General features: G+C 37.5%; 2 protein-coding genes and 2 long non-coding RNA genes across 12 annotated transcripts in view; 1 reads left to right on the forward strand and 3 right to left on the reverse strand.

Moving 5' to 3' along the window:
* Nucleotides 1–8,630: 8,630 nt before the first annotated feature.
* LOC136233979 (ubiquitin carboxyl-terminal hydrolase 20-like) lies at nt 8,631–12,962 on the reverse strand. The gene is made up of 8 exons (XM_066023719.1): nt 11,769–12,962; nt 11,561–11,681; nt 11,369–11,479; nt 10,724–10,893; nt 10,239–10,586; nt 9,804–9,926; nt 9,151–9,670; nt 8,631–9,057 (listed from the first exon to the last, which is right to left on the reverse strand). Exons 1-8 carry the CDS (start codon nt 12,525–12,527, stop codon nt 8,795–8,797), a joined length of 2,415 nt encoding a protein of 804 aa, XP_065879791.1. The 5' UTR covers nt 12,528–12,962; the 3' UTR covers nt 8,631–8,794.
* Nucleotides 12,963–33,774: 20,812 nt separating this feature from the next.
* LOC136233531 (uncharacterized) lies at nt 33,775–35,302 on the forward strand. Its single transcript, XR_010690870.1, has 2 exons — nt 33,775–34,087; nt 34,416–35,302. It is a non-coding gene; the product is annotated as an uncharacterized lncRNA (long non-coding RNA).
* A 7,898-nt stretch (nt 35,303–43,200) lies between these two features.
* On the reverse strand, nt 43,201–47,719 carry LOC136232748 (uncharacterized). Of its 2 annotated transcripts, none has more exons than XM_066022134.1 (2): nt 47,144–47,719; nt 43,201–45,221 (listed from the first exon to the last, which is right to left on the reverse strand). In XM_066022134.1, the coding sequence occupies exon 1, from the start codon at nt 47,500–47,502 to the stop codon at nt 47,218–47,220; it is 285 nt and encodes a 94-aa protein (XP_065878206.1). In that variant the 5' UTR covers nt 47,503–47,719; the 3' UTR covers nt 43,201–45,221; nt 47,144–47,217. The 2 variants fall into 2 exon arrangements, with proteins under 2 accessions (XP_065878206.1, XP_065878205.1); XM_066022133.1 differs by having other exon boundaries at nt 43,201–43,486; nt 47,144–47,714.
* Nucleotides 47,720–69,882: 22,163 nt separating this feature from the next.
* The window catches only part of LOC136234107 (uncharacterized), a 3,041-nt gene continuing 834 nt past the window's right edge, over nt 69,883–72,089 (reverse strand). The window contains exons 2-4 of one of the 8 annotated variants that reach the window (XR_010691056.1): nt 71,154–71,201; nt 70,103–71,017; nt 69,883–70,010 (exon numbers count right to left, since the gene is read on the reverse strand). This is a non-coding gene — a long non-coding RNA (uncharacterized lncRNA). Of the gene's footprint in view, nt 70,011–70,102 lie in introns of all 8 variants that reach the window. The other 7 variants (XR_010691055.1, XR_010691052.1, XR_010691053.1 and 4 more) reach the window with 7 other exon arrangements.

Here is a 72,089-nt window from a genome sequence, read left to right on the forward strand (position 1 = left end):
TATGTTTAAAAAAAATTAACTAACGATGTTAGTCTTTGATTACGTGACACGTCGACTTAAGGATATAACAATTTGATTTGTTGACTTTGTCGATATGGCACAAAAAAAATATGGACTTTTGATGATGTTACGTGTTGATTTGATGGTATGATATATTTACTTTTTTTCGAAAAGAATGCATTTAATAAGCCTCTACCGGCAATCAATGTTAAGTACATTTAGCAAAAAAGACGGAACAACGTCAAAAAACATGGGACAAGAATAAGAACGAGAGGACTTCGCTAAAGAGTGAGCCACCTCGTTCGCTTGACGCCTTGCAAAACAAACAGAATAATTTTTGTTAAGAAGAAGAGAACGACAACAGGACACTAATGAACCAAACTCCGATACATCGTCAGCTTTGGAATTAATAGCATCGATCACAGATTTCGCATCCGACTCAAAAACCACCTGGCTAAAACCCTCATCTGTCACCCATTTCAATGCCGAAAGAAGTGCTAACGCCTCACACTCTTGCACCGACGGTAATCCAACCACAGTTGCGGTTCTTGCTGCAACAAACCTTCCATCCTTATCCCTTAAAACAGCGCCCATTCCAACCTGCATGGTCCCCAAAACAGGCCGCATCCACATTACATTTTAGGCCCGAGGACGGCTTCCGCCACTGAACTTCAGATAGACCCCCTACTACCCCCAAAACACCACACCTTGCAGCAGCTCTCGCCTTTCTCCAATCCCTCAGAACCTCGGCAGCCACAGTAATAGCTTGGACTGAGCTTTCCACTACATTCTGCCACAACTTTTTATTTCTGCTTCTTCATAAACTCCACAATATCATTAGGAATTTCTCCCCATTAATCCTGGATAAAACAGTCATAGCAGCAAAAATAAAATCCAAAAAACTATCAGCCGCATCCGCCAAAGGTTGCAAAAGCAACAATAAACTCACATCCCGCCAAACACTAACAGCAAAAGGGCATAAAATGAATAAGTGTCAAGCATCTTCAAGATCATTACCACATACAACACACATATCCACCGGGATCAATAATCCTTTCCTGCACAAATTAAGGTATGATATATTTACTTGATGAATGGTATTAGTCAAATTTTTTTATATTTTCTTTTTTGCTAATTTTTTTAAACATATGTCATCTTTTATAAAACAAATATTACATTCTTTTATTTGTAAATTAATGAAATTGCGGAAAAAAAATTACTTTTAATCATTAAATTCTTCTTGGAAAATGACAAAAATAATTACTTTATATACCTTCTTATTCTACATTGACGACTTTCAAATCTACATAATAAATTTTGTTGTAATACATGATATTTTGGTTTAATTCATACACATTGATAAAGCTTCTAAGCTCTAAGACCATCTAAGACCTACTAAACAGGTTGGGTCACGAAAGCCCAAAAGACTCAAGGCGCTTGAAGGGCCCCTGTGTTGGTCCCTTGTAATATGAGAATAAGTTCCTAAGGGGGGTTAAAGGAACTATTTCAAATTTTATGTATTTAGGCTGACTTGTTATCGTTGTGAGTTAGTTCTTCACTTTGATTCTTAGCACAATGATATTGAGTATGGTCAGAGGCAGCTTTAGTTGATCAACAACTAAAGTTGTTTCTAACGTTGAGTCATAAAATAGCACTTGGAAGTCTATTCATAAACTCAGCAACAGATCACACAACTTAGTATACTCAAGTTACGCGTTTACCAGGCAGAAATAAAAGCAAGCAGATAAAGGAGTTAAGGGATAGAAAATGTTACTCAACAACTTTATCCTGGTTCGACCTCCTGCCTACATCGAGTCCCCGGAATCTTTCCGAGCTTTAATCCACTACTGAGCTCTTTTGGGTAGAGCATAAACCCCTTACAATAGTCAGTGAGTATTACAGAGTACCGTCCTCTATAATCCTATACTCAACACTACCTCTGAGTGCTAAATACCGAGCAACTCAGAGTCTCCTAACAATTTGATAATTGATAAGGTTTTTGTTCTATAACAAAGAACACTTTGAAAGATCTAATCTAATCGTTTACACAAAAATGAGAGTTGGTGTAAGATGTCTTTGCTTTGCTTTTGTAGGGAATTTCAAGAGAGAATTTGCTCAGCGTTTCGGCTTGTTAAAGAACCAGTTTGATTGAAGCAAATGACAGGCCTTTTATAGTGACACTTGAAGCCATCAGTTATTTTGAATTTCAAAATAACCGTTGGAGGGAAACGGCTCTGCTGTCCCTTTCAACCTCAGTGCTCAGTGTCGCGGCCGATGGGAACGTAGTTTTCTCTGTTGTTTGATCAGTGCCTCAGTTGCTTTAGTCAGTAAGCGTCAGACTGTCTCTCCATTTTCGGCAAAGATTCCTACAGAGTGGAGCGACAGCTTCTCTATTGCGTCTGAACCTTTCCTCATTTGGATAGCCTTTGTCCCCAAGTTTATCAAGTCAACATCCGCTTTGTCTGCGTGTCCGTTGAACTCAATAGCTTCGTTGTGAAGGAGTTAGCCATCCTTGTGGATCCTTCTTCATGCTGGGCTGAGTGGATCAAAAGCCTTTTCATCCAGTTGACTTTCTTCTTGGCTTTGTTTGGGCCTTTGACTAGGCTTATTGGACTTGAGCTTTGTCTTTAATATCTTTTTCACTTGTATTATTAATTACTCCAAAAATACTCAACAAACACATTAGTGATAATAAATCAAAGCATTTAAATTTAATGTGTTGGAAATCTATTTTAGGGATTTAATTCTAATTTAAATAGATTTGTCAAATCAAAATCAGTGTGGAAATATGTTTCAACACCCTGCAATCACTCAGAAAACCATTCGAGGACTTGCTTAGTCCAATATGAAGAAAAAGGCATAACGGTCTTGAAGGCCAAGACCAATGCTTATAAATATGAGCAATCATCCACCAAGTAAGAGATATCTTTCTCTCTATATACACTGGAACATATTCTCTCTATTATCTCTTTACTAACTTGATCGTCGGAGTGTATTCTAAGGACTGCTCCAAGCGCATGTGGACTGCTACCAAAAAGTAATCTCTCCACTAACAAATGCTTCCAAGAAGTAATCAATATGCCTTTTTCTGCATATTGGACTAAGCAGGTCTTCCTATTCCTCAGAAAACCATTCAAGGGGCTGCTTAGTCTAATATGAAGAAAAAGGCATAAAGGCCATGAAGGCCAAGATCAATGCCTATAAATATGAGCAATATGTTGCCAAATAAGATTTTTTTTTCTCTCTATATACACTGGAACATATTATCTCTTTACTATAATTTGATCGTCGGAGTGTATCTTAGGTAGGGACCGCTCCAAGTGCATGTGAACTGCTTCGAAGAAGTAATCAATATTCAGTTCTAATACCTCATCACACATTAATTGATTTTTACTAAATGTACCATTTTTAATTAATCTATTTTATGCTCAAGATTTTGTCAGTTGATACAATTAATACAAGGGTAACAAAATCTTTTAACTGAAGTATATAAAACTAATTTAGTGTATAATTCCGGTTCCTTTTCCTTAAGAATTCTGAAATTCTATTTCAATTCTTGATTTTTAATATAGTTGGAATTTATGTTTTGATTTCCAATTAAATTCAATATTTAGTAGTGATCAATATACTCAAGTTTGATGTTTCAAGTATTTTGTCTTCCATTTTCATCTCCTTCGTTATTCTTAACTAGTAACTATGATAATGAATTCTTCATCCACATCATTATTATGCATGCTTGTTGTAGTTAGATGAACTAACTCTCCATATGTTTGCACCAAAAATCAAATTTTTTTATTGCATACCCTGATTTACACTTTTCATGAGATAAACTTTTCCTTTTAGGAAACTTTTTCTTAAAAGAACATTTTAGGAAACTTTTTTCTTAAAAGGCCTACTTAGAAAACTTTTCATATTTTTCTAGTACATCGTTCACTTAGAATTTCCTAAAGTGAACCTGAGTTTCCCTCAAGGGAAAAAATTCTCAAATAGTGTACCTTAGGGGAAACTATGTAGTGTACCTTAGGGGAAATAAAATTCATATAGTGTACCTTGGGGGAAACTATAGTTCACCTTAGGGGAACCATAGTGTACCTTAGGGGGACTTAAAATAAACTTAGAGGAACCAAAGAGCCAGTTAATATTTTAACGTGTTCTTTGTGAGCCAATTAAAAAGCAGGAAAGTCGGAAAGTGTACATATCAATCCATCGTGGAAGTCAAAGTGGAGGTTACTCAATATGGTAGAGAACGTGATTTAGTGGAAAGAAGCAGGAAAGTCAGAAAGTGTACATATCAATCCATCGTGGAGGTTACTCAATATGGTGGAGAACGTGATTTAGTGGAAAGAAGCAGGAAGTTACCTCCAACGTTTATAAAAGGAAAAAATCACGATGAGAACTAACCAACAGCCCAACTCAACAACTCAACAGATTCAAGCAATACTATAGCAAATTACCCTTAGACTTCAGCATTTTTACGATTCTTAGTTAATCCTTTAGTTTCAATTTTCAGATCCAAAGTTCATTCATTTCCCAATACATTTTTATTTCATTTGTTGTTCAATCATTTCTGTAAGGTCGGTATCGTTTTGATAATCGAATCTTTGGAATTTTACGATCTTTTTATTCCATTCAATCGTTTGATAATTAGAAGTTAGTTAGGCGCAATTTTATTTCATAGTTCGAGAATACTATAATTTTCTGATACGCCCGCAATTTCCCACGAAAGAGCCAAACAAAAATTGGCACGCTCGGTGGGACTCACGAAAGAGCCAAACAGGTCCTAAGTCATCTTAGTTAATAATTATGAATTTATGAAATTAACTATTTGTGCTTTATTTATTAAACATGAGGATTACATAACACATGTTTGATGCCCCATGCCATGGACGCGAATAACTAAAGTAGGTGTCATAGTTGGTTTAAAAACTGAATAGGTAATTTACCAATGGAATTTGCGTAACTAGATTCAAATCCTAACCCGATTAGTGCGGCGTATTGGTTTTCAAAGTTTTTCACAAAACTTCATGTTTTGCAACTTAGTTATCTTTATAAATTCATAAAAGTAATCAACATCTATCACTATTAATTGATTGCTTAAGTAATAAAGAATTTAATTAGAATTAGTACTAAAAAAAGTATAGTATCGGCAAAATAGAATCTACTTAAACTTTATTACATATATCCGCGAAATCAGACTCGTACAAGGAAGTTGAAACAGAAAAGCTTCAAAACAAAAAGTGTTATTAGGAAATACAAAGGAAAGAGTAAAATGAAAGTGACGTCAATGAGAATCGGAAATGTCGTTGTTCTTCCATTGTTGAGGAATGATAAGCTGTGGAGTTGGAAGCAAAGAGGCAGGTGATTCTGATTCAGATTCAATATTGAAGTCTACGCTATGAATCATAGGTTGTCCCGATCTTATCATGTCTGCTTCTCCACTTTCATTCATCATTACCATATTACAACAAGGTATTCTTTTCCCGAAGAATTCTCTGTTCTTTCTCTGATGTCTGTCAAACACAACCCAAGTCGCTTCAAGGCTCGTAATTTTTTCAACCACCACCAATTTCAACGGGAACCCCATTACTACTTCTTTATTTACCTCAACCTGCGTTACATTTTACTCAAATTTTTACTTTAATTTGGGAATTACAAGAATAAATGTTGAAGTTATGCAGAAATTTTCATATGCATTCTTAATGAGCAAGTGAATTTGAATTTGTTCATTCACCATTAGATATAGGCTTATTAAATCTAAGCTTCATGATGCTTTGAATATCCACGTTAGATTCTAACAAGTACAGATCTAATGGTGAATGAGCAAATTCTACATGCTCATTAAGGGGCATGTGATCAAGACTGGAAGTTACGTACCCCAAATCTCGTGCAAAGGTCTACAATTGCTTGAAGCTTGAAATATTTAGGATCCATGTTTACTCCACCTGCTAATTCTTCAAACTCCACCGCCCAAACTTCAGGAGTCTTTGAGGATACTATACATACAACATATATTTAATAATTAAACATGAATTAATTAATGAGCCAGATCTATATATAATAAGATACTCACAGGGAATATTAAGCCAGGGCATGATTCCAAGCAGAGTAACAACAGAACCAGAAGTCATAATATTCTCAAGAGCCCACAAAAGTGGGAGAAGAGAGTAATCTCTCAATGCATCCATAACTATTACTACATGTTGTGGACTCATATTTGGAGAGTCTTGTTCAGGTTTAAATGCATCTTTTAGTGATTTCTGACTAGTTGAACCTCCACCTCCTTCCATACTTGTTTCTCTTCTTCTAAATGATTTTACCTGCACCAAGGAAGGAAGGATTACATGTACTTATTCTTATCCTTTTATACACAATCAAATGGCTTTCTTTAGCCGTTTACTAGGGGTCAAAACAAACAAGAAAAAGGACCTTCTTCTTGGGATAGATGGAACCTAAGTTTCATCTTAACTAATGATTGACATCAACTAAGCCATTCAAATAAATTAAAAATAAAAATAAAAGTTAAAAATTGTGTTATGCGGAGAAAGGTTGGCCTAAGTTTTTTTTTTTTTTTAAGTATTTATAATAGGATATAATTCCCTCGTTGTACTCTCTTACCAGAAAAAGTATAATAGAGTATAACAAACAGCACAAGAGTATAATGGAGTATAACAAACAGCCCGGTTAAGGAACACCAATTTATTGGTATCACCAAAAAAAATGTCAAAACACCATTAAGAATAAGTGTCCTTTTGATAGGGGAAATCTTGTCCCCCAATACATTTTTATGGTGGGATCCCTTTTCGGATCCTCATTTAGCAAGACACATCGTGCACTGGACCATCCTTTTAATAAAAGATTAGTTTCTTTTTAAAATTCAACTCACCAATAAGAACTAACCTTACTAATTTAATTTGCTTTTTACATAATCAAATGATTGTAGTGTTTTAAAAATTGAAGGGAATAGTTTAATAGAATGACGTTTATACCAGAAAGAACCAACATTTAGCTTTTTACATAATCAAATGATTGTAGTATTTTAAAAATTGAAGAGAATAGTTTAATAGAACGAAGTTTATTGAATGGATTCTACCTTAACTACTAAGAAGTATGTATTAATAAATTGTTAGTTTAATACATCGAAGATGCTCAAGCCCAATTAAGGCATAGTATTGGGAAAGTAAGTTTCTTCTTGTCCTATGCTAGTTATTGACATGAACTAAGCCTTTCGTTATATATCCGGTCATTACAAAAACAAAGTTTTCTTAATAGAAATTAGGGTTAATTTCAAATATAACCCCTATGGTTTTAAATTTTGGTAAATAAATATCTGTGGTTTGATTTCGAATAAATAAATACATGTGGTATGCTCCGTTTTTCAAAAACGCGGAAACGGTAAAAACACTGTCTATATGCTGACGTGGACAATGGTAATTTAGTCAATAAGAGTTAATTTCAAATAAATTGTTGTGGTTTGCGTGTTTTTTGCAAATAGGTACCTGTGGTTTGCATATTTTTACAAATAGATACTCGTGGTTTGGATGTTTTTGCAAATAGGTATTCGTGGTATAACAAACCATAAACAAATGTTTAATTTAGGCAAATATTGTGGTTTGTTATACCACGGATACCTATTTGCCTAAATTAAGCGTTTGTTTATGGTTTGTTATACCATGGGTATTTGCCTAAATTAAGCTTTTGTTTATGGTTTGTTATACCACAAGTACCTATCTGCAAAAAAAAAAATCAAAATCACGTGTACCTATTTGCAAAAATATGCAAACCACAGGTACCTATTTGCAAAAAAACACGCAAACCACAACAATTTATTTGAAATTAACTCTTATTGACTAAATTACCATCGGCCACGTCAACATATAGACGGCGTCATCATCCGTTTCCGCATTTTTGAAAAACGGAGCATACCACAAGTATTTATTTGCTCGAAATCAAACCACAAGTATTTATTTATTAAAACTTAAAACCACATGATTATATTTGAAATTAACCCTAGAAATTAATGAGAGATTCATGAATGTTTGCTTTATTGATTATATCTTTAATTAGGCCAGGAGAAACACTAACAAGATAGGACCTTGATATGGATGAAACCTAAGTTGCATCTTATCTTTTTTTTTTCACTAAAGAGAAAATCATTCAACTGAAACAAAGAGAATTACTTTCATGATAAAATCAAGAGAATTATAAAAAGAAGATACAATCCTATTAGAAGTTCCAAACTCAGACATTAATTAATCTTCAACCGCATAGTTATATCATTAATAGAAAACAAATTTTAACATCAAATTTCCAAAAAAAAAAAAAAAAAAAAAAGTGCATGTTGCTATTGATGAGGTATTCACGTGGTCTTTCTTGTGCTCGTGTAATTACTACTGTCAATACCTGAGCCGACAATAAAATTTATCGAGACAATTTATATAACGCAACGCATTTCACATAACATAACTATAACAAGACAACCCAATTTTATGTCCTTAACTATTGCCTATGGATCTTAAATATAGCGGAGCATGCTTCACCTCTCGTTTTTTTTAACTATCTATCGAAAGACCAAAGTCACGAAAGTACATCCAAAAAGCACATTCTTTCTCCTAAGATGAAAACCAACGCAATGCTGTACAAAAAGAAATTAACTTATTTCTCCTCACTCCAAGACCAACCATGTACAACCAATCCTCTTTAGCTTTACATCCACAATAGAGCCTCCATTTCATAGAAGGGAGGGGGGACATTCTAACCTATTCATCTTGAAAAAATTCATTATCGCTGCAGATACTCAGCGCAAAACCTCCTGACGCCGTAGGAGCTTAGAGCGGGAACCAGGATGGCTGCCCTGTTTACATGGTGACGATTGTAATCTTCTTTTCTTGTCGTTTCGGGGAACCATAGCCGCCAATAGCTTCATGCCTCTTGAAGAATTCACATTCTTGCGTATATATCTTAAAGCTTCCGTCCTCTCGTCTCTGTTGCACTTCAGTTTTTTATCATTTATAGCATTCTCCAATTTCAGTTGATTTCGGCAGATTTTATGTCTTGATTCTGAAAAGGATCCATCCACTTTTCATTTCAAACAAATGAAACTTCAAACATGTTATATTAGGATTGAGTTTTGACAGAAATAAATAGCTTTACCTGGCTGTTCTTTGACATAGATTTCAGGAGGCGGGGAACTGGGTGGCATAAAGTGATCAATAGCATCATTTCTTTGAATTCTGTGCACAGCCGGCCCATTATTATTCCCTTCAAAAGGCAGAGCACCAAATTTATCACCATGGCAATTTGTAGCTTCAACAGCAATCGACATAGAAGCATCAATCATTGGGACATCATCCTTCGAATTGTTACAAGAAATCCGAGCAGTAATTTCATCAGTTTGATTCCTTCGATCATCTTCAACCACTGGTTCACAGGGCAAGGGGGTAAAAATCCTTTCAACATCACCACTATTTACACCGGCTTTGCAAAGATCAATATTTTCTAAGTTTGGATATGCAGTGCATTCAGATTCCACCCTATCTAGAACGGACTTGGGCGATGTATTTGGGTCTTTCTGTGTTTCCATCAAACTCGAAAACCAGGGCACATCCTCTCTCACATAAAACAATATGTAAGCAGCTTCAGATAGCACCATCTCTTCTTCAACCCTAATAACCTGCAAAATAATAACATGATATTAGAATCGCCATCTCTTCAATATTCAAATAATCAGTCCTGTCAGTAATCATCCTAGACGAAATACAATTACAATAAAACATTGAACATCGATGAAATCGAGAAATTATTACCATTGAGTCGTCCAGCTTATGCCATATGCTCGGAGAGGATCGTACATAACAAAAGTAATGCCCAGAAGTGGGTGAATATCCATTATGCACAACAACAGCATATAGTTGATACTTCAAATGCTCCTGTATGTTAACGAAAATGAAAGGTGTTAGAAAATACACAACAATTGAAAACCAGTGCAACTGTATGAACATGCATGTCCAGATCAAATTGGCCTTCTTTCCAAATATCCCATCTCCCTATATTAATATCACAAGCAGCCCACAACATGGATTGGTCAAAATGACAAGAAATCAAATTTGATTTACATAACAACCCAATTAAATCATACATAATCCTGCATCATTCACATTGATTACCATTAATCTATTTAAAATAAAAAAATATACTACCAACTTAATCGTTGCTTGTTTTTCAATTGATTTGATAATAACCTGAGTCTCGGAACTGCCTTGGCTGCCATTGCTGTAGGGTTCAAGGTCCAACTCTAATGGAAAATGGACATGTTTTCCCATTTTTTCAATGAAAGATCCATCTGTCTTGAATCTCTTTAAATGCAAAGTAGCAACTGAAGGAGCCTGGTCTAGTATAAGCTGCTTCTCCATAGAAACTTCAACCTTACAATTGTCACATCTGAACTTTGTTTCAGTATCTTCAATTTTCTCCACCTTGGTGAAAGATTCTAAAGCATTTTGAAGAGTTTCTGCTTCTTCAATCTCCAAACTCAAGTCAATCAAGGGTTCATATTTATCAGAGCAGTGACCACAATTACAACACCGCAGCTGACATTCAATAACAACACCAAAAAATAGCCATCAACTAAATGGATCATAAATTGCACTTAATATACAAGCTTTTACATCAGCAGCAAATATACAAAAGGAGTCAGCAGAAGCCAAGACACCGATTTCATACATACCTTGCTCACAAGGCGACCTCCAAACACCCTCTGAACTATGTTAACATCTTGGGAAGAGGAATTCTGGTCTTTCAAGGTTGAATCAAAACAACTTTCAAGTTTATCCAATAAGCACTGAAGGAATTCATGGGCATCTTCCTGCTGGTATCTATGAAAACAAGATGAAATTTCTGATAATTCATAGTCAAGAATCACAGTTATGTATAAACTTATTGGAAAATTTTCTTTTGACTACCAAATCAATGGGGTTAAACCTTCAAAAAGGGTAATTTATGAAATTTATTCCCAGCCTGGTAATGGTTGGGAAATAACTCATTTGAAGGGGCTATTTTTAACTTTGCAGTTGAAAATAGTTCCATTGCAGCGGTGGATCCGCCATGATGGTATCATTACGGCAAGCGGTAAAGACAAAAACAATCTGTTTGTATTTTGTAACACTAAGGCAGGCCAACAGCCGTAATGGAACTATAATTCCTTTAAATTACAGCTTTTGGAGGTTTAACCCAAATCAATGATGCAGAAACAAATCCATATATAAAATGAAAACCAACATAAAGAAAAGCACCAGCAGACAGTAGTTTGAGAATTTGTTTATTAGGCCATACAATATCACATTATACTTAGAAACAAAAATAGAAAGGATACGGCTCAAATTATCAACAACTTGTGAAGGTGATATGATCTTTCCAGAAGATGCTAAGGAACATTCAACGTGATCACGTAGAGCACAAACAACACAAAATCCTTCCAAACCACCTGGTTAATTTCAATTTAAAATCAGTAAATCCCACAATTTAATATGCAGGAAAAAATAATAACAAAGAAAAAAAGGCATACGCTGACAAGGCATCAAATGATCAGAAGAGCGAAGAGCCTTAACAAGTGGAACGGTATGGGTAAAGCATTGCAGGATTGCATTTAAGAAACATGTATTCCCAAGATTAGAAAGTCCAGCGCCCTGCTCAGAAATATATATATACATAAATCACATACAACAGGAATATTCTTATCAAAGGAGAATTAAAGCACAATCACTTATACATACTACTCCAGTTTCCGCAGGGAAAGAGTAACTCGGAGGCCTGTCGTCCCGGTCATACCAGGAATCCCACGAATTAGAGACCCGCTGATAAAACTCACATTCCGAACCACACGGATGGTCAGGCCGACGTAGCCTGCTATATCTATTGCAGTTGCAAGAACGATACACAGTAGTACGTGGGAGCTCCCACGAAACTGGCAGATAGGAAGGGTTTTCCTCGGGTTCAATTTCATTAGCTGACTTGAGATCATCAAAATCATCCACATTATCAATTGGGGTTTCTCTGGGGTGCGGATCGACAGGCAAAGTGACCAAGGGTTCATCATTTGGAGACTCAACTGGTGGACATGCTGAAGACTCGGATCCATCAGAGGAAACAACAGACTCGTAATCTCTAGTCTCAATAGGCGTATCATCCAAAGTTTGATCTAATAACTGGAAGACACCTTCCATCGTTGATTCTTCTTCTTTTGGCACGGGATCAAAAGCTTTTCCATCCGGGGAAGTTGAAACGACTGAAGAAGACCCATTTAAATTCGACAGCTCCGAAGGGAACCCAAATTCACCTGAGACTAGAGCATGTAAATGCCCATCTAGGGTTTTATCAGAACCCGATGTGACGGTTGGAATTGAAATGTCCATGGATGGTAAAGATGAATACCCAGAGGGGTTAGATGATGGAAGAACCAAAGATTGACCGTCTAGGGTTTCAGAGTTAGGAGAAGGAAAATACACAACAACAGCGTCATTTGAAATAGCCATTGTGGGTGACTGAAGAAGCTTTAAGTAGGTTATACTTTATTGGTGGAATTGAAGGGAAGGATATCAGTTTCTTTGAAGAACTCAACAATAAAGAAACGAGCTGGGTAATCCGCCTAAACGAAGAATCTGCAAGAACAAAAGCTTACTAAAACAAGAGAGGGAATGTGAAAATGGAAAATTGTTTTGGCTCCAAAATCAGATGGACAATAAAACTTTGAAAATGATAAACTTTAGGAAGATATTTAGGGTTTAGGCATAAAATTTTGAAAGCGGCCAAAAGAAGAAGAAGAGGGAAAAGGAAAAAAACGAAAAGGAAGGAATTGGAGGGATTTTGAAAAGGGAGGGAAAACTGAAAGCCGCAAATTTCATTATTTTTGGCAGTTTTCGATTGCAGACCGACATGGTCGAGGATAGAGAAAAATCGAAAACGTGGCAACCATTCTTTTGCTATCTTGCACACGGTTACCTAAACTCTTTAGGCCCTTTTTTGTTATGTTACTTAAGTGAATTTAAGGTTGCTGAACTTAATAATGATAATATTAGCCTTTCAAATAATTTTAATAATAATATTTTTTTTTTGATAAATTTTTTTGTTTGTAAATGTATCCACCGGTGTCAGCAGTGACTATTCACTTTCGCAAATGGTTTGCACTTCAATGGGTGGGATTGCTGGTCACGGAAATTTTAATAATAATATTAAACATTAATAAATTTATAATAATATTTTAATAATAATATTAGATATTAATAAATTTAAATAAATATTAAATTAAATTGAATACTAAATAAAAGTTTGGTTCAATAAAAACCTATAAAATTAAATAAAAATTAGTCTAATTTAAAGTAAAAATATAAATTATATACAAACACAAATTTACATATATAATTTAAAGTTTATGCATAGCGCACAGATTTGGCAATCACAGCTAGCGAATAATGAAGTGAGAGGGGAGAATGAAGATTTTTTTTTTCTAAATAGGGAGGGAGCCAGCGGAGAATGAAGATAAAGATGAAGATGAAGATGACGATGATGATGAAGTTAATAAGGATGATTAAAAACAATTAAAATGTAGTTGGGACAGTTAATTTTTTAGAGCATTGTAATGTAAACATATTGATATAATGTGATTCGGGATATGAATCAGGGCCTGAAGGCTCAGGAAGGCCCAAGGCCCAGGAGGGCCCAAAGCCCAAGCACCCTCTATAAATACACAGCTCATCTTGGGAATCCGGACGGGTAACTCTTTCTATCTCTTACACAATTGATTAATAAACACTCTTGAACTACTAATTGTCTTGCTCGTCGGAGTATCCGCAGGGACCTTTCCCGGCGCAGGGACGAGTAATCACTGAAGGCCAGGATCACTGTACTCACATTCCCAGATTATTTGGTGCGGTGATCGTGGACTACAAGTGACTCTAGAGCTTCAAACAAGATGCAAACCCCTAATGATTCGGCACCAACTGTAGTACCCGAAGCTGGAGCAACCAGCTTCATGACGCACGCCGGAGGCGTGATCCCAAACCTTCCGATCTCCCCCAGAAACCTTGGGCCTTTGATGGAGGAGGTAGGCCCTGAAGAGGAGGAGACCTTTAACACCACTCAACTCCTCAGCGCAATCCAAGGTTTTCAAACGACCCAGGCCATACACACGACGGCTCAGATGAAGATCATAGACCAGCAGAGAAGCCTGCAGGAGGAGAACGCCAAAATTTGGCAATACCTTAAAGAGGCGGCAGAGATACAGAAGGAGGGAGCCTTGCCAGAGCAGGCCCCAGAAGCGGTGGTCATCGCGGGAAGAGGAGCCGGGGCTGTTGCGACCAGAGAGGGCAAGGAGCGGCGAGAGGGGACTACAGTCGCGAATAGCGAAGAGTTGTTGGAGCTGAAGATTCAGCGTTTTCTTGACAAAAGGGCCCTCGAGGGCGTGATGGGAGGAAGCATCACCTCCAGCAAAACACCACTGGTGCAAAGGATCATCGAGAAGAGGTTCCCGCGCGACTGAAAAGCTCCTCGACTAACCCAATATTCAGGGACCGAGGATCCCAACGACCATGTGGCATCGTTCATGAGCACCATCAATTTATACTCAAAGGATGAGGACATCATGTGCAAGGTCTTCCCCACCACTCTCTCATCCAGTGCGCAGGAATGGTATCAGGGACTTGCCTCAAAATCCATTGATTCTTTTGATCTCCTAAAGGATCTTTTTCTCTCCCGCTTCGCCGCAGCGGCAAAGGTCAGGAAAATCAGTTCGGACCTCAACGGGCTCAAGCAGCGAAAAACCGAGCCTCTGCGCAATTTCCTCTCAAGGTTTCATCACATGGCCTCGCAAGTTAAAGGCCTCAACCTGGAGGTGGCCCACGATGCTTTAGCGAAAGGGACCACTTACGAGCCTCTAAAGCAGAAGTGTTTCCGAAAGATGCCGAGATCTTTCGAAGAGCTGATGACCATGGCACAGACGTTTGTCCGATACGATGATTATGACCGTCCCGCCGGCTACGAGGAGACAGAAAGGGATAAGGCCAAAGGCGACACGCACAAGCAGGATAGAGGCAGGATGGTCCCGGAATCGCGTGTGGAGGCCCGAGTCCGCAAGGAGGCTCCGATGCCCTTTCCGGCCCGAACCGAGCGCGCCAACCCGGAGCGAAGGGGAGATCGATCCCGGGGCAAGGAAGTGCATTACGCTATTCAGAGTCAACCTCGCCGATTCACACAGCAGGTTCCGGCCGGAGACAATGGCAAAACCCGGGCAGAAAAGGAATACTGCAAGTATCATAGATCCTTTGGACATTCCATGGAGAACTACTATCAACTACAAAAGGAGATCGAGCGGATCACGGAGCAGGGAGCGCCACCAAAGGCGAGCAGGCAAAGGGAGCAAAGCCCGAAGCAGAGGGAAGCGGGGCGAGCAGAGGAGCCAAAGAGGCCAAGGTACCATGGGGAAATACACGTCATAAGGGAAGGAGCACCAGCACTTTCCGCACCGCTCGAGTGCTCCCGTAAGAGAAAGGTGATCGGGCAGACACTAACGGTGCAACCTCCACTCCGTACCAGCCACTCGGAGGCCCTTGTTGTCACCATTAGCATCGCAGGTTTTAAAACACACCGAGTGCTTGTGGACACAGGAAGTTCGGTGAACTTGCTCACCTGGGCAGCACTCCGCGCAATGAAGAATACTCGCACCACCCTCCGGGCCGGGACTTTCCCTTTGGTTGGCCTCTCAGAAATCGAAGTGCCGATAAAAGGAGTTATTACACTACCGACTATCTTCGCCGAAGGGGTCGAGGAAATCGAGGATACCACAGAGTGGGTGGTGGTCGATATCCCCCTGGCTTACAATGCTATTATCGGAAGGCCTCGTCTGGCCGCCCTGAGGGCCACGGTGGATATCTCCGGACTATGCTTGACTTTGCCCCTTCCGCGTGGAAAGATCACCATCCAGGGAGATCGTATGCTGGCCAAGAAATTGCAATGGGAGGCGACTCAGCCTCGAACAGCGCTCTACCTAGAGGACGGTCTGATGGACATGATGGGTTACAATCCCGTGCCCATTGAACCAGTTGATGACTGTATCCTCGGGGACAACAAGATAGTGAAAATGGGAACGAAACTCTCTTCCCCGCTGGCCGAAAAGATCAAGGCTGTCCTAACAGAGCATTCGGATGTGTTCGCCTGGTGCACCGGGGACATCACGGGGGTCGCACCTGAGAAAGCAATGCACAAGCTGAATATCGACCCCTCTGTCGAACCAGTGAAGCAAAGGATGCGAGTGCAGGCGAAAGACAAGCAGGCAGCAGTAAAAGCAGAGATCGACAAACTCCTAGCTGTAAAATTTACCCGCGAGGTCAACTATCCGGACTGGCTTTCTAACGTTGTACTTGTAAAGAAAGCCAGCGGAAAGTACCGCATGTGTGTAGATTTCATGAATGTCAATAAAGCTTGCCCCAAGGATTCTTATCCGCTGCCTAACATAGATCAACTCCTCGATCAAACTGTCGGTCGCAAGATCTTGTCTCAGTTTGACGCCATCGCCGGTTTCCAGAAGATCCCTTTGGACCCGGCCGACGCCGAGAAAACCTCTTTCATTACGCACGAAGGCACATATTGTTACAATGTCATGCCTTTCGGGTTAAAGAATGCAGGGGCCACGTACCAGCGTTTGGTAGATAAGATGTTCGCCCATCTCATTGGTAAGACAGTACAGGTGTATATCGACGACATGGTGGTCCTAAGCACCGAAGAGGGCGACCATTCGCAAGACTTAGCAGAAGTATTTAAAATCTTCAGAGCCTATAACCTCAAGCTGAATCCGGAAAAATGTTTCTTCGGAATTCGCAGTGGCAAATTCCTGGGTTGCGTGGTATCAGAAAAGGGCATCGAGCCTAATCCCACAAAAATCGAAGCAATTCTAGCAATGGAACCACCGCGCGATCTGCAAGGGGTACAAAGGCTCAATGGAAGAATCATCGCTCTGGGACGTTTCATCTCCTGCTCGGCGCAGCGATGTCTCCCCTTCTATAAAGCAATCAAGAAGGAGCACCCCTTTAGGTGGTCTACAGATTGCCAGGCCGCGTTCAATGCCATAAAAACTTTCCTCGCAACACCCCCTCTACTCTCGGTGCCAAAACCAGAGCAGGACATTCACTTATATTTCACCATCACGGATGAAACAGTGGGGGTCGTTTTAACTCAAGAAGAGGGGACGGAGCTTTTTCCAATCTACTTTCTGAGCAAAGTGCTGAAGGGAGCCAAAATCCGATACTCCGAGGTGGAAAAAGCCCTATTCGCCATCACTCAAGCTTCAGAACGTCTGAGACCATATTTCCAAGCACACACGGTCGTGGTCAGGACCAATTATCCTCTAAAAAAGGTCGTCCAGAGACCAGAGGTTTCCGGACGTATCACCAACTGGTCCGTTCGTATCTCCCAGTTTAACGTCCGTTTTGAGCCCCGCACGACGATCAAGGCTCATGCCTTATCTGATTTTATTGTCGAATTTACCGGCTGTGCTAACACCAAGCCTACGACAACGGCAACTCGCACTGACAACATCTGGACTATGAGCATTGACGGGTCCTGCGCTCCAGGACGGGCAGGCGCTGGTATAGCCATTCAAGGACCCGACAATCTCCGCATGCGATACGCCGTCCGGCTAAATTTCCCGACCACTAATAATCAGGCCGAGTATGAGGCCTTGATCGCCGCCCTTCGATTATCAAAAACAATAGTGAGCGGACGGCTGATAATATGCTCGGACTCGAAGCTTGTCGTCAGCCATGTCAGCGTCACTTACCAGGCAAAGGACCTGACAATGTGCCAATACCTAGCCCTCGCCACATCCCTACTCAATGATCTCAAAACAAAAGGAGTAACCCTTGACCTGATACTAGTACCGCGAGAGGAGAACGAGGAAGCAGACGCTATCGCCGCTCTTGCAGCAGGCGAACGATCTAGTGACCCACTCACCTTAATCGAAATTGCAAGCGCCCCAGCTATTCGCACCGAGCGTTTGCTACAGATCGACTCAGCAGACGCCGCGGCAGGAGGATGGAGAAGCCCAATTATCAGATATCTTCAGGATGGGACACTCCCAGCAGATCGGACAGCGGCATCCCTCGTGGTCCGGCGTTCTTGGCGTTATGCATTACATGATGGCTTACTTTATCGCAAATCTGCCACGCATCCCTGGTTGCGCTGTGTATCCGAGGAAGAGGGAGATCACTGTCTTAAGGAAATTCACCAGGGCGTATGTAGCTCGCATCAGGGCGCCCGAACAATTGCAAAGAAGGCCCGGCTCTAAGGGTTCTACTGGCAGACCATGGATTCCGACGCAACGCGTCTGGTTCGCAGTTGTCAAGCATGTCAACTACACTCCAATACCCATCACGCCCCGGCGGCTCCATTCAAAGGTATCATCACACCCTGGCCATTCGCGGTATGGGGCATCGACCTGTTAGGCCCTTTCCCAATGGCTTTAGCACAAAAGCGTTTCATGGTCGTGGCAGTCGATCACTTTACCAAATGGATCGAAGCTGAAGCCCTTGCCAAGATAACCGCTGACAACGTTATCAGTTTTCTCAAACGAACAATTATTTACCGATTCGGGGTCCCTCACTCCTTTATCACTGATAATGGGAAGCAGTTCGACTGCAGTCAGTTTCGCGATTTCTGCGCAGACTGGGGTATCAAAGGACGGTACACTTCGGTAGCTCACCCTCAGAGCAACGGCCTCACGGAGGTAAGTAACCGAACGCTCCTTCGAGGGATCAAAGCACGTTTATACGACCAAGGCAGGGCATGGACCGATCACATTGCGGCAATCTTATGGTCATACCGCACCACCCCTCATACGGGAACAGGACGTACCCCCTTTTTCCTCGCTTATGGGGCAGAAGCAATGGCACCATCTAAAGTCATTCTTCGCTCCCCCCGACAGACTAGTTTTGAAGAGGTCGACAACAGCGCGGAGCTCTGGGAAGCCAGCGACCGACTCGAGAAAGAGCGCCTTAATGCTCTTTTGCATATCACGGCCCATAAGCAGAACATCGCGCGCTATCACGATAGAAGAGTTCGCCCCCGCACTTTTCAGGTCGGAGACCTTGTGCTCAGAGACACCGCGGCTGCGCAATCCCCTTTAGCTCAGGGAAAGCTCGGCCAATCATGGGAGGGACCGTACAAGATCGACACTGTTCTCCACAATGGAGCTTACAAGATCGCCTCTTTAGACGGGATGGTTTACGACAATAGCTGGAATATCCAAACGTTAAAGAGATATTATCAATAACTTGTACACGAATCACGATTCATAGAGATGTTTTGGTTACATCGTCTAACTATCATTTTGTTAACGATTTTGAGCGAGCAGAACTTTATCGCGTTCTCCGCCAACTAAGCATTCAAATGCTAGCATCAGGCTCTTCGATCATATCGAACGCCTCCTACATCGTCTAACTATCATTCTGTTAACGATTTTGAGCGATCAGAACTTTATCGCGTTCTCCGCCAACTAAGCATTCAAATGCTAGCATCAAGCTCTTCGATCATATCGAACGCCTCCTACGTCGTCTAACTATCATTTTGTTAACGATTTTGAGCGAGCAGAACTTTATCGCGTTCTCCGCCAACTAAGCATTCAAATGCTAGCATCAAGCTCTTCGATCATATCGAATGCCTCCTACGTCGTCTAACTATCATTTTGTTAACGATTTTGAGCGAGCAGAACTTTATCGCGTTCTCCGCCAACTAAACATTCAAATGCTAGCATCGGGCTCTTCGATCATATCGAACACCTCCTACATCGTCTAACTATCATTTTGTTAACGATTTTGAGCGAGCAGAACTCTATCGCGTTCTCCGCCAAACAAGCATTCAAATGCTAGCATCAGGCTCTTCGATCATATCGAACGCCTTCTACATCATCTAACTATCATTTTGTTAACGATCTTGAGCGAGCAGAACTCTATCGCGTTCTCCGCCAAACAAACATTCAAATGTTAACATCAGGCTCTTCGAACATGTCGAACGCCTATTACGTCATCTCACAATCCCACATTATGAACGATTTGGAGTACGCAGAACTTCGCCCCTTTCTTCGCTTCATTTAATTTATAAATAAAATAATAAAACTCCTCGAGCATCCGAATGTTATCATTCGAGTCTCTCCACAACATTCAAGTCTTATCACGTGAAAAGCGCATAGATTAAAATAAACTTGCAGACTACAAGGTCAACTACGATATCAAACTACAACAAGATCACTCCTGCTACAAAGAGCCATTATAAACATTCCTATGGCTACAGCAAACGCATAAGCAACCCTAACACATTCAGGTAGATTGAGGATGATCAGGGTTCGGGATAGCCTCCTCATCCATCAAATCTTGATGCATCGCTTTCTAGTCCACGCACTCATCGGTATTATGGTCGTTCTGCCTATGATACAAACAGGCTTTGCCCACATGGGTCACACGATGGTTAGGATTAGCAGGAACGGGACCAAGACTTCCCTGCCTCGCAAACTCCAAGAAAACCACACTTCGAGGTTTGATGGGATCGACGAACGTCGGTCCATATGGACGCGTTGGCGAGGCATGGCGCCCTACTCGCCGGTACTCCATCTCATGAGGCAAGTTTATCACCCTTTCCATCTCATCGGCTAGCAGCCTCTTTATCCAGGAAGGATGCGGATTGAGCACTGGAGCGACGGTTTCATCGGGGTGGAGATACCCGATGCCCTCATGAGACCATATTTTCTTTTCTGTTGAAGAAAGCGCGCTAACAACGACCTCACAGGAATCGGTGATGGATCCGGTATAGGGAACGGAATTCTCACTCTCCACTTTCCTCCTTTGAGAGGCCCAGTCCCGGTTCATCCAAACAGGGGACGAATACCTCACTTTCCTTTCCAGATCGTTCTCCTCAGACGAGGGACAATAAACATAGGGATGTGGCATCGCTGATATTGCCTTCTGCACCTCCAACACGCGGGCTGGATCGACGACGTCCCGAAGCGACATTTCCGCGAGAAAATTAGCTAAAGAAGAAAAGGAAAGGGCGAAAGAGAAATGGCAAGTCCACAACAAAAAATCCGGCTCCTATTTATAACACAACGGAGAAAAGACATGAAAGACATCACAATGAACTACAATCAAATCAACTTGCAGGACATAATTAGAACACTACAATATCACAAAAAAGATTCAGATTGTACGAATCATCATTACATCTTTGAAAACAAAATGGACAGTACAAACTGCCTACTGCTTCTTGAAACGACCACAAAATTCGACATCCTTCGCCTAGGCAGCTTTGTCATGCACATTGGGAGCAAAGATCACCTCCGGAGGAACTTCGTAGCCGGCGGAATAAGCAGCGGTGATCAGCATCATACAATCCAGCTTTATGAGTTTCTCCTCGCGCTGACCAGCGAGAGCACGAAGATCAGCAGCCTCTTTCCGTGCAGCTTCCAGTTGTTGCCTAAGAGAGTCATTCTCCTCGGCCAGCACTGCCGCCCGTCCCGTTTTCTCCTTCAAAGTCTCCGCTACTCGACGAGTCCACCCAACAGCCATCCTGAGCAACACCCTGTACGCACAAATCTCCTCGACATCTCGTTTCAACCTCTGGGAGAGCTCCACTCGACCGACCATCTCTACTTCCAGCTTCTCGGACAAAACGGTAATCTCGGTCGCACGACGATCCAGAAGCTCCCGCGCAGCTACCAATTTCTTATTCGCCTCCTCGAGATCGCCGATAGATTTTCGCAGACCGTCTTCCATATCACGAAAAACTTGATCATCATTAACGCACATGTCGAAAACCCTGGTTGCATTCTGGATAGCCTACATAAGATAACACAAGTTAAAAAACAAAAATCATGAAAAGCAAACCAATGCTAACAGTGCGGATAGGCGAACCCACCACACCAAGGGCCGATAAGGTCTCCAGGCCCAGGTTCATTTTTGAAGCCCCCTCCATCCGCTAATGCTCCCCGGGGACCCTGGCAACGCGAGCCATCGCGCGAGCTAGATCGAAAGTCATCATATCCGAGTGCACCGACAAGTTCATAACATAGTCCCTGAACTTGGAGATTTTCGTTTCCATCCTCTTAACCATTTCCGGATGATCTCCTACTCGATCCGGCACGTCAGCAGACAGCTCGGTTCCGCCGTCAGAGCAGGGTTTCTTGGCACTCTCGCTGGCACCAGCTGCATTTTCCCCAGCAGGCTCTTCCCCGACCATATATTCATCAACAGTTTTCCCCGTATCCCTTTTTCGCTTCCGAGCAAGCACCCCATGATTCGGACTGCCGCCTTTTTCTTCTTCAAGGACGATCACCCCCACATTGCCCTCAAGCTCCTTGGCAACTGGATCATTCATGGGCTTTCCTTGCGGAACATCAACTAATCCGTCAGCATCTTCTCGCACATCAATAACCCCTCCCATACTTTGCACCACTTGGTTCGCATCCTCGAGCGAGGAAAACGAAGCCAACGAACCCGAAGCACCTCCGAACGCCTCATCAGTGGTCTCCAGACCAACACTGAATTCATTAGGGTCAAAATCCATGCTGAGCAACACCCTGTACGCACAAATCTCCTCGACATCTCGTTTCAACCTCTGGGAGAGCTCCACTCGACCGGCCATCTCTACTTCCAGCTTCTCGGACAAAACGGTAATCTCGGTCGCACGACGATCCAGAAGCTCCCGCGCAGCTACCAATTTCTTATTCGCCTCCTCGAGATCGCCGATAGATTTTCGCAGACCGTCTTCCATATCACGAAAAACTTGATCATCATTAACGCACATGTCGAAAACCCTGGTTGCATTCTGGATAGCCTACATAAGATAACACAAGTTAAAAAACAAAAATCATGAAAAGCAAACCAAGGCTAACAGTGCGGATAGGCGAACCCACCACACCAAGGGCCGATAAGGTCTCCAGGCCCAGGTTCATTTTTGAAGCCCCCTCCATCCGCTAATGCTCCCCGGGGACCCTGGCAACGCGAGCCATCGCGCGAGCTAGATCGAAAGTCATCATATCTGAGTGCACCGACAAGTTCATAACATAGTCCCTGAACTTGGAGATTTTCGTTTCCATCCTCTTAACCATTTCCGGATGATATCCTACTCGATCCGGCACGTCAGCAGACAGCTCGGTTCCGCCGTCAGAGCAGGGTTTCTTGGCACTCTCGCTGGCACCAGCTGCATTTTCCCCAGCAGGCTCTTCCCCGACCATATATTCATCAACAGTTTTCCCCGTATCCCTTTTTCGCTTCCGAGCAAGCACCCCATGATTCGGACTGCCGCCTTTTTCTTCTTCAAGGACGATCACCCCCACATTGCCCTCAAGCTCCTTGGCAACTGGATCATTCATGGGCTTTACTTGCGGAACATCAACTAATCCGTCAGCATCTTCTCGCACATCAATAACCCCTCCCATACTTTGCACCACTTGGTTCGCATCCTCGAGCGAGGAAAACGAAGCCAACGAACCCGAAGCACCTCCGAACGCCTCATCAGTGGTCTCCAGACCAACACTGAATTCATTAGGGTCAAAATCCATGCTGACATGGGGATCTCCTGGACCTGCAAAATAGAGAAGGGAGAAAGAACACTAAGACATTCCGAATACACAACATATTACGTGCGACATAATTCACAAGGCAAAATAAAATCCCAGTCCCTCACCTACAACGGCAACATTTACGGAGATCGCCTCCAATTCCGCCAATTCTCCAGCTTTGAAGTTATATCCCCGTTTCCATTTCTCAAAATCCTCGGCCGACCACCCTCTAAGTTGAGCCATCCGCCATTGATTCCAAATGTAGTAACCGGCGGCCAGGAAATGACGAACTAACTCATCTATATCCTGCTTATGATCCTTATCCGACGGGAGACCTTTCAAATACCTCACCAAATTCTCCTCGAACGGCATCTTCGGGCGGGTTTTTAGCCATCGACTAGAGTCCATGGGGTCGTCGTTCCATACCACCCTAAAAGGAAAGTCCCCGTCGAGCTTCCTCACCAAGAAGTAGCGGTGGCGGTATTCGGATAATTTATCTTTCAACCACCTATCACTTTGAACTTCTGGTGTGAGAACGTGACATGTTGAGATCGTTGCCCCTTGCTTGGTTTAAAAAACTCGCGAAAGACTAGACCTATTGCTCGATACCCGGCAGATCGGCACAGGGAGTAGAAGGCGACCATCATTCTCCAGCCGTTCGGATGTATTTGCCCAGGGCACAGATCGTATTCCTTCAGCACTTCTACAAAAAAGGGTAGGAGCGGCAACCGCATCCCCGATTCTAACTGCTCCTCGTAAACGATGAGCTCATTTGCACCACCCGCAGAATGGGCTCTATTTTCTTCGCCCAGCGCAACCAATTCGTAAGGCTCCTCGAGTCGGTACACCGCAGATATCGCCGGCAGGTTTGCTGAGACGATTATACTATAGGCATCTTCGACCGAAAGGGATTCCGGCCTCTTAGGACGCTCGGCTCTCTCAAAGCACTTACCCTCGATACTAAAAGTCCCAAGAGATCGAGTCCACACCCTCTAGCGCATTTCCTCGTAAATCACGGCAAGGGGCCGCTCCGCAGTAATCAGACCCTCCGGCACAACCACAAACACCTCTAGGACGCCGGCAGCAATGCCCCCGGTAGGACGATCGACGGTAGGCGGTGGACGAACAACGGATTTCTTTCTTTTCTTCGCCGCACTGGCCACTGCGCTATTTTCACTATCCTTTTCCGCTCGCCTTTTTCGCGATACCGTTCGCGTCCGCGAAGCGTCTCGAAGCGTGAAGTCACCAGGGGCAACCGGCGGCAGTCTGCTTAGGGCTCCCCGTGAAGAACCCTCTGACATAATACCCCTCCCCAGAAAAGTCGAAATAAAACAAAGAAAACGCAAAGCCAAGGCCAAGAGATTATACGACTAACCTTAGTAAAAGTTAGGGCAAACTCTGACGCGAGGAATCTCCCGAAGAGCAAAAATTTTTGGATAACCGCCAAATATTCAGTGCACGGGCGAATCAGGGCAGGCCGACACGATCGCAGAAGAACCCACAGGAAGCAAAAGCAGACAGAGAAAATTTTTCTCAGAAAAATTTGGAAGATGAAATAAAGAGATTTCATCTTACCTCTTCTGGTATTTATAGCTGGGGAGGGTAAATGCGCCGGCACAGCTCATTTTTTCAATAAATTCTTACGGCGCATGCGGGGGATTTAATTACAGATGTAATTAATGCGGCGCTACAAACAAAAAGCGCATACAGTAATCCCAAAGGTTTCTTCCAGATTAGTCCGAAGAGCTCTTCTTACAGTTGTCCACCATTTATCTGTGCGAGAAACTGATGCAGTCCCGTATCTTCTCGCATTAAATACTCGGCTTAGCTCTTCAGCGGGGGGGGGGGGGGACTACTTGATTTGGGATATGAATCAGGGCCTGAAGGCCCAGGAAGGCCCAAGGCCCAGGAGGGCCCAAAGCCCAAGCACCCTCTATAAATACACAGCTCATCTTGGGAATCCGGACGGGTAACTCTTTCTATCTCTTACACAATTGATTAATAAACACTCTTGAACTACTAATTGTCTTGCTCGTCGGAGTATCCGCAGGGACCTTTCCCGGCGCAGGGACGAGCAATCGGAGAGCCAGATATCGTCACCGAAGGCCAGGATCACTGTACTCACATTCCCAGATTATAATGTTTATTTATTTCTCGCAAAATTTATAAACAAGTTGTACCAAATAATTATAATTATAATAAATAATAATAAATTATAGATAAATAATACTAATAAATTATATATATATATATATTATAAACAATAATAATAAATAAATTATATATAAATAATTAAAATTATAATAAATAATAATAATAATAATAAATTATATATATATTGGTTGATCATCAAGTCGCCGGATATGCAATTTCATATTCCAGAAAGAAATACAATTTGACATTTGCAACTGTTAAGGAAAATTAGAAGAAAAACTAAAACCTTCCTAAAAACTTCAAAACATTCCTTACTAAATTTTAAATCAATTATAGCAAGAAAAGAAAGTATCCTATAAAGTTATGGAGATTCAAATCTGCCTAAAAAGACTCCAAGACCTTCCTTACTAAATTCTAAATCAATTATAGCAAGAAAAGAAAGTATCCTATAAAGATGCAACGGTTGTCAACCTGTAAGCTCCAGTTCTGCAGATTTATTTTGGTAGGTAGACAATTTCGGGATAGCTTCCACCCAAAAATATCTTACCTTCTACGGTACTGATGCATTTCGTAGACGCTTCCATTCTCTAGTTGTGTGATGCCGCTCTGAACCCTCCAATGACTGCACCAATTGATAAGCACTCTTTACTGAATAGTCTCCTCTTGGGTCGACATGCCAGATAACGATGTCCTGTTGATAGGCCCACCGAGAAGATAGCTTTCCCATTTCTCGAAAATATCATGGGTAGTGGACAAATCCTCCAAGAGCGCATTATCCCATTCCATCGTATTAATTAGTATTATTCATAGACTTTAAGTTGCTCCAATCCTTCGATCATCGATATTTGAACATAATGGTTTGAATCGTCTCACAACCACTTATCTTTCCAAACATTAATGGTGCACCCATTGCCAAGTTTCCATCTGATACCCTCTTAAATAACAAGTTAAGAACTCAAAATACTCTGCCATATATAGCTAGGTGAGTGCCCCAATGGGGCACCCAAAAAATCCCCTCTAGGATTATAATTAGCTTTGTAAAGCCTTGCCGACATGAGAAGTAGGATCCGTTAGGAGTCGCCCCCCTTGTTTTCTCAACATTACTAAGTTAAAGGCTGTGAAATTATTGAAATTGAGCCCACCAAAAGACTTCGAAACAAACAATCTGTCATAAGCCATCCAATTCAAACCTTGCTCCCTAATTTTCTTATTACCCCACCAAAACAAACTCAACATTTTCTAAAGCTCGTCCGCTGTAGAGATCGCCATGAGGAAGACACTTATGAAATAAACCAGGATAACCTACCATGTTGTCCGAATAAGAGTGACTCGACCAGCCTTAGAGATAGGTTTATCCCGCCACTGCTACAGTCGTTGCCAAAGTCGGTTTCTGAAGATGGCTTTCTTCTTTCTCCCTACTAGGGAAGCGAGTCCTAAATAACTATTTGTGTTGATATGATTGGAAACACCTAGGATACAATAAACCCTACGCACTAGCTCCGATGCAACATTCCTACTGCATATGATTCCTAATTTAGTGAAATTGACTGCCTACCCGGATGCACGTTCATAGGATTCCAAAAGTTGTTTCATCACTTGTGCCTATGCTATATTAGCTTGAAAAAATAGAAACACATCTGCAAACAAAAAGTGAGAGATAGAGGGTGATCCCCTAGTAACCCGACAACCATAAATTAGTCCATGTGCTTCAGCATCCGCCAGTAATGTAGATAACCCCTCAACACACAATAAGAAGAAATATGGAGATAATGGATCACCCCGACGTAGTTGATAGGGGTTAAAAAACTCCTATTTGTTGGTATGGTTTTAGGATAGTTTTGCTTTAGTTCCAGCAAATAAATAGTAGTTTTCTGCATTTTAGTTCACTTTTATCATTTATTTAGTTTTCACTTTCATTTTAGCACCTCCATTACTTTTTATGTATTTTTAGTCATTTTTTGGTTAAATAATGTCAAGTTAACACACACCCAATCTTTTATTTAATATTTTTGGCTAAATTGGTTCACCAAATCTCACTATAAAATAGTTTGGCACTTAATTCTAAAGTTTGTTGACTCAATTCAGCCATTAGATTAATGTTTGTTGGAGTTTAGTACGCTTCTGCAGGTCGAATACGGGAAGGACAAGATCGTCATACGTTGATATCGCGTTTTGGAGCCATTCGATGACAACTCGTTGAGTTGGGCGAGTCAGCTCGGTGAGCTGGCTATTATGGGAAGCAAAAGCTTCCCCTAATGGTCAGCTCGGTGAGCTGGGCCCGAGAATCAGTTTAATGATTCACAGGATTTTTTATATTTTATGTTCCCTATTTGAATGTAACGTTCACTTTTCAGTTCAGAGTCTATTTCTAGCCTATAAATAGACTTCCCTTTCAATTGTATTTTTCATACTTTGTCTGTGTAATTTAATCTTCCTCTACCTTGAGAATTCATCCCAAATTCCTCCATCTGCCATTGAATCACCAAGGTTCCATCTCCATCTTCAAGAGTTCCAAAGGTTCCATCCTCCAGTCCTAGAAAGACGACTGCTTTAGTCGACAGGTTCCTAAAATGGATTTCTAATCTCTTTAGTTTGTCTGTTTACTTTAGATCCTTCCTATAAATTCTGGGTTGGTTGTATCTGTGACAATTATTCCATCTTTAATATAAGTTTTCAGTATTTGATTTCTCAATTGATTTCTCATTCTATCTATTTATGCTTTGCTTAATTGGTTTAAATCATTCAAAAGTTCAAAGATTAACTACGTTCATATTGCGAGTCGAATTTGATTGTATGTAATCAAAGACATGTGAAATTGACAACTTCATAGTTGATAAGACCCAAATTCCTAAGCCTTAGAGCTAGCTCGACATGTAACAAAGGAATAGCGTGATAGGGACCCTAGAAGGATAAGTTGGTTTAATCGCTTTAGGCTTAAGCAACTCATAATAGGTAATTGATTAATTGTTTAATTAGGTTGAATCTTATATTATCGTATCATTCCATTCACTGCTTGATTAATTACCTGGCTTAAGATAACCCTGGGGTCGATTAAATCATGTGGATTCGATACTTGAACTCAGGGACGTCTCTAGCATTTTGGAGGCCCTAGACAATCTTTGGCAGTTTTGCTCATGTACTACGAAGCAAACTCATGTACTAAACTAGTATTTCCCTTCGCAAGTTGTGAAAAATGCGAAGTAAAATCACATGTGGGAAGTATTATCCTGGGCAAAACGTACAACATACTAAAGAAATCGCAAAACCTTAAAGCCAATCGAAAGGAATAGCAGAAATACAATAGATACACAAATATGATTTTTAGTGATGCCTTCGAGTTTGCAAACGAAGAAAAAAAAAACGAAGAGAGAAAGAAGAAAGAGTAAGAAACTTCTAAGCTATTATATATATATGAAGGGTATTTTGGAAAAGTCACAAATAAATAGTCTAGATATGTAATGTGTTGGATAATTGGTCTAAATATGTAAATAGATCTCCAATTTGACACGGTTTTGTAACCCCCCCTGATTTATCCAAAATTTTATCATTTTGCCCCAACCTATCCCAATTGGTTAAATTTCACCTAATTTGAATGAAGATTTAATAGAATTATTATGCTACTGACATGTAACTATATTTTGACAATTATACTTGACAAATTTTAGTTTAGTGATTGTTTTCATTTGTTTTTCTTGTTTTAATCCAGTAAATTATTTTACATAAGAAAATAAATGTGTCAAACAAACTTTAAGACGTGTGAAATGTAGATGTCAAAATATCACTATATATCAAAGGGATAAGTCTTCATCAAAATTGAGTGAAATTTCAGTAATTGGGATAATTCAGAGGCCAAATATAACAAAATAATTGATCACTGGTCAAAATAACAAAATTTTAAATATATTAGAGGATAAAAAACATTTTATGTCAAATTACAAACTGAAATTAATAAAATGTCAATTTTATCTTTTAATTTATAAAAAGTTTGATACAAAATAGTAGTAATTTATATTGTTTCCTAAATTTAGTGTTTTTTTTTATTATCATGTGTACAGTTTACATATGTCTCTTGCTAAAAGAAAAATAAAATAAGAAAAAGAGAGAAGTGGTGGGAAATTTTTCATTTATAAAAAATTAATATAGAATGTTCATTGTTTGTAATTAGAAGCGTGAGATTTTTTATAAAAAAAATGTAAGGCCTCATATTTATTGAGGCCTTAGACACCGGTCTAGGAGAACTCCTCCTAGAGCCAGTTCTGCATGTACTTGTTTAGATTATTACTTGATAACGATGGGGTATACTTATCCCTTAGTGAGTCATTGAACGTCAACTCGGGCGCATCAGTAACCCCATTTGAGGAAAAATCGGACCAATCAACTGATTATTAATTTTTACCATGTATTGAACCAAGGAGACACAACGCATAACCAGTCGTACCCACCTATCCGTAAAACCCAATTTCAACATTATTTCCTTCAGATAATTCCAGTCAACCATATTGTATGCTTTACTCATATCTGCCTTTAAGGCAACATGACATTTCTTCCTCGCAACTTAACAATTAAGAATGTGGATAATCTCAAAGGCAATCAAAACATTATCATGGATAAACCAACCCTTAGAGATTGTTTATTTTCAGATAGGTGAGGGCAAGTGTAATAAGGTAACCTTGTTTATTTTGAGGTGTATTTGGAGAGCATAGTAAATGATGGTAGGTGATGGTGAATTTTGGATAGTTTTACTTGCACCCCAAATTGAAGGGGAACCATAACGCATATCTTTTTCTTCCAAAATTACTCATGTTCTTTTATTTTATTTATACAAATGTAAGAGTAATTTTATATATAATTACACTATTAAACTATCACTTACATTACCTTTTACCCAAACACAACAAATTAATTCATACACGTCACTTACTTCGCCTTATATTATCTTGCTTTAATTACACACCATCCAAACAATGCCTTAATAAATGCAAACTGAGTGTCAAATATAACAATAAGCAATATACTCTTAAGTCGGTTAGACATGGCCTTAGAAATAATTTTGAACAGCACATTACACAATGATATAGGTCAAAAATCCTTCATATAACAAGGGTTTTCATATTTAGGGATAAAAAAGATAATAGTATTATTTAAGCCACGTGGAAAATTACCTTATTCAATCCACGTGACCCTACATGAAAAATTTCATCCCCAATCAAGTCCCAAAACTGCTGATAGAAACCTGGATTGAAACCATCAGGCCCTGTGGCCTTGTCTAGGTGCGTCTCGAATAACGCACAATGAAATTCAACTTTGGTAAATGGGGCTAGCAACATCTTGTTGTCACTAGAGGAGACCCAATGAGTAACCAACGATACTACATCATGCTAGTCACTACAGTAAAACCTCGATAAATGCATATTCTTGGGATCGGAAAAAAATATTGATTAAGCGAGATTATTTATTTATCGATAAATGAATAAATTATTTATTTATCGATAAATGAATAAATTATTTATTTATCGATAAATCAATATTTATTATTTTATAGATAATTTTTCATTATAAACTGCATACATTGTATGTGGTAAGAAAAATCAAAAGAGGCAGATGATAGTTGCGTTGTCGCAAATGTATCGTCAAAAGAGGTCATTCAAGCAATGATCACCTTAAATAACTACTTGCTACAACATGAACAAAATATACCAGAAGTTGTGTTTGCACTACAAAAAGTTAAGGATGATATCCATTTTGGTTTAGGTGGAAAGAAAAAACAATCAACTATATATGCATTTTTTCAGAAGAAATGACTTCTAGTTGATTGATTGAAAGGTTTTGGTCTATCTCCCCCCTATATATATATATATATATATTGCATGTAATTCAATAATTATTAATTTATATTTTCATTAGGCCCTTAAGGATTTAAATATTTTTATTACTTAATGTATTTGGCGAGGTTATTACTTTAGTCCATTGGCCCAAGTCGGGACCGAAATAATTTATTATATAAACGAGGTTATTACTTTATCGAACATTCATTTATCGAGATTTAATTGTATTACTACTAAAAAATACATCTAAGAAATAAGCTTGAGCTATCTTACCCAAACCTTCCACATCTGGAATCCATACCCCATTGGTCCTCTACATTTTACTGATGTAATTATGTTTCCATCTCCTATTAGGAAACGAATGGAATAATCGTGTCTTCAGGTCACCGTTCTGAAGCCAGTGGACTTTCGACCGTTGGCGCCAGTAATTCTTTTCATTGAGTAATAAATTAATTGATGATGTTCTAACTGTTTCGCAGGCTGTTACCTTGGCCTTATTGGTACCGGCCATAGCTATTCGAGCCGAACCTGATGTTGGTGGATATCTTGACGAAATTGCATGTTCCTACTACAACCCCCACCAATCAAGCTTACCTGCAAGTTGTTTGAGCTTTTGCTTGATCTCCATCTGACCGCTCTTGGTCCAGGTTGCAGCTATCGCATCCCTGTAATCCATTTCACGGAGCCATTTCTGCTCAAAGTTAAAGGATCGATTATGTCGGGGTGTCGATAGTTCATCCATTTAAAGCATAACTGGTGAATGGTCGAATGATGGTGCCAGTGTGTTGTAACTCAGGTTGTTTGGGAAATGAACGAGCCAATCCCCAGTGCAAAAACATATATCCAGTCTCTCCTAAACTTCATTCGATTTCCCCCCGATGTCGAATCCAAGTGTAAGGATAACCCATCAGTGGTATGTCAGTAAGGCCAATGTCCGTTAAAGCATCTTGAAAGCCCTTAAAGCACCATTCAGGGTGTTCGATAAGACCTTTCTTATTATCGCTACCAGATTTTTCAGGCACGAATGCCGGAAGCTAAATCGGTTAATAGTTTTTCCTAATTAAAACTATTTTTTTAGAGTCGTCACCAATCAGAATTAAGGCGTGATTGGACACCGGTAATGGTTGAATTTTTATGGAAAAAGTGGTCTGCGAAATAAAGATTTTTGGTTCGTTTGTCGGTTACGTGTAGGGAAGAAAAACTTGATTAATCACCCTACCCCACCCAAATATTGGTACTAAAAGATGTGATTTTTGTGTTAAATTTATTTGATTTATCTCAATTTTATTTGTACTTTTATAATATAATAAAGGCATATAATTTTATCGCCTGATTAATGTCACATGTATTTAATATTTATGTAACGTAAGATCATTAATCGTATCATTTAAATTTTAATAATTCGGGTAATATTTAATTCGCATCTCTATGACATAGAACTACGAATTAAAACGTTTAATTTTATATAATTTGGTAACGGATAATTCATATTTCTATAACATAGAACTATGAATTAACTCGCTCAGTTTTTGTTTATTTAGTAACGTTTAATTTATATTTCTATAACATAGAGCTATGAATTAATTCGTTCGTTTTTTATTAATTCGACGAAAACGTATTTCCATACCGTCAAATTATAAACTGTCTTGTTTAGTTTTTTTTTTCATTTTTTGTAACGTTTAATTTGTATTTCTATAACATAGAACTACAAACTATCTTGTTACTCTTTTTTCATTTTTTTTATACCTTTATAACATACATGTATAAATTGATCCGTTCCGCGTTAATTAAGTTTTATTTTTGTATCGTTTTCATACCTCTATGACATAGAGGTATAAATCCATTCGTCTTAACTTCATTAGTGTGTACACGTTTGGTTTATATCCCTATGACATATGACTGTAAATCAAGTCGTTTAATTTTTCCATAAGATAAAAAATGTAGATTAAATTTAACAAAATGAAGACAAATGATTTTTACATATAACACACATATATTACAAATTGATTTAAGCAAAAGTTAGCATTAAACTAAATATAAATTAACAAAGTATATATATGTATAGATGGGCTTAGAATACTTACATGGTCCGGCCCATCAATGAGGAGGGCGAAATGGGCTTGCTAAATCTCACCAATCCATTTGGACTTTTAGGGTTAGATGTACAGGAGGGTTAATCTGTCATTTCATCTTCCCTATCTATTTCTCTGCCTTCTACTTCACAAAGCAAAACTCTAATTTACGATAACCACCATTTCTCTTCTCTCAAATGGGACTTGCAACTCATCTCCTATGGCTGTCGGCGTCTTCCTTCGGTGATGGCGGGGGTTCTTCTAGGATGGTTCTCTTCTTGGCGACGGTGTTTCTTTTATGCTACGGACTCTCGAAAATAAGAACCCAAGATTCTTCCGCGGTGGCCGATCTGCTCGCCGGCTCTCGACTGTCAAAGGTTTAAGGAGGCTCGTCCCTCGATTGAAATTTTCGAACAGCTGCCTTCGTCGTTTAAATCGTGATAGAGGTAACGCTCCTTCCTCTCGTTTCCGTTTGACTCATCCGATCTTGGTTTATTTTATTTGGTTATTATCACTTGTTTCTTCCTACTTCATTTTCTAATTTTCCTGTTTTCTCTGTTAATATTTTCAATTCTTTCATTCTCTATTTTCTAATTCTTTGTATAGATTAGTCACCATGGCTAATTTTGATTCCAAAATGGACAGATTCCTGAGGTTTTTGTTGTGTGAAAGGCCTCTGTTGATAGTGATCAAGCTTGCTTTTGCTTCTGTTTTTGTGATCGTATTTGCTGGTGTTTGGTTTATTTTTTGAGGGTATTGATTTATTTTTTACAGGAGGGTGGAGTTCAATGAGGATATAAGGGATGCAAAAGGGAACTTTCAAGAGAGAAGAAGGGTGTTGCTCTGTTTTTTTATAGAATGCTTCCTGAAAACCAGACCCTAGCCGGACTGAAGACAGACCAATAAGAAGAAAAAGTAAGATCTCGAAGAAGAAAATGAGGAAAATTAAGGAGAAACAGAACTTATCCTCAAAACCAGAACCTGCTTTGAAGACTGATTAAGAAGAAGAAACAGTGAAGAAGGAGAACAAAACAAAGATTTAGAGGAAGAAAAATGAGGAAACACAAAACTTCTCCTCAGATCTAGAACCTGGCTTCCAGAATTAAGAAGAAGAAGAAAAAATTAAGAAGCAATGGGTGAAGAAGAAAGATACCCAAACCTGCTTTGTCTTCTCCTCAGAATCAGAACCTGGTCTGAAGAGCAAGACAGAACTCCTTCAAACCACAACCTGGCTTGAAGATGGTGAAGATAACAGAGTAGTAAGAAGATGGTGAAGATGAAGATGAAAACAGAGATTACCAAGAAGAAAATGAGGAAATATGAAGAAGAAAACAGAGCGAAATTAAAAATGGAGAAAACTCAAACCTTGCTGAAGCTGGAGAGGGACACGAAATGAGGATGGAGGACCCTGCTTGCCCCCTTTCTGTCTGGTTTGGCTCTCTATTTATAGAAAGCCAGCAGACTCGGTGGGCAAGAAGTGATGTATTTGTACAAGTGATGTATTTGTACGTACTATTGCTGTATTGTATTTTTTGTATTTTGAGTTGTATTATTTTTAGTATTTTATGGGCTGTTTGAATAGCTTTAGAATTGGGCTTCATGCTTTGGGGCCATTAGTTGTAAATCTGTAAATTGTTAATACACTTTTTATTTAGTTTATCTATTTCATTTTTTTTGTTAAGAATAACAACATAAAAATTAATTGGTATTTTATTTTTAGATAACACGTGTTTGCATTTTGAATATATTTCTATCAAATAAAATTAAACATCGTTTCATTCATATTTAATTAAAGAAAGGACATTCCTTTAGTTAAATAATGGTCATCTTAATCAATCGATTGAATCTTTATAACATAAACCTTCAATCGATTATAGGGATTTTATATATAATTTCAGTTCCTTTTCGCAAATATTAGTTTATTTAGTAAATATCTACAATAAAAATATTTATGAAATAAATTGGTTTAAAAATGTAAAATTACAAAAAATGAGAAATTATGCCGGACAAAATGGGTATCTACACTTATCACTATGATAGAGCAAGCCATTGAAATCCCCTAGAATTGCGCAGGGTAACGGAGAGGCATCAATAAGGCTTCAAAGAATATTTCACGAAACCTTTCGTCTAGCTCTCTCCGAATACCTATAGAAACCTGTCATTCTCCAATCACTAGCAATATAATCATTTCTTATTAAATCAATATGGCTATTGGAAAAAGAAATTAATGAACATTCATTTGCTTTTCTCCAAGAAACACATAAACCACCACTTCTACCAATAAGAAAACAACATCGGGTTGTTAAGCTCGAACGAGCTCACAAATAACAGGAACTGCCCTAGTGTTGCCGAGGCCGTGACAGTTCCAACTTAGTATTCTCATGTCGATGTGCAAACCCGCCCTACCAGGTCTGGTTGAGCTTTGTTTGGTACCCAAAACTGACAATACATTATATGTAGCCATGTTTGGAGTGCCCTGGTTATGATCTTGATCAACCTCTATAGTTGGAATGATGACCTTCTGCACTATTTCAACCGACCGAGTAAGTATGGGGATTTCTTCCCCAATGTCTCCATTTCTATTCCTTCGATACTTCCAGCCCAATACCGACGGTGCACTGTGCTTCAAAGTTGTCGATTGTCCCACCTACAATAGTACTGACTGTTTCAGAATAAAATCTTGATGTAAGTCCGTAGATTTGCACCCAAAAATTTGCGCTCATCATCAGAGCAGCAGCTGGTAAACCACCCTCCCGAAGTTCATGCAACATTAAGAGATGGTTATCAAACATCCACAGACTATTGTCCATAACCCACTTGAGATCATATAGATAATAGAAATGGAAAAGTAACAGCTTGCCCCCTAATTCGGAGATAGTCAGACCCTTCCATGGCCTCCAAATACTCGCCATTCGATGCTTAAAAATTGTGAAGTTGAAGTTTATGTCCATGACAAGCGACTGCAAGGTAGGCTTCGAGTTAGGAGAGTTCTCGAGGAGGAGGTGACATATAGGGGTGGTGCGGGACTGGGACGGAAATGCATTTCCCACTCTGTCTCCAATGTTTGTGGGGACGGTTTTGGGGAATCCTCATTAAATGATTCGAAGATTTTTTTCATTATTACCCCCTCCCCATGCGAATCCCCACGGATAACGAGGAATCATCATACCCGATAAAAATAACAATATTAATTAAAGAAATACACTTAATTTGTAAGGTCTGGTGACCACAAGAAAAATCTTATATTCATACGTTGCCTCTTACCTTTGAACTTATTTTTGTTCATTGCCTTTTTTATTTATTTCTGTCTTGTGGGATTAGTCTTAGCACCCAGAACTTGTTTTGCCTCCTGCCTAGGTCTCTTTTCTTTATAATAATAAAAATTACACTTTACGCTACTTTTATTGGTTCAATGTCCTTCTGATTTGCCATGTATGGGAAAGAACCCGAAGGGTGGACAGGTGGGGTAGAAAATGGAGGTAAGATAGATGTAAAAGGGTAAAAGGAAACAAGATGGACTTTTTATTCTGCTTACAACCCTTTTATTAGACGGTGGATGTTTGAGGATGTCTTGTATTTCATGCTTACTTTTTTCTTTGCTTTTATTAATACGAGTCTTGTTTGCTTGATGATTTTGCTTTTTTGTATAAGGGTTGGAAAATTTATCTTATTTTTTCCTTCTTTTTTGGTTGTTGAAATGAAGGTAAAAGAGGTAAAGGGATTGATGTGGACTTGTATCCTAGAGGATGCTCTTGTGTTTCTTTAGTTTTCTTAGTATCTGTGTATTTTAAGAAAAATCTCGCCTTATTCAAGTGTTGAAAACTCTCTTATCTTTCTCATTGGAATCTTCACTTCTTCACTGTTTGTTAAAAAATGTTGTCATTTTCTTTCTTTTTTCCCCACAAAAGGTTGCTTTGAGGCATAGAATTAACTTTATAAGGATTGGAGATGAATTTCCAGCCTGCTTGCCACGTAGGGAAAGATTAAGAAGCTGCAAATTACGATACCAAAGGCCTCATTAATCTTTACCTCTACATAACTTATAGACCAATCAAACCAGTGGATATTTCTTTGACCATCCGACTTCGAACTCCATCAGAAGGAGTTCACAATTTTCTCCAACTTATAACAAATAGAACAAGGCATAAGAAAGGCACTCATGCAAAAGGTAAGGAGAGCTTGAGCCACGGATTTAAAGACACCCTAGCATTAGACAAAAAAAAAACGAAACCCCTAGCTACCAAATCGTTTCCCGAGTTTATCAATGAGAAAGATGAAAATGGAGGTAAGATAGATGTAAAAGGGTAAAAGGAAACAAGATGGACTTTTTATTCTGCTTACAACCCTTTTATTAGACGGTGGATGTTTGGGGATGTCTTGTATTTCATGCTTACTTTTTTCTTTGCTTTTATTAATACGAGTCTTGTTTGCTTGATGATTTTGCTTTTTTGTATAAGGGTTGGAAAATTTATCTTATTTTTTCCTTCTTTTTTGGTTGTTGAAATGAAGGTAAAAGAGGTAAAGGAATTGATGTGGACTTGTATCCTAGAGGACGCTCTTGTGTTTCTTTAGTTTTCTTAATATCTGTGTATTTTAAGAAAAATCTCGCCTTATTCAAGTGTTGAAAACTGTCTTATCTTTCTCATTGGAATCTTCACTTCTTCACTGTTTGTCCAAAAATGTTGTCATTTTCTTTCTTTTTTTCCCCACAAAAGGTTGCTTTAAGGCATAAAATTTGTAAGTGTTGTATGCCCTAGGCCATTCCTTTTGTAGATTATACAGTGTGAATTTTGTATCCAAATGGCAGTTAATGAAATATGTATTCATATGTAATTATTTGTATTGTTTAATTACTTAATGAATATATATACATTAGTCCAAAGATTATTTACAAAGAGATAATATTATTAAGAGTTAATAATAATGAGATATATTTCTTTGGTGAAATAATAACCTTAAATGTTCATAGTCGGTGGATAATGAATTGGATACTCATTTATCCTTAGATTATCACCTCTGTTTATTTTCTCGATTAGTATGAGGAAACAGAAAATCTCATCATGTTTGATATGTTGATATCAGAATAAATATGTGGACATTCAAAGAGGTGAATGGTTCGAACTGTGACGTTAGATAATAATTGCACAAAGGTTTACTCATAGTCAATATAATTATTATCTAGGTCATAATAGTGCATATAGTCCTTTGACTTGAGAAAACTTAGTTGTTCTTGCGCAGGTAATTATAGTTTGTTCCTGCTTTGTACTGGGATCTTAATTTTGGTAATCTGGCAGTAAATCGCTATAGTTAGTTGTGTAATGTAACAATAGTTTGCTAATAGAGGATTCATTACTCTAAGTAAATAGAGATAAATCCTAAGATAGTTATTGATTAGTTTTTTTGATGGAATGGGTTCCTGGCCAAGACAATAAGACCCATCTGATGAAATAAGTATCAATGAATGGTTCCTTGATAAGAGTCTTATTTTATCAAAGACTTAATCAATATTTCTTAGTATCTTGACGATTAGAGTTTGACATTTTGTGACTCTAGTCAAGGTCAGGATTTTTAATGAAAGGACTTTAGTGCATGGAAATTATGATCGATGGTTCATAATTAGTTTAATTATAAGTTTACTTCAAGTAACTTCATTCTTTAATTGGGACGTCATAGCGCAGTGTGTTAGCTGGAGATCATGACCTTTAGAGGACTATAAGTAAATATAAGTTAAGCTTATATAGGATACACTTATAGTACAAGGAATTGGATTCCTGACATACTTACTAAGAGTTAGTACTATACCTCTAATGCCAGTTAAAGATTTAGCTAGAAAGTCACACACATGCAATTGTTTGTATCTAACTTTTGTTAAATTGATTAATTAAAAGTGTTTTAATTAATTAATTGACACAATTGAATATGTCAATGGGATTGACAAAACATTCCAACACTGTTTGATATTCAATTGAAATGAGGAAATTATAAAGTATTATTCTTGCTCAATTTAAGTTGATGGTTTTTTCCAAATACAATAGTCAAGTGTTGACTGTTAGTATTAAAGATATAATAGTAATTAATCAAGTTATTAATTAATTATTATTACATATATATAATAATAATAATAATATAATAATAATAATATTTATTATTATTAATATTTAATATTAATTATTATTATATTTAATAATATTATTATTTTATTATAATTATTATATATATTTTAAAAAATTAAGTTACATGCACTAGAACAAGTGCATGCGTGTGTATGGATTGAAAAATTCAATCCATATATTGAGTAGTTTTTGTACAGTACAAGAACTATGAAAAAAAAACTTAATTGGATTTTGGTTATCATCAATCTTTGAGCAAGAACAATCAATTCCTTCAAAATTTGATCTAATCAACTTAGTGGACTGACTAGAGGCTTCACCACTAGAGAAGCTTTAATACCCGATTGGAATCTACAAGAGGTATTTATTCCAATCTTGTAATATAAATATCAATTTGATTATTAAAGAACTTAATGATCTTGGTTAAGGATCTGATGTCAGACATCAGATGTTTGATTGTTTATCAGAGTGATTGAATAACACTGATTGTTTGTTTAGGGAAATTTTTTGAAATTCGTTTCCTAAATACCAACAACTTTATAAGGATTGGAGATGAATTTCGAGCCTGCTTGCCAAGAAAGGAAAGATTAAAAAGCTGCAAATTACAATACCAAAGGCTTCATTAATCTTTGCCTCTACATAACTTATAGACCAATCAAACCAGTGGATATTCTTTGACCATCCGACTTCGAACTCCATCAGAAGGAGTTCACAATTTTCTCCAACTTATAACAAATAGAACAAGGCATAAGAAAAGCACTCATGCAAAAAGTCAGGAGAGCTTGAGCCAACCAGAACATGCATGAAAAATAGCAAAGCCAAAATACTGGAAGAAACTCGGATTGAGCAAGACCTGGAGATTTATCATGGTGTATTTGAAAAATTACAATTTTAAACTCATAAGAAAAAGGGGCCACCAAACCATTAATCATCTCATCGATCACAGAGCACGGTAAAACATCAACAATACTCAAATTTTGATAACTAGAGGGTGCAAACAAGTTATTAAAATAGAAGCAAATGTGCGTACCCAAAGATATATGATCCTCAATCATTTCATCCATTAGGGAAGAGATAAGATTGTTCTTTCTCCTAGTTGTGACTGTGGCGTGGACAAATTTAGTATTGAGATCTCATCCTCCCAATTAGCCAAAAGACTTCAGCCAACTGTTCCGAGTAGACTTTTTAATCTCAATGTAGCGCTCAACAGAAACCCATCAGTTTACCACAAAGCCTAACAATTGTCGCCTTATACTACTTCTCATCTCATAACTTATTTATGGAACCATTGCCCCACTGCTCGCTGAAAGCTTCGAAGTCAACGATAAACTTCAATTGCCCAACTAGTTTGCCTAGACCATATCAAACTTGAAATGAGGCTTTCTAACCCTACAAAATTCTGCTGCTAAGCTCCGACAAAATTGGAGAATGACTAGAGTACGCTGCCATTAGATTGCGCAACTTATGACCAAAAAATAAATCAAACCAATATGGGCAAGCGAAGGCTCAATCGATCTTCTCACAAACCCAAGCATTAGATCCATGACTCTTCTCCCACATAAACAAGTTCTATGGCATGCTAAGCCCGTGAATACCACAATCCTCAATGGAAACTGTAAAGTTTCGAATAACATAATCGGGATACAAAGCTCCACCATTCTTTTCAAACTATTTATATGCAGTTTAGTATTTCAAAAAATATTGAAAAAATGACATTTTAAGAATGTTAATTTTAATTTTATGATATTTATAATATAATCCACATAAATCTTTCACTTTTTGGATTTGAATTGAATCTTTCAAGGTTTAAAAACGAGTTTTGATTTTTTTTCTATTTATTTTTATTAATTTCCATTTTCTTTTAGATATTATTATCATTTGTATTTTCTATTTACTTACTTCCATATAAGTTTTTAATACGTCAACAGAGAACATGTGAAGAGTAAAAATTAACTAGTAGAGCACTACATGCAACACTTAAAAGTCTAAAGAAATCACAACATAAAAGAAAAGTTAACGGATGAAAAAGACTCAGTTTCGTTCATTTCATTTCATCTGTTTAGATTTTATAACTTTTACAATTTGAAATAATCTTTTTCCAATTTCCCTATAGTGAAAAATACAAATAAAAGATCAAATGAGAGATCAATGACTTAATGAACCAAAAAATAAAGATCAACATACATTTTTCCAATTTTTTGACCTTTGAACTCGCCATTAGCTCAACTTTACCCCAATCTTAACACTACTTTCTTATTTTATAAAAAAAGAAAAGAAAAAAACTACTTTCTTACAACTTTAATCCATAACAAGTTTGTAATTTAGTTTTCAATTAAAGATGTCCAAAAATTTCAACCTTTGAGTATTCAATTCAATTATTCCTTATCCCAATAAGAATAATTGGGATTTTGAAGCATTTTTCATCTTTTAATCTTTAATACAATTATATGATCAGACTTGGTACATAAAATCAGAACACATTTATTACCAACAGATGAAATGATCACCCGTTCCGAATTGACAACATAATCCCCGGCATTGCTAAAATGAACCGAAAAGACAAAAATAGAAAATTGGCATATGCCTAATGGAACACATGGCGCCCCAAAAGAGAAACAAATCATCACTGCCTTGTGAAGCACAAGAAAAAAGTGTTGAGTAAATAACAGAACAAATATAAATAAATATCTTGAATCAAAAGCTATTACATACAGCTCCAACATTTTTCTTTTTCCTTTTCCTAGAATAAACATTCCACAACTTACGCCCATGAGTCAGACGGGCTAGAGTCTACCTCTCCTCAGTAATGGCCTCTCCTTCTCTATCATCTACCCTTTTATTTTGAGTTTCTCTTATGATTCTATCTAATTATATTACTTAGTAGGCTTAATATATCACAGCCACTTGTACTTGTTCAGATTATTTAACTTTGAAGATCCCTCATTAGCTCTGAACTTACTTAAAATAACTTAATGGCTCCCTAAACATGCTTAAAATTACTTATTGGTCTCCTCAAGTGGTTACAATGATTTATTAGCTCTCCAAATTTGTTTAAGTGATACACATTTTAACTTGTGCAAATCTATCCTAGTTTTGCCACGTTGACTTAGGGAGCTAATGAGACATTTTAAATAAGTTTAGAAGGCTAATGGAACATTTCCAAAATTCTGGGGTCCATTAGATAATTTGGGCTCCTCCTCATGTATTAAGCCTATATAAGCTTGTGCTTAGAGCATGATTCTACTTAAAAAAAACTGACAGTGGAAGTTGTAATGTATGTGGAACCTACCATTGTGTAGACCCCGCTTCAGTTTATTCTTGGACTAGCAATTTTAGTACTAGCTTATAAATCAGATCATTTGACTAAGCAAAGGTTTATCTAATGAATCAAGTGTGAAATAATTTAACAAACAGATCTTTCTTCAAGTTTGCTTCAAGCTCAATATCTAGGATCCACAAACATCATATGCCTATTAAGGAAAGTAATGGTAGAAACATTGTTTTAAGAAATTGAATTTCATTTTTAGCTCAATTGAGAAAAATGAATCAATTTAATTCTAACATGAAAATTCAACTAGAACAATTTTTTGCATTTCAAGCATACCTCAAGATGCACTGCACCCCACTGCTACTACTGCATAACATTAATCCACAGAAAAAGCCACTTCAGGGATTCATTAGTGCGTCCATAGCTGTTTCTCCTCATGCAATTGCAGCAGTTCCAATAAGTTGAATCTGGCAAAAGAAAGAAAGAAAACAACAACAAAACAAAACTTGCAACTTACAAGGAACCATAAGTGGAATAAATTAATGTATAAATCAGATTCTCATAATGGTTCTGGAATTACTAGATATAGATCAATAAAAGCATATATTGTGCTCAGGATTTTTCAACAATGAAGAATGATAAATGGAAAATATTACAGTTGTACATACAAAAGATTGAACAATGTACTAACTACTAAGTAACTAAGTGCTTGTTTGGTTTAGATGGTATTTGCTGTTTGAAAAACAAAGGTTCTATGCTTTTGGAGAAGTAGTTCTCAAACAAAACACCTAAAACTCTCATTTTTAATATGAAAAGGCAAACATGTGGAGAATATGGAGTAAACAAACACCCCCTAAATGGATATTAAAACACAGAAACAATTTTTTTTTTTTTTTAATTTGATGAAACTAAAGAATTTTATTAGAACAAAAACACTAATACAGAACAAACAAAACAGTGGGTAGCCTTTAGGCCCAGTTACCCAACACACCGTCCGCACCCCTAACCTTGTACAATCTTAACTTTACAAAATTGCAGATTTGTCTTACAATCAACTCTTCCTGAAACGAAACATTCTCAACACCACTTTATTCCTAGAACTCCACACACAACTGATGCTGCAAAAGCCACCCTTCTACGTCTAGATTTCACAGAATTACCAACAGCATGCCTAGTAAACCAACTAATCAACCTCCACCAAGTCAAATTAACAAGAATCTCCCCCCTTACAGAGCAAGGGAAGAACAAGTGCTCCACCGTCTCATCCGCTTGTGAACATAAAGGGACAGATTATCAGACAACTGAGCCCAGCCAGCAATTTTCGGCTTAACATTCAATCAATTCCTCAAAGCTAACCATAGAACGAAATTTATGTCGGGGAATGGACTGCTTGCTTACTCCAAACTACCCTCCACCAAGCCACAGTCTCAAACTGAACAGCCAAAATCTTGTAAGCACTGGACACAGTAAACCCACCTTTAAAATTTCCAGTCCAGACAATACGATCAGCCATATCTGGAATAGGCAAAAATTGTTGCAACACCTGCCAAGCTTGCATAGAAGTAGCTTCACAAGGATCAGATAACCTCCAAACATTCCCTCTAAAACATCACACACTTCTGCATTTCTAGCCACATCAGTATCAGAAAGATCCTTAAAACTTTTCCCATTTAACCAATAAACAGATTTGCCCTTTTCTCTTCCCTAGATTGTTCTAGATGGTATCAGAGCTTGGTTATTCCAAGTAGAGAGAGAAAGTCGTTATAGCCTGCTATACTGTCACGATATTAGATAAGAATTAAAGGGGAATTAATTAGGTTATTATGTGCTAGTTTGATAATTGCTTAGCAATTGTTATTCGTTTTGTTTTTGCCTTGGAAGTTTGTTAGAAGTTAGTTAGACAACTGTAGGTATTACTGCAATGAGTTTTGTACTGCTGCCACATCAGCAATATCTTTTCCTATATTAGGAGTCATGCCTTTGTAAGGAGGGTTATCAAAAATATTAATGACTCTTCTTTCTCTCCTCTCCTCTCTCCTCTACTTTCTTCTTCCTATTTATGAGAACAAAGAAGAGAAAACCTTGCAAACCACCCTCCAACTGTTTGATGAAATGCCACAAAAGAAAATAGAACTGGAAGGTCTCTATTTTCAAGGAAAAACTGAAGATGTGCTGGAGCAGCCTTCTCTAAGGAAGCAGGTCCTGTTGAAATTGTCAAGGAGGGTCAGTTTGAAGCACTACAACTTCAAATGGAAAAGGTAAGCCCCTCCATTACTGAGTCTTACTCTCTACCATGTCCTATCATTGTTTTAAATATTGAATCCCAATCTGTTGAGAGATCTTATTACCCTAGAGCATTGCATGCAGCCCTTGGGCAAGCCAAAGATTATAGGAAAGAATTGCAACCTAAACCACCATTCAAATCCCCAATAACCACTACACTTTGGACCCTAAACACCCGAAACAATCTGAAACCTAACCCGACTTTCAGATCTCCAATTACCCCTTCATCTTATGCCCAAAATGTTAGGATTTCTCATTGAAGTTAATGTTTCTTATATTTAATCATTGGCTCGATTAGATAGATAGGAGTGAAGAAATAGAATTAGATGAACCAAAATCTTAGAATCGAGTTTCATTGGGAGAAATTACCATCTTTAGTTGCAATTACTTTCACTATGTTTAACTTAAGTAACCTCACTTAGCTCAGGTTTAGGAACCCTTTTTGTGGTGATTTATTTTGTTATATGTATTTGTACCAAGCTATGCATGATTAATAGGTATGCTCCAACTTGAGGTGAAGTGTTATGGAATGTCATAATTATATACAGCCATTACCTAATTATGGGAATCAAATCCGCTAATCATAGGGATTATAAAATATATACAATTGAATGTAATTTTTTTTCCTAGTTTAGGTAGCTCTCATGTATATGTTGGTGGGTTTATGCACCATCTGAATACAAGAATTCTATTTTCCATTATTCTTTCTATTTAACATAGCATCAGAGCCTCTAAGATCAAGTGACCAAGGGTTCAAATCCCGGCAACCCCATTTGTTGAATTAATTTCAAGACATGGTAAGATGAGTTTGTACACACTTCAAGCCCAGTGGGCCTTCGTGTGCGAGGGTGTGTGAGATATTAATATGAATGAACTTTAACTATCAACTTAAACTTTTAGTTCAATTGGTTCCATGATAAGTTCTAATTCTTTTGGCCTACTATACATTGATGCTTGGGGACCTTATAAAAGGTTATCTTTGATTGGTTACAAATATCTTTTGACTATTATGACTACACTACATTCATGTTTGGGGACCTTATAAAAGGTTATCTTTGATTGGTTACAAATATCTTTTGACTATTATGACTACACATGTAACTTGGGTTTTGTTATTCAAAACGAAAGATCAAGTGGTTTATTACAATTTTTCCTTACTATGATTGAAGTTCAGTTTGATGCTAAGGTCAATGAGGTCAGAACAGACAATGGTACAAATTTTTTGAGAGTTTACTCAGAAAATTCTTACGAATAGTGGCATATTGCATCAAAATTCTTGTGCCCACTAACCGCAACCGAATGGGGTTGTAGAGCGCAAGACATTTGTTAGTTGTATCCTAGGCTATCTTGTTCCAAGCAGGTTTCTAATATGTTTTGGAGTGAGACTGTTTTACATGCAGCTACACTTGTCAAATGCAGACCACAAAATCCTTTGGATTACTAATTGAATTTGGAGTTGAATTGTTGGAGCAGGAATTGGTATTGACATCTTCATGAGTATTTTTACTTGATATCAGTGCGTTGCCATTATCATTTCGAGACAACAATGGTCAGGTAATAGGAATACTGTAAGCTTTTATGAAGACATTTTTCATATATTTGATAAAATATATCAGCATCCTTAAATTTCTACCCATTTGCACAAGAACAATTTTTCAAAAAGCCGTTGCTAAGCTGAGGGTGTAAAATACAAGTAATAAAAATAAGCTGGTAGACCTAATAGAGCTGAGGAAATTAAAGCAATCTAGTCTCATATCAGAATTGTAAATATTTATATATAAGATAAACAAAATTGGCATCATAAAGGACATATAAATCGTATGAAGGAATTTGTTTAGAACCTGTAGCACAGATGCAATCTCGCGTACGACGATAAATGGAGAAAAAAGAGAGGTAAATTGATGAGGAATCAGCCTCAGGAGTGGAGTTGAAGGGAAGAGAGACAAACGGAGAGAGAAAGCTGAGCCTGCTGGCACTGAGACCGCTTCAGGGAAGTGCCGCCACTAACACAGAGGTTGCGAACAGCCTCTGACTCTTGGGGACAAGCCACTGAAACGAGGCACTGGGCCGTAGCCCGGTTCAAGTGGCGACACGACGCCTCGCGTATGGAACCCGGAGGGACACGGCGATGGCACTCGGTGAGCGCCCGATGCAGCTTCTGGCACGCCACTGGTACCTTTGTTGTTTCAGCCGGGGGCATCTCTTTCTGATCAGTTATCAGGTTGGGGTTCAATTCTTCCTAATCTTGGGTTACAGCTTCTTCTCGTCCAAATATTACACTGTATACTTGCCACCGCTATTTTAAGCTTCAATTTAGGCCTTCATGTTTCTATTATGTTCAATTTGCTGCCATGAGTTTTTGGTAATTGATATATTTTGAACTTTCCATTTGATTATATATATCCTATCCAGGGTCGATTTGCATCGAATTTGAGTAAGGAACATCCTAAAAGATATGGTAAGACGAGAATAAATCGAATTTCATATCGAAAATTAAAAAGAGTGATTTGGATTATTAATAATGTGAATTTTTTTTTGTATATATAGATACGTTTTAAGACAAAATATCTACATTATCTATACTATATATAATTGCGGAAGCAGAGAGAAATGAGAAGAAGTGTTTTAGAGTTCTTTTTGATGAGTTGTTAGTAAAAAAATCAAATTAAAAATATGGGTAAATTAAAAAAAAAAAACCTGTGGTTTCACCGATTTCCAAATAAACACCCCTATGGTTTGTTTTTACCAAAAAAAAGGAGCGTGGTTTACGCCGTTACCCGAAAAACGGAAAATGGGTTAACAGTGTTAAAAATGCTGACGTGGCAAAGGGTAAAGTTGGAAAAACGATTTTTTTTTTATTTTTTCTTATTCTTCTTGTTATTCTTCTTCTTCTTTCTCCTCCTCCTCCTCTTCTTCTTCCTCCTCCTCTTCTTCTTCTTCCCCTCTCTCTCTTCTCTTTTTCTTCCTCTCTCTCTTCCCTTCTTTTTTTTTTGTTTTTTTTGTTTCGATTTTAGATTTCCAAAATCTGGAAATTTCCAGATTCCTGAAAATTTCCAAGAATCTGGAAATTCCCAGATTTCGGAAATCTGGAATTTCCAGATTTCTGGGTTCAAGAAATCTGGAAATTCCAGATTTCCAGAATCGGAAATCTGGAAATTCCCAGATTTCCGATTTTGGAAATATGGAATTTCCAGATTTCTGGAATTCCATAAATCTGGAAATTTCAGATTCCCGAAATCGGAAATCTGAGATTTCTGATTAAAAAAAAGAAGAAAGAGAGGAAGGAGAAGAGAGAGAGAGGAAGAAGAAGAAGAAGAATGAAGGAAGGAAGGAAGGAAGAAGAAGAAAGAAAAAAAGAAAGAAAGAAAAAAGAGAAAAGAGAAAATTAAAAAAAATTAAAAAAATTCGGAATTTCCAATTTTACCCCTCATTTTTAACACTGTTAAACCATTTTCCAATTTTACCCCTCATTTTTAACACTGTTACCCAGGTTCTATACCTCTCATTATCTTATCTATGTTTTCTTTTTTATTTGTCTTTTTTTTTTCCAAACTGATAGCTTCAATTGAAGAAATCCGACAGAAATAGAAGATGCATGAACAACTAAAACCGGAAAACACAAAAGTGTCAAAAATTACAAGAAATTCTTATGTTTCTCAAGGTAATTATTCGATTTTTTTTTCATATGTTGTAGTTATTTTTGTTCTCAATTGTGTTGTTGTTTTCTTTTTATTAAATAATAGTTGTTACATTTTCATTTTTCAGAGATGAAATTCCATTTCTGTCGTTACCCAGGTTCCATACCTCTCGCTACCTTATCCATGTTTTCTTTTTATTTGTCTTTTTTTTTTCAAAATGACTAAAATAAAGATTTTGTAAATTTGTATTCTTTTTTAGTATATGTTGCTAGGTGTTATCATTTCGATTGCTAACTCTTAACTAAAATTTAGATTTTCGGCTTTATATGAACTCAATTTTTGGTTTTCTCAATTGTGTTGTTTTATTTTTATTAAACAATTGTTGTTATAGTTTCATTTTTATTAAACAATTGTTGTTATAGTTTCATCTTTCAGAGATGAAATTCCATTTCTGTCGTTATCCAGATTCCATTCCTCTCGCTACCTTATTCATGTCATTCTTTTTTATTTATTTATTTTTCAAAATGACTAAAATAAAGATTTTGTATAATTGCATTCTTTTTTAATATATGTTCCTAGGTGTTATCGTTTTGATTGTTAACTCTAACTAAAATTTAGATTTTCGGCTTTTTATGAACTCAATTTTTAGTTTTAATTGAAGTTAGATTATTTTTTGTAATTCGGAACATGTTGAAATCCACTCATTTTTTAGTTTGAGTTTAGCTAATTGATATGGATTGTATTTTTTTATTTTTATGTATTTTGGTACAAATAGATATAAAGTTTCACACGATAGTTGTTCATTGAAGTTTGAGACATATTAAATAAAATATTAAAGAGATATTGGAATATTATACTTACAATGAAGTTTATTTCAATATAAATTATGTTATATTATTATTATTATCAAGAAATTATTTTTTCCCAATTTTCTAGACAAGGAGATTGTAAGCGTCTAATACGCTTGATAAGATATTTATTCTTGAAGAATGTGGATTATACTAGATACGAATTCAAAATCAAGGTAAATAAAAATAAATTTCGATGCTCAAAATCTTAAAAATGTACATTAATTATGGATATTGAGATAATTACTTTTGCAACATTGGCTTATATAATTTTTAACTATTATATTATGGTTCGTACAAAATTGTTAGTATTTCAAGAGTTTTTAACACATGAAAATGAAATATGATCATAGGACAAATTATTGAAAAATATTAATTAAGAAAATATTATTATTTGAATCTCTTCAAATTCTCAAATGTTGAGCATAATGATTCTAATTAATATAATTAATTTCACATATTAATTATAAAACGTTTTTTTTTGTACTAAATGGTTACAATTGCGATTTAATTCTATTTAACTAAAATTAATTTATGGACTTAATACTTCATTAAGAAAAAATAAAATATTTAATTAATGGGCAAAAAATATTTTCACTCTCCTCTTTATACGCTTATGTCTCGACATTCTCTCTTATTTAAAAAAAAAAAAACCCGAGAGGAAGATGGTTCTCTCCTAATTATCTTTTTCGTCCCTTCATTTTTTTCAATTCTTTTGTTTGTTTTTCTTACTTACAAAATTCAAGAATATATAATTAGAAAATATTAATGAAGTCAAATAAGTGATATCTGCGAGTATGACTGATATTCTATATAGTGAAAGAATGAAGCACAAATTGATCGAATGTCTTGATGAGATATTACGAGATGAAAATAAGAGAAATCATCATCTTAAACTGATTCAATTAGATATATTGGGCTATTGTAGCAGAATGAATAATTGAATTCGAATACTTGGTGATCATGAAATTCCATCAACCAAAATAATTATCATCAATATGAATTTGTGACTAATTCTTATGAATTTTATTTTTTTATATGTAACATATTGAATTGATAAGTTTCTTCGTATGCAACATTAGAAAAGTATTGATTGTAATAGTTTATAGAATAATATATTGATGTTGCTTCCATTTTAACATAGATTGTAATTCTTTTGTATCGTAGATATAATATTTAATTTTAATTGTAGTTTAATTCAATTTTTGTTTAACCTATATTGTAATTTTTTTGTATCGTAAATATAATATTTAATTTTAATTATAGTTTAATTCAATTTTTAGTTTTTTTTGAAGTATGTTTTTTTATTATATTCTAATATATTTCTTAATTAATCTGCTATTTTATTATTATTGTTTCACAGAATATTTGGAATATGAAAATGTATTAAAATTCCTAAAAAGTACAAACCATTGAATTTTGTAAAAATAAATAAATCATTCATTTTTAGTTAAAATTCTATAAAAAAAGTAGTCAATTATTTTTAAAATTAATTTACTTTGAATTATCATTAAAAAATATATATTAATTTCAAATATACATAATATAAAATTTTTTCATAGCATGATATAAAATTATTTAAAAGTAAATATATCAATTTATTTATTTATCTAAATTATATAAAAGTTTCATACCCCGTTGCATCATACGGGTTTTCAACTAGTTATGGATTAAAATGTTTATGTATATATATTTATATCCAACTCAACCACTAGACATCAACCAAAATCTTTGTATCTAATTCGATTCTATCATTCTAAAACTTGTGAAACCCAAATGTTAGATATATTGCTTCTAAAGGTGATAATCATCGTATTAGTATCGTGTTAATTTTTAAATTAGTGTCAAATGAGTTAATTTTAATACAACTCAAAAATTTGTATATCATAATTGTGTTTTTTTTTTATTTTTTTTGATAGAAATTGGGACGAGACAGACATTGAGCGGGGAGAGTACCCATGGCCCAAGAACTGTCAAACCCGCCATATATTAAAAAAAGAAAAGGTGAGTGTTTGAACAAGAGAAGAAGGAGAACAAACAAGAAGAAGGGGGGAGGAGAAAAGGTTTAGAAAAGGTTAAGAAAAACGCAAATGAAAAAAATTACAGATGTCATCATTGATAAACCTGTGATAAAAAGTAGGAGCTGAAGGCCACCAATTGATCACTGAGGAAGAGACACCAAATTTTGCCAAAGCATCAGCAACGTGATTTCCTTCCCTAAAGATGTGAGTAAAAATAATGTTCATCCTAGAACAAATATCGAGACAGTGCAACCATTCTTGTCGAATACTCCAAGGAACATCCATGGAGCGAAGCCGAAGCAGATTAACTACGTACATGGAGTCTGACTCAACCCAGAGCTGATGCCAATTTTTCTTCCAAGCAAGTTCAATTGCGAAAATAGCGGCTCTCAACTCAGCCATATAAGCAAAAGAAGGAGGGATAGAAAAAGCAAAGCAACCTTTGGAAAAGCCTCGATAATTACGAAAGATACCGCTCGCTCCCGCCTCGCCAGGAGTACCAAAAGCAGAGCCGTCCACGTTGACTTTAACCCAACCCGGATGAGGTTTAAGCCAATGAACTGGAATAATGTTGGGAGCCGGAGGCGGTCTTGGAGAAGCCAGAAGATGGGAAAAGATATCAGCATCTCTCCTCGAAGAGCAAAAACCATTAGAAGAGGTAAAGGACTCTCGAATCATTCGAAATAGGGTGATCTTCGAGTGTTGAATAGAAGGAGAAACCTCCTTAAAGGTTGCTTCATTCCTGCAGTGCCAGATTAACCAGATACAAGAGACAGCGGCAACACGCCAGATCATCGACACCTGTGAGCCAAAATGAATGCTACGAAGAGTGCGGAAGAAGTGGATGAATTGGGAATGACGAGGAAAAGTGCAGTCAAAATGAATCTCAAGGGCCCTCCACAGAGAATCTGCAAAAGAACAGCTAATGAATAAGTGGTTAATGGACTCAGCATCCCTACCACAAAGAACACAACGAGAGGCAAAAGAGAAGCCTAGACGCTGCAGAAGGTCATGAGTTGGAACCCTTCCATGCAAAACTCTCCAGGACGTGGAGGAACGAGAAGGGGGAGTGTGAGCATTCCAAACAAATTTATACCAGTCCACCGAGTAGGAACGAGGACTGATAATCGAATAGTACTCTTTGGCAGAGAAAGTACCCTTCGTAGAGGGCTGCCAAGCGCATAAATCAAAATCATCTCTACCCCTGTGAATAGATCGAATACTGTCTTGAACAACCGAAGGCAGAGTGTCTAAGCCAAGCCATTCCGAATTGACCAAAAAATCATCAACAGAATTAAAACGTGGGTTAGTGTCGATTTCATATTGTGTTATTTTATCAGTATATTAATACTAGCCATCTAAGAGTCTGTTACACCGGTGATCATGTAATGTGTTTATAAATCGCAATTTATTTTATCAAAAGGATGACTTGTAACAATATAAGAGGTTCTAGTCGTGTTTGTAAATAATAATTATATTTTTTTATTACCTTTATTAATAAAGACAACATGTAAAAATATAAGAGAATATAATAAGTAATTTTTAATATTCGTGTCAATCCCAAAATATTGGCCTTTGAAAAAAAATTCGAAATTCATAAATTAATGTTTGGTTCTCCCAAGTAATAACTTTAAAGTCATTTTGGATTGACTTAATACATCAATTATATTTCTAAACTTGCTTAAAGTGTTATGATTAAGTCCCTAAATCTATAAAAATGCCATAAAATAAAAAGTCAATTTGTTTTAAAGACCTAAAATCGCGAATCAAACCTTTACTTTTTATGTTTTGATTTTTTTTTTTACGGATTAGACAAATTACAATGTAGGTCATTTTAAACAAGTTTAGGAGGCAAATAGATCACTGTAAGCAAGTTCAGGAGCCAATAGGTCATTTTAAACAAATTCAGGTGGTCAATAGATTATTTTAAGCAAGTTGGGAAAGCTAACGAGACACTATGTAAATCTAGGGGTCAATCAACCTTTTTTGGATAAATTCGGGAAGCTTTTGATGTAGTAAGCCTTTTAGATTCTTGGGCTAACTTCACAATACAAGAAAGTATGTTTAAGTCTTCTATAATATACACAAGTGAATTAATTAGAAAAGTCATTTCTCCAACTAAGAAATGTAAGACAATATATCCTCGTAATTTACAAATTTCAAGCACAAACAGAACATCTAAACACCTGAAACAAAATTCCATATATTTGTAATTTATACAAAAATTAAATTCGAGCTCAAACAAGTAAAACAGATACAAAAAAGCACACAATTGATTCCAATTTCCCAAAGTATCTTAAAACTCAAAATAAAATCAGACCAATTTCAGAAAGAGGAGCAAAAACTAGGAATGTGTCATAAAACTGGCAATAGACAAGTAGTTCAATCTCACGACATCTCAATAGGCAAGTTTCTGCATAAATATCATTGAACCCATCTAGTTCTAAAAGAATGCAATCAATCAAAAAGTAATCTAAAATTAAATCTGAATACCAAATTAAAATTTCAAGTTTCAGCAAAACATAACAATGAACTCAAACCTTCAAAATAAGAAACATATGCTTTCTCCAATTTCCCAACATCCAAATTGTTTACTTTAGATGAACAAGGCTTCTAGATATTAATTTGAACTCATTTAGTCTTCGCATATTTATGAACTAATATCCAAAGTCAGTTTTATTTTAGTTGAAAAACAATAAGAGATGGAACATACTTCAATAGCGCAGACATGGGATGGAGGAAGGTTGAAACTGAAACATAATTGGAGTTGCAACGTCCAAGCTTGTGGATCATCAAAGAGAGCGTATCCTTCTATTGCAAAAGATAGAGAAAATAATATATATAAAAAAGAATAGAGAGCCAACTTGAATCAGTAAAAGAGACGACCCAAAGATGGATCGCCAAAAATTCAGAAAGTCATGTCACTATGTTGGAGGAGAGAAATCCCTACTTAGACCGTCAAATTTGACAGAACAAGAGTTTGCCAAACGGTATTGGAGATGCTCTAAAAAGGCAAATGTTATTAAATAATAACCCAAGGTAAAAATCAACATATTAAATAGGTGAGAAGTCAAATATTACCAAATAATAGATAAGAGGCTAAAAATTTTAGATAGATTCAAGGCCAAATAGTGATTTAAGCCAATAAAAAGTAATAATTTAGTTAATTATTTATTATTAGATTATGTTAGTTAAGCTTAGATTAGTTAGAGTAGTTTATTATACATTAACTATTTTGTCCTTAGTTGTGATATAAAAAATCTGCTATCTATATATAAATCATCACATTATATTTTTCTTTATCATTTGTCCAAAAAGCTTTGAACTTTCAAAATATTTTAATAATCTCTTAGTTTGCTTAAAACGCGTCAATAATCCTCTCAACTTATTTAAAGTGTAATTAACTAATCACTCGGTTGCAAAAAAGTATGTTTAATACATCAATTGCTTCTTAAACTTGTCTAAAAAGTTTGATTGGTCCACTAAACTTACATAGTGTCTCATTAGTCCTCTAAATTTGCTTAAAAGGCCATGATTCCTAAATTTATAAAAACGCTATAAAAATGTATAAAATAGAAGGTTAATTTATTTTAGACACTTAGAATCATGAATTAGGCCTTTATTTTTTAAGTTTTGATTTTTTTTTTATATATTTGGACAAATTAAAATTTATACCACTTTAAATAAGTTTATGACAAATGAATTACTGTAAGCAATTATTAAAAAAAAAAATTACTGTAAGCAAGTTCAGGGGGTAGAAGGTCAATTTAAACAAATCCTGGTGGCTAATAGATTATTTTAAGCAAGTTGAGGGGGCTACTGAGACACTTTATAAGTTTAGAGGGTCAATCAAGGTTTTAGGACAAGTTCAGAGGACCATTGATGTATGAAGCCCATAAAAGTAAGTTGCATATGGAAGGTTAGGGATGTCAATGATCCTTGATAGTTCGCAAACTATTCGAGCTCGGCTCGGACAAAGCTCGGTTTGATAGGAATCGACTCGAGTTCGGATCGGCTCGAATACTAACAAGTCTGAGTCTAAACTTCATCAAGTTCGGCTCAAAAGGTTGTAAACAGACTCGATTATTTTTAGTTACTATATATACTCCATTATATATATATATATATATATATATATATATATATATATATATATATATATATATATTTCATTTGTTTTAAATTTTTATTTCATTAATTGTTATTCAAATAAGATTTAACCCATACAAAAATGACTCAAATTTTTTTTAGACTTTTGGGTATTTAACTAGAAAATTAGGCTTTGATAATCAACAAAATACATTACAAACTTTAATATATATTTCATTGTTTAATTTTTTTTATGAGTTTGTGATCTCCGACCACGAGTACCACCTACTATTTAAAACTCGACCATAACGTGTGATTGTTTTTCTTTATAATTTTTTCTAAACTCATATGGAGTATGTTATAAGGCATTTTGTTATCTTCTATGTTACTTATTCTATGCACATATTATGAATTATGTTAAAGCTCGTTAGAAGCTCGATAAAATTTCGGCATGGTCAAAGCTCGGCCAGATTCGGTCAAAGCTCGGCAAAACTCGATTCGTGAGGGCTCGGCTCAAAATATTAACGAGCCAATATCGAGTCTACCTACGTTCGGTTTGGCTCAGCTCGTTTTACACCCCTAGGTGTGTTGCACACGCCTTGAAATGTTATTAATTATTCACAGAATGGTAAAACATATTAAAAATGAAATTCTTACTTGTCCAACTATAAAATTTCTCCTCTTTGATATTAGAACCATATTACCGAACCTTGGTTGTTTTACTTTTTCAAAGCGTGCGCAAAACTCCTTTTACATGCAGCTTACTTATTTGAAACCGGGTGAATAATTGATTATATTTTGAACAAATTGATGGGGCTATCATGACATTTTAAATAAATTGAAAGAACTATCGAGACACTTTAAAATTTTAAGGTGCAAATAATATATTAAGTCTTTAAGTTATTAATGAATTTCAAAGAGAAAAGAGGAGAAGAGCATCACTGAATATTAGGATTTTGCCTCAAAATGAAGCTTAAAATGAAATTTTAACCATATAAAAGGTCCGGTTAAACTTTATGCCCACTGTGGGGCTGGTTTAACTGGAGCGAAACCGGAAGCCAACCTTCCGGTTTCATTTTGCAAAGAAACCGGAAGGCTAGCTTCCGGTTTCTCATTTTAATTTTTTTTTTTATGATTAGAAATCTGCTTTTAATATTTTTTTTTAAAGTTTTGAAGAGGTGTGTCCGCCTCTTCAAAATTTTTAATGTAAAATTTCAAAAAAAATCCTTTATCTTTTTTAAACTTTCAATTTAACTTCAAGCTTTAACTATTTATTTTTAAATTTATTAATTAAACATTTTCTTGTCAAATTAATTAGTAGTAAATATCTAATTCGGTTAAAAAAAATTTATTCTTTTAAATATGAGTTGAAATTATATTTTTTACAGTTTAAATTATGGTTTTTACAGTTTCTTTATAATTACAGTTTGAAATATGTTTTTTGCACTTCGAATATTTAACTGACATTTCGAACATTTAATTGTTAAATTATAGTTTGAAATGGTTTAATTGTTATTTATCTGTCACTTCGAACCGTAACTTTTCCATAACGTTTGAAGTGACAGTTAAAATTACGGTTTTTACAGTTTCTTTATAATTACAGTTTGAAATATGGTTGTTACATTTCGAATATTTAACTGTCACTTCGAACAATTTAAATTACAGTTTGAAATGATTTAACTGTTATTTTGAACCGTAACTTTTCGGTGACGTTGAAATTATGAAGAAACTGTAAAAACCGTAATTTAAATTGTTAAAAATATAATTTCAAACTGTACTGTGACTATAAAGAAACTGTAAAAATCGTAATTTAAACTGTCAAAAATATAATTTCAAAGTCATACTTAAAAGAATAAAACATTTTTAACCAAATTAGATGTTTATTACTAACTAATTTGATAAGATAATGTTTAATTAATAAATTTAAAAATAAATAATTAAGGATTGAAGTTAAATTAAAAGTTTAAAAAATATAAAGGGACTTTTTTGAAATTTTATTTTTTAAATTTTGAAGAGGCAGAGAAGAATATCAAAGCTTTAAATAAAAAAAATATATTTAATAGAAACCGGAAGCCAAGCTTCCGGTTTCTATTTTTCATATAAAAAAAATAATATATTAAGAAACCGGAAGACTAGCTTCCGGTTTCTTTGCAAATTGAAACCGGAAGCTAATCTTCCGGTTTCGAACCCAGTTAAAGAAGCCTCACAGTGGGAATAATTTTTAACTGGACTCTCTGAATAAGGAATTATCCTTATTAAAAGACCCATTTTGGGTCAAAATCCTGAATATTAAGACAAAATCTCTGTATTTTACTTTCTTTTTGTTGTCTTTTCTTTTTTTGAATTGTTGATTTCAATTTCCAGCCAATTTCTTTTGTGATAAACATTACTTCCTATAATTTTTAATTCAGATGTACAAATTAATTTCTGCTTTTTCATTTTATTTTAGTATTGTTTGTGATTTAAGAATTTTTTTGGATGGGTTAAAGTGTAAAAATACCCTTAACGTTTTGGACAGGAGCAATTTTACCCCTAACGTTTAAAATGGTGCAATTTTACCCTTAACGTTTGTAGCCAAGAGCAATTTTACCCCTAACGTTGATAATTTGGGTCAATTTCAGACACTATTATAAAACACATATTTTTGTTCTTTATTTTGCACCAATTACATATCCATTCGTATTTAAAAAAATGATTTCATTTTTTTTTGTAATTTAATAATAAAATTGAAGATTAATATTTATAAATTCGATGAATTTTTTGATTTTTTTTTGTCTAATTCGTACAAAAGACGGTATATTTTTTTATTATTTCTTTTATTTTTTTCACATCCCAACATATGTTTGTGATTTGTTACTTATAAAATGACGTACGTGTGAAGTGTAGATGACAAGATTCATGAACGAGAAGACAGTTTGATGAATTATTTCTCAAATTGATCCAATTTATCAACGTTAGGGATAAAATTGCTCTTGGCTTCCAACGTTAGGGGTAAAATTGCACCATTTTAGACGTTAGGGGTAAAATTGCACCATTTTAGACGTTAGGGGTAAAATTGCTCCTGACCCAAAACGTTAGGGGTATTTTTGCACCTTAACCTTTTTGGATTGGCTCTTACTATTCAATTCATAAGAAAAGGAACTCAAATCTTATAGGATCTTTAATTAGATCTAAATGATATATAAATTATTTATGGGTTAAGGTGCAAAAATACCCCTAACGTTTTAGGTCAGGAGCAATTTTACCCCTAACGTCTAAAATGGTGCAATTTTACCCTTAACGTTGGAAGCCAAAACCAATTTTACCCCTAACGTTAATAAATTGGGTCAATTTGAGAAATAATTCATCAAACTGTCTTCTCGGTCATGAATCTTGTTATCTACATTTCATACGTGTGTCATTTTATCAGTAACAAATCACAAACATTCGTTGGGATGTGAAGAAAAAATAAAAAAATAAAAAAATATAATGTCTTTTTGTACGGATTAGACAAAAAAAATACAAAAAATCCACCGAATTTATAAATATTAATCTCAAATTCTATTATTAAATTATAAAAAACATGAAATTCTTTTTTTAGAACGAATTATTATGCAATTGGTGCAGAATAATGAACAAAAATATCTGTGTTTTATAATAGTGTCTCAAATTGGCCCAATTTATCAACGTTAGGGGTAAAATTGCTCTTGGCTTCCAACGTTAGGGGTAAAATTGCACCATTTTAGACGTTAAGGATAAAATTGCTCCTGGTCCAAAACGTTAGGGGTATTTTTGCACCTTAACCCATTATTTATCAATGAATGGGGTTGCTTTGACATTTGGAAATAAAAGTAATATTTATTTATTTCCATGTGGTTCTCATACAAAATTAAAATTAAATAAAAGAAGTAGGCATTCTTAAAAATAAAATAAAAAAGTACGCGTGTATAGCATTGTGCTAACTGCTAAGTAGAGAGAACAAATTCTTTGACACACGCATTAACAAATTCAAATTCAACTAGACAGACAGAAACGGTCTTGGGATTTTGGAGAAATTCTGAAATGGTCTCTCATCAAAATAGGAATGGATTTTTTTTTTTTGAAGTGGTTGCTTGTTTTGTTTTAGTTTTTTAGAATTGATTTTAACTTTTCATTCTAAGTAATAAAGTGTTCTTTTTATTAGGTTTTGTAAAACAATAATTGTAATTAGTTTTTTTTTATGGAACAACAATAGCTTTTTTGGAAATTTATAAAAATACATGTGGTTATATGCTATGAATCTTGGTACTACAACCTCGTATCTTTGTATGATATATGTCAAGGTAATGGCAGGATCAACCTTATATTGCAGTGATATTCAATTGGCTGTTTAACCTTGATGACTGGCGATGAACTTCTGATCGGATTCCTTCCTTGCGGGGAACGTCGTTGGGTTCGACGGGGGGAAGCTCCGATATCAAAGTCAGTATCGGGATAAAGAATAAACTGAATTGACAAAGTGTGTGTGTAAACGTAAGAGAAAGTGTACCTCAATAGTTTGGGATGTAAGCTATTTATAGTCATGCAGTTGTAACCCTCGGTAACTAGAAAGTCTCCATTAATGTCTTATTAATGGCGGTTACGGATATCCTTTAAGCTTGGCCGTTAGCTCATTAAAGGATCATTAACTGTCTTTATTGGGGATCGGCCCCACCGTTCGGCGGGCGAATCAAGGTATGATGGCGGGTCTCCCCCAGGTTTGACTATGGATCTCGTGAGGCGAAGTCTAGGTGATCCGCCATCCGGATGTCTTGCCTGATACGCCATCGCTTCCCAGGTTTATTCCGATACGCGGCCGCTTTGGTAAATATCCTCTTTGATCCCTTGGATAATATCCCGATGTTATCAGAAGCCCCCCCAAAGTTCCTTTAAAGTCCTTTAGAGCTTTTGAGCTTTTTCGCACGCCGTCGTGATGAACCGTATTGATGGTCACTTGGTTTGAGGCCACTCACGGAGTGACAGGTGTCCTACGCACGCTGCTCGAGGTAAGAAATAATGCCTTTTTCAACCTCTTTCTTCCCCTTTTCCGATTCTTTTTTCCATTTCCTCCTCATTTGCGTTTGAGTTTTTGCGGAGCGTTTTCCAGAATCAAGAACTGTCAAAGCTTCCAGTTTTCATGTAAGTAAATCCTTCCGCCTTGCTTTCTGGGTTTTTATGAGTTCTTCGCCTGGGTCTTCCACTGAGCTGTTTAATTTAACCTCCCCTTCCTCCGAAACTCAAATTAGTTGGACCACTTCCTCTGAGAGTTCGGGTTCTTTCGAAAGTACATCTAACTGGGATTTGTGTAACTCGGTAAGGGAGAGTAGGAATCGTAGAACTCGGACTGCTCCGGCGATAGATTCTAGGAGATCCTCTGGGATGGAGGCTTCTTCCTCAGCCCCATTTAGGAAAAAGGCGCCTCGTGCGGAGTCTACTCCGTCTCGTATGAGTGCCGCGGATCTAGTGGATTTGGCGAATCGCTATCCGTGGATTAAGAACTACGAAACTGAGTTGGCGGCTGCTCACCAGCGACTCGCCTGTCCGCTTGTAGGATATCTGTCTGTGTATAGTTGTCACGTGGAGAGAGGGTTTCGTCTTCCTCTTTCCAAAATGATAGCGGATATCCTGGCGTATTTTGAGATCACTGTCAGCTAGTTGCATCGAAACAGCTGGTTAGATATCGCTCTAGATTGTTATCTAGCTTCTAATTTGGGGATAGTCTGCAATCCTCGAGTCTTCCGGTCCCTTCATAAACCGACGAAGCGTACCTCCGAATCTTTCTATACGTTTTCCAAATTCCAAACTTACTCGCCATTCTGTGATAAAATGTCAAACGTCAACATTGGGACGAAAAATTCTTCTTCGTTAAGGTGAAAGAGAATGAACCCTTGGGATTCCCGTCAGTTTGGAATGCCAAACCTCTGCACATGGCCGGAGATCTATGCATACTGACTGATAGCGATGAGAAGGTGGCGGACCTCATGAAAAGCATCAAGTTAGATGCTTGGACATACGCTGACGCCTTAGAGTTCATGATGAATGACATTCCCTTGATCCGCCTTGAGGCGAATGGGATGACTTATGTGAAGTTTACTCAACTTGATGGAGGTAATTTTGTTTCTTCCTTGAACTTTGATTATTTTGTTGTTCCCTTGTCAAGGGTTTGTCTGAGGCAAGTCGTGCCCTTATAGAGATGCGCAGAAAACAGAAGGAGTTGGAGGCCCAGAAAGATACGCAGCTGGCGGATACACACAAAGACGCGGGGAAGCGTCATGCTGATGACGTTGTGGATCCCCCTCCGTAGAAGAAGAAGAGATCCGTCTCTTCCAGTGGTGGAAAGTTGCTGGGGGATGCCATGAGGGCTGAGAAGCCCTTGACGGAACTTGAGCAGGTATGTTCGCCTTACTGTCTTTCCTTTTCTTATCACGGATCCTAATTTTGGGTTTTTAATTCTTGCACAGGTGATTAAACCTGATCTGGGCGGATACTGGCTTGCCAAGTATGGTCGTAAAGGGTCCTTAAAGAATGAGGCGGTTATCAATGATCTGGATGAGGCCCTTGGTCAACTCGGCGAAGTGCAGGAGAACCAGAACAAGTTCTCTGGGTCCGCCCATGCCAAGATGGGAAAAAGGGACCTTCTTTCGGTGAGTTTTCTACATTTTCCATTTTTGGATGAAAGAGTGATCCCTACGAGGAGATTTGTGTCTTACACCATCTTTTGTTTTGACAGGCGTATACGCATATGCGTGCCATGGAAGCGGATCTTCTGCAAGGAGTGGAGGATAAGGCGACTATAAAGAGACTAGAGAAAGAAGTCGTCGTTGCTAATATGAATACCGCTTCCGCCGTTGCTTTGAATGAGAGCAAAGACGCAGAGATCCGCAACCTAAAGGAGAAGTTGGAGAAGGATGCCAAGAATCATGAGGATGCCTTGCTAAATGCGGAGATTCTGGCGGGAGAACGTGCCTATTATTACGGCGAATGGATCATGGCGTACGTTAGGCTCTCCTACCCTGAGATTGACTTTGTGGACCCAGAGTACGTGGTCCCCGAAGTTGGAGATTGCTTAAAATATCGCAAGATCCCCAACGCTAAGGATTTCATCCGTGATCAAATTCGGAAGAGGCTGAGTGGATCAGCTGAAGAGACCAAACCTGTCGTGGATCTTGAAGCGGAGGATCTTGGCGAATCATCTCAAGGGGCGGGTAGCAAGAGCAGGGATGTGATAGATTGTATGATTCCTCAAGAGGAGACTTTTATCATAGAGAAGGAGGTTCCTCTAGAAGGTGCAGATGTTGTGAAAGATGCCCAGGGGGATGCCCTTGTAAATGCTTAGCTTGTAACTTTAAGTACAATTTATTTGAATCCATTTTGCATCCGCCTATTTTTACTTTATGCTTTATATCTTCCAGCAAGTAAACTTATAGGTTTTAGGATATCAGTTCGAGGTAGGTGGCCAGCCATACCCCGGAGTGTGAGCCTTTTTTGTAGGCTTGAAGCTTTTATTCCTTTAGAGGAAGTTAAGCTGCCGTAGGTGATCGATCTGCGTCCTATCTTTGAGGTGAATCGATCTGCCACTAGGACTTGAAACCCTTCCTTAGAAAGAGTATGTGAGAGTGTAAAGATCTCACGTCTGAGAAATGTTTTAACTCTATCTCTAACGGTGATCAATTGTTTTCTATCTTTGAGGTGAATTGATCCACCGCTGAGATGGTTCTCCTATCTTTGAGGAGAAAGCAGTTAGGCTGTGATAGCGTTATTCTGCTTGTATGTGGGAATGCGTTAGTTGCCCCCCTTCTTTTTTAATCTGGAATATTTATATTGCTATAAGAAAATACTTAAAAAAGAATTGGCAAGATAAGAATTGCTTTTCATTGAATGGCGATGCGCCTTATTACAACAAGTGGGTCTTACATGCGAGCCTCATTAAAACCTTTAATAAGAAAAACCTCTTGGGATAAAAACTTACTAAAGGAAAAAGAGTACTCAAGACCTTGATTACATTCTATTCCCTGGCGAAATACTTGCGGATGAATGTTCCACGTGAGTGGCAATGTGTTCCCCTCCATATCTTGAATTTTGAAAGTGGCCGGGCCAATTTTGGTGACTATTTTGTATGGTCCCATCCAGGTGATTCCCAACTTTCCTTTGCCTTCCAATGATTGAATTTTATCCGCCTTTCGGAGAACTAGGTCCCCTGGGTTCAGATCCACAAGCTTGGCGTTTTTGTCGTGATAGGCTGCAATCCTCTGCTTATAGGCGGCCATTCGTACATACGCCTTCTCCCTCATTGTTTCCAATTGGTCCAGACTCTCCTTTAGTCGTTGGTCATTCCTGTCCTCACAGTAAAACAAGACTCTGTCACTAGGGACTTGGATCTCGATGGGGATCACAGCTTCTACATCATAGGTGAGGGCGAATGGTGACTCGCCAGTTGCGGTCCGAGGAGTGGTTCTATATGCCCATAGGACATTCATGAGGTGATTCGCCCACTTTTTATCATGCTCACCCAGTCTCTTTTTTATGCCCTTTATAATCGTTCGATTTGTTACCTCAGTCATCCCATTAGATTGGGGGTAGTAAACGGAGGCGAATCTGTTTTGAATGCATTGGCTTTCGCAGAATGCTCTGAACCCTCCACAATTGAACTGCGTCCCGTTGTCAGTAATAATCGTGTGGGGAACTCCGAATCTCTGACAAACTCGACCATCCGCTCGGCATTTATGGAAGAGATAACTTCGGCCTCAACCCATTTCGTAAAGTGATCCACAGCTACCACAACATATTTCCTTTGTCTCTTGGTAGGAGGAAATGGGCCAACAATGTCGATCCCCCATGTGGCAAAGGGTTGTCCTTCAACAATGGGCTTTTGTAGGTGCTTAGCTGTGTGAGATTCATTTGCATGGACTTGACAATTATGACAGGACTCCACCAGTTTTTGAGCATCAAGTTCCGCAGTGGGCCAGTAAAATCCTGCCAATCTGGACTTTTTCGAGATGGAGGCGGATGCCTCGTGAGCTCCACAAGTACCTTCATGCAATTCTTTGAGGATCTGTTGTCCCTCTTTTGTCATTACACACTTCAACCAGGGGTGACCAAAAGATTTTCTGTACAGTTGATCATTTATTATGGAGAAGTATGCAACCTTTCTCACCGTCCGCTTAGCCTCTTATTTGTCTTGAGGCAAAGATCCAGTGGAGAGATACTGTTGGATCGGTGATCTCCAATCTCCTATAGCAGATGAAAGAAGAGCTATCTCCTCTGGGGCGAACACCGGACTGTCTCTTATCTCAAATGGGCATCGAAGATCCGTCCACTGATCCTTGCTTGAGGCCAGTTTAGCCAGGTGATCCGCTTCTGTGTTTGATCCTCGTAACACGTGAACCAACTCCCACCTGGTCTCTTTAGACTCTAAATGGTTCAATAGCTTCTTGAACAAAGTTTCGTCTTTTACATCAAAGTTTTTAATCACCTAATTGACCATTAGCTTAGAATTGCTATAGATCACAACTGTTTCGGGTGTGATCTCCTTCAGCAGGCGCAACCCCAATATCAAGGCTTCATATTCCGCGACATTATTAGTTTCTGGGAATTCTAACTTTGCGGCATAATGCAACTTGATGTAGTGAGGTCCTTTGATTACTACACTAATTCCTGAACCTTCAGCTGAAGAGACGCCATCAGTGTACATTGTCCACTCCTCCACTTTTGGCTTCGGAAGGTTTATGCCCTCTTCGGTGAATTCGTTTACAAAGTCTGTCAAGACTTGACTCTTTAAGGCGGATCTGCCTTCATATCGAACATCAAATTCGCCCAGACGAATCGCCCACTCCATTAGCCTCCTTGAAGTTTTCGGCTTTTGTAATACCTTCCTCATAGGTATACTGGTTCGAACGATGATCGTGTGAGCCTGGAAATAAGGTCTTAGGCAGATTAAAGTGGTTACCACTGCTAAGGCCATCTTGTCCAATCGGGAATACCGGGTTTTCGCATCTTTTAAGACTTTGCTCACATAATAGATCGGATATTGTTGACCATCTTCTTCCCTGATCATGACCGTGCAGACTGCTTTATCAGTAACAGAAACGTACATGTATAGATTCTCACCTTCCAAAGGTCTGCTCATTAGGGGCGGTTCAGATAGAAAGCGTTTGATCCTCTCGAAGGCCTGTTTGTAATCCTCAATCCACTCGAAACCTTTTTGTTTTTTGATCGCTTCATAAAAAGGTTGGCATCTACGAGCAGAGCAAGAGATGAATCTACCAAGCGCTACGATCCGCCCATTGAGGCGTTGCATTTCTCTGACATTTTGTGGCGCTTTCATGTCTAGCACCGCCTTGATTTTATCCGGGTTGGGACCTACTCCCTTCTAGCTGATCATGTATCCCAGAATTTTTCCATAAGTTGCCCCGAATGTGCACTTCTCTGGATTCAGCTTGATTTTATCCGGGTTGGGACCTACTCCCTTATGTCTTCTGCATGCTTTTCTAGGGTGCTGCTTTTAATGATCATGTCATCTACATAGACTGAGAAGTTGTTACCTTTGCTCTCCTTGAATATTTTATTCATCATTCGCTGGTATGTAGCTCCGGCGTTTTTGAGTCCAAAGGGCATGACCTTAAAGCAATAGGTCACCTGGTGTGTTACGAAGGAGGTTTTAATTTTGTCAAATGGCTCCATCGGGATCTGGTGATAGCTAGATTTTATGTCTGTGAAGGAATACATCGCGTGCCCGGCGGTTCCATCAACTAGGATATCAATACAAGGCAGGGGGTAATTGTCTTTGGGACAAGCCTTATTAAGATCCATGAAGTCGATACACATGCGGTATGATCCACCAGCTTTCTTAACTAGGACCATATTTGCCAGCCACTGCGTATAGATAACTTCTTCAATGGCGTCCGCCTTCTTCAGTTTAAAGACCTCTTCCTCAATTACTTTTTGTCTCTCTGGACCATGATTCCTTCGTTTTTGTGCTACAGGAACTGCATCTTCGGCGATATTGAGTTTATGGGTGATCATATCTGGACTGATTCCCGTGAAGATCTCATCGTTCCATGCGAACACACCCTCGGACTCAAGAAGAACCTTTATGATGTACTCCTTGACCTCTTCTTTCAACCCCCTGATGATTCGTACCTGCTTGCCTTTCGCCATAAGAAACATTTCTGTATCACCAAGTGCCGTTGTAATAAGCTCTTCCTCATCATCCTCCTTAGACTGCGGGCGAATCGACAGAGATGCCGAATATGTCTCCTGGGCAACTTTTTGGTTTCCTTTGACCATCACACCTCCCTTGGCAGTCGGGATCTACACCGTCAAATGGCGAATTGATATGAGAGCCGCCACTTCTGAGATGAAAGGCCGCCCTAAGATAATGTTGTATGCCAGTTGACCATCCATAATGGCGAACTCCAGATCTCCCATCCATACTAGTCATCATCAGCTAATTCGCATTCCAGCGTTACCTGGCCTTTTGTCTGTACCGTGTGACCCGTCACTCCCAGAATATCTATAATGGTAGTCTCAATTTGAATAGGGTCAACCTTGAGTTTGGCGAACGCACCCCTGGTGATGACATTACAAGAACTACCGGTGTCTACCATTACTCTCTTCATTTCCCAGCCCTCTACCATCATAGTAATGACAAGGGCATCTACATGTGGAGGGATAGCCGGACCGACGTCCGTGAAGGGGCGGTTGAGTGATGCCCTATCCAAAGCAGTGGTCTTTGCTTTCTTTATCACCGGCTGATATCCTGGTCCGCCAGCTATGACATTAATGACCCCTTTAGCCTTTTTCCTTGGCTCATCTCTGGGTTTATCACCATCTCCCTTTCTATCATTCTGGACGAACCTGTCTAGCTTTCCTCTCTCAATAAGCCTCTCGATTTCTCTAGCCAACTCCCAACATGCATCTGTATCATGGCCATTCTTCCGGTGGTATTTGCAATAATTCTTGGGGTTTTTCCCTGTGTTGGTATACTCCCCTCCCTTTGGTTCGGGGTATGAAATGCTCCGCTTATGCTGGCTGTTCTCTATCCACATTAGAACTTCACTCTTAGAGGCGTTTAATGGTGTAAACGACGTCATGTATGCCGATTTGTTCCGGGAACCTCTCCGCCTACCTCTGGATGACGGGTCAGGGAGCCTTTCCTTTTCCTTGTCCCGTCTGCGAGAGTCGCCTTTGTCTCTCTTGGGTGGTGATACAGACTCTCTGCGGATGTCATCAACCTCCATGAAATCCTTGCATCTTTCTATCAGCTCTGCCATACCTTTTGGTTTGTTTCTGATGAGATCTTCCTGCAAGCTTTTACATGTTGTGTTCTTCACTAGTGCTTCTATAGCCATGGAGACATCCACATCGACAATGCAAATACACAACTTGTTGAAATTGTCGACATATTCCCGTAGGGGTTCATTCTCCTTCTGCTTCAACTCAAAGAGTTTTCGCAATTTAACCACTGGAGGAATGCAGCCGGCGAATTTCGCACAAAACTCTCTACTCAACTGATCCCAGCTGTCTATCGATCCTGGGGGAAGAGACTGGAACCAATCGTAGACATGCCCTTTTAACGTAGTAATGAACATCCGACATAGAACTGCCTCACTTGCTCGATTAAGGCTGAGCAACATGCGATACTTCCTTGCATGGGCTTCAGGATTATCATCACCTGAATAGACTTGGATGTTGGGAATATTAAAGTGCCTCTCCGTTTCCTCAGCCTCAATCCATGCGGTAAAGGGCGAATCACAGTTGGCGAATGGATTATGTCTGGCATTCTCTTCATTCTGACGACGTACCTCAGCCCTAATCTGATCCGCCATACTCTGCTTTTCCCTGGGACGTCCCCTCTTTGGAGGTCTACTATGTTGAGAAGACGAAGAGCTGGAGTCAGAAGATGGATCCGATGGGGACATGCGACCACCTCTGTTCCGCCCTCCTAGAGGAGCTCGCCTATCTTCTCCCTGGGCTGGTGACGGATGCGGCCTATCCTGTCGAGGAGACCTAACTGGCTGCTTGCTTCTCCTTCAGTGAGATGATGGAGGTGATCTACCTTGGCGGGGTGATCCACGCCTGGGGTGGGAACGGGACCGAGATCGCTCATTGCCATGCGTCTTTTTACGCTTCTTGTGTCTCCGACCCTCTCGAGTTTCGCCGATGGTGATTCCAGGGTTTGTGGTGCCTCTAGAAAGAGCTGGATTATTCCTTTGACTTCCTTCCGCTATATCAGTAAATACACTACAAAAAAAAGCTATATTGTGGCGAAATTATTTGTCACAACATATATATATTTCGTCACAATATACTCGTTGTGACAAAAAAAATTGTCACGAATTTCGTTGCAATAAGCTCGTCTCAATAAGTTAATTGTGACGAAATTATAGTTTGTCTCACTTGTTAAGATTATATTGTGACGAAATTTCATTAGTCACTTCGTGTTACATGTTGTGACTAATAGTTTGTCAAAAATATTTGGTTGTTAAAAGTCCAAATTTGTCACAAAATGTGTGTTGATTTAGAAAAAATCGGATACTTATTGTGACAAAATAATTTAATGTGACAAAAAAATTGTTACATTTAACTGATACTATATTGTGACAAATGTAATATTTAATTAATTGATTAGCATATTATGACAAACTTAATATTTCTTTGAATTAATTTAATATGACCAATAATATTTTGACAAACCAAATTCGACATAATATAATCAATTTATTGTGACAAATTGATTTGTTATATTTATTTGTCAATGTTTAAACTTAATTGTGGCAAAAAATTAACATCAAATTTAAGAGTAGTTATGATAAAACCATGACAAAAGAAAATCGTAAATGCACATAAATAGTTTTCAAACCTGTATAGATAATTCTACCAAATAATTACAACAAAAATAATACCTTTTTATATCAATGAATTAATATTAATCATAAATATTCCATCATTTCCGTAATAAAAACTAAAATGTTCTAACAATAGAAAAAACTAAACCCCAATCTAATAAAATTAATTGTAAACATAAGATGTTTAAAAACAACACTAAATCTAAAAATAATCTTTAACTTTGAGATAGTTGAACAATCTTCAAAACCACGGAAGAAAAGGGCCCATCTGCATTTAACACAACAAGAGGAAAAAATCATTTAGATTATAGTCATTAAGTACAATATAACATAATTATATATTATTGAAAAGATAAATACCTTCAAACTTCAGAAAGAAAAGATGAAGTTTGGCCACAAGAACTTAGTAAAAATTATCATTGAGAAGTCACAAGTCAATCCAATGAAGAGCAGTACATAAAGTTGGTGTTGCACTTCATTTGTATCCTGCATTAACATGAACATAGTTCAAAAGTTTAACAAGCTAACATGTATAAACAAAGTACCCAAATGAGTCTTTTCCAAAACACTCTTACTTTGATTCTTATTCTCATTCAAATCAAGAAGAGTTTCTAGCATTTGCTTCATGGATATTCTTTTTTATACTTCCTTGATCAACATTGATACTTCCATTTCTAAAATTCGAAGTGGAATTCAAATTCTCCAAATATGCATTACCAGTAGTACCATTATTAATAGAATAGTAAACGAAAAAGACCATGAAACAAAAGAAGAATTAACAGTAAGAGTATTGAACAACACTACACGACAATCGACAATTTAAGGAATTACCAAGCAGAAAAACAGAGAGTATAATAACAAGAGAAGCACAAACCCACAAAATGAACCCGAAAATGAGCTTTCTAGTCGGAGAAATGGACATGAACATTTTCTTTTGACCATTCCACGCTTTATCACTGGAGCTCATTTGTGCTGAATGAGTTCATTATTTACATTCTTGGGAAGAGCTCTAATTTACAGTACACAATAAAACTCCATGTAAGCTATAATATTAAACTGTTTCAAATAATCAAATCAACAATCATGGCATCTGAGTACGGAACAAGTACCTGGAAGAGTTGAAAAATAAGAGGTCAAAATTCACAAAATCAAACATCAAGATATATTCTGCAGTTGATCATGAACCTCTATTATCATACGAGGATTCTTTGGTGAATGCGAAATCAACATAACAGAGAAAATATCCTGTTTGGAGCTTAAAATTCCCCCGCATTTCTGTGGAAAAATGGAAGAGAACCCAAACACATTAATCAATTTAGGGGTAATTGTTTCTGAAACCTAAATTAGGGAAGATCACGAACAATTAATCGAACTAATTAGAAAAAACAGAGGGAAATGCAAAAGGAATTACAGTTGTGTCTTGATGAGTAAGAACTTAGCCATAGATGCAAAACTAAAGCTAATCAACAACAAGAACAAATACAAAACTAATTAATTTCAGGAAAGAGGAATAAATAGTAAACTAGTAATCAAACTTACTATTCACACGATTCTAACCCCTAATCACGTTCAACGTAAACTGAAATCAATTAATTATATATAGCTAAGAAACCACAAACATTTTTCTAGCCTGTAACTAATAAACAAAAGAGTTAATTACAAAAAACTACCCTGTGGTTTGGCTGATTTGCGATGTGGTACCTGTGGTATTTTTTGTTACAAACAGGTACCTGTGGTTGTCGCCGTTACCAAAATCAAGAAGACGGCTGTTTGACTGTTAAATTGTAGGGGTATTTTTGGAAACATATTTTTTTGACTTTTTTGTTGACTTCATCTTCTTCTTATCTTCTTCGTTCGTCTTTCTTCTTCTTCTTCCTCCATTTGCTCTTCTTCTTCTTCCATTTTCTCCTCTTCCTTTCTTTTCTTCTTCTTTTTCTTCCTTATTTCTTCTCTTCATCTTCCTCTTGTTTTCTTTTTTTAATTCTGGAAATTCCAGACGTGATGAAGACGTTCTTCACGTCTGGAATTTCCAGATTTTTGGAAATTCTAGAATTAAAAGAAATTAGAAAAAAAAAAGAAAAAAATAGGAAGAAGAAGAGAAGAGAGGAGGAAGAAGAAGAAAAGAGAGGAGGAGGAGGAAGAAGAAGAAAAGAAAACGCAGAAGAAGAAGAAGAGAAGCAACGATGAAGGAGACAGGGCCGGCCCTGGGCATAGGCCCGGGGTGCGCCGGCCTAAGGCCCACGGCTGGAGGGGGCCTAATTTTTTTTTTTTTTTGCCTTTATATGTATGTATGATTTTTTTTTAATATAAATAGTGATAAAATTATATAGAAGAGCCTATTTCTTTC

Source organism: Euphorbia lathyris, chromosome 6, assembly GCF_963576675.1.
Source record: "Euphorbia lathyris chromosome 6, ddEupLath1.1, whole genome shotgun sequence".
Taxonomy (NCBI): Eukaryota; Viridiplantae; Streptophyta; class Magnoliopsida; order Malpighiales; family Euphorbiaceae; genus Euphorbia; species Euphorbia lathyris.

Bases quoted from the DNA above. Each gene is read 5' to 3' on its own strand.
- LOC136232748 (XM_066022134.1), bottom strand. From the start codon at position 47,502: ATGCCCCCGGCTGAAACAACAAAGGTACCAGTGGCGTGCCAGAAGCTG.
- LOC136233979 (XM_066023719.1), bottom strand. From the start codon at position 12,527: ATGGCTATTTCAAATGACGCTGTTGTTGTGTATTTTCCTTCTCCTAAC. The intron at 11,682-11,768 runs GTATGTATAAGT...ATTTCTGAGCAG, and splicing joins TCCCTGCGGAAACTGGAGTA to GGCGCTGGACTTTCTAATCT. The intron at 9,927-10,238 runs GTTATTATCAAA...GTTAACATACAG, and splicing joins AAGGCAGTTCCGAGACTCAG to GAGCATTTGAAGTATCAACT.